This window comes from Gigantopelta aegis, chromosome 15 (genome assembly GCF_016097555.1).
Source record: "Gigantopelta aegis isolate Gae_Host chromosome 15, Gae_host_genome, whole genome shotgun sequence".
NCBI lineage: Eukaryota > Metazoa > Mollusca > Gastropoda > Neomphalida > Peltospiridae > Gigantopelta > Gigantopelta aegis.
In genome coordinates this window covers 2,643,708-2,715,796 of record NC_054713.1, presented here as the reverse complement: position 1 = coordinate 2,715,796, position 72,089 = coordinate 2,643,708, and the positions used below count along the sequence as shown (strand labels likewise).

Genomic DNA, 72,089 nt, shown 5'->3' with positions numbered 1-72,089 from the left:
TGAAATGCGTATCTGCGCTTTCTAATATCGAAAACAGTACGTTAAAATTATATTACTCTCATGACATTACTTGTTTGTGAAAGGGAGGGGGAGGGGGCGACAAAAATAGCGTTACGTAATATTGAACGGCCCCATATTAATAATTGTATAAATATTTGACTATCACCGAATAGACTCGCGCTCTCATTAATGGGCCTACAACAATAATTCTTTGTTGGACGTATTAAATGTACACTAATCATTTTCGAGTTCGCTGATAACAAATGTATCAAATTTACACAGTACAGTACAATTAATGTGTGTGTGTGTGTGTGTGTGTGTGTGTGTGCGTGCGCGCGCATGTTTTTCTCGCTGTGTATGTGTGTGTGTGTACGTGTGTTTCTGTCTGTGTGTGTGTGTATGTTTCTCTCACTCTGTGTGGTTTTGTTCTCTCTCTCTCTCTCTCTCTCTCTCTCTCTCTCTCTCTCTCTCTCTCTCTCTCTCTCTCTCTCTCTCTCTCTCTCTGTCTCTGTATACGTGGTGTGTGTGTGTATGTATGTGTGTGTTTAATTAGATACAACGTTTAAACATGGTAGGCTTCCTATAGCATTCAAGTGTTGCAACGTTTAAAAAGAGCACATACAATATTAAAAAATACAATATATTATACACAGCAATATTGCCCCAAAATACCACACCAACAAAGATAGTACATACCACCACACCCATACCCCACCCCACTAAGCATAAATAAACTTCTATTCATTTGAGCACTTCGAAATTCAAAGGGGGTGCGTTCCCTTAGCACCCTCCCTTTGGGATCCGCACCTGCCGTTTCTTCTTTTGTTTTTGTTTTACAGCTCTGAATAATCAGAACTCAGATGTACAATGACCCGCCTTACAAGTAGGGGTGCAACGATACGGTCGAAACCGTATTGCGATATATTGCAATATAAGAAACCGTATTGCGATATGTATTGCGATATAGTTGATATTATTTATATTTAATATTTATGGGTTGTTTTTTTAATAAAATAAGGAGGCATGCATTTTTTAATGATCTTTATTAGTTTCAGGTGTCAGGTTAAATGTTTTAGGCCATATTTTTCTTCAAGAATATGAGCATGTCCACAACTTCAGGATTGAGTGCGGCCCTCTGTGCTGTGACAATGTTCCCAGCTGTTCTGAACACGCGTTCTGATGGTACTGATGTGGCTGGAATACACAACCGTTTCCTGGCTAACTGTGAGAGAAGAGGAAACTGCCAGTGGTGTTCTTTCCACCATACCAATGGGTCTTCTGACATCGGTATAAGCGCGTGACCTTTGAAGACATCAATTTCGAATATTGCCTGTTCCAAGTTGGATTTCTTGGGTAACATCTCCTCCTTTATGAAAACAACATCACCTAAAATGGAGGCTAAACCACCACTGGCACAACTAGACTGAGTAGTGAGGTCACTTGTGATCCTTGTCGAGGTTGTAATGACATCATCAACTGGTTTGACATCAGACTGTGCATCTGAAATATGGTATTAGAACAGCCCTGTATATTGCTATAGTGTAAATGATTTGTTGCTAGAACATTTTAAAAAGTAAACACTGACTCAACAGGAGTAAATAAGGAGCCAATTTCTTCTGATATATTTTTTAATATGAATACAATTAAATATCAAGAAGATTAAATTTCCAAGAAATAAATAACAGTAAACAGTGAATATATTTCTCATACTTTATACAATACATAACTTTACAATTGGCCCACAGTCTCATATTGTGACTGAATGATAGTAGACATAAAAAAAAGTTACTTTAGCGGTAATTTGAATTTTGAATTGTTTTAATAAAAAATAATATGTTCATTTGCCTTGTTTTTATTTGTTAAAAAATAATTTAAAACCAGTAATTATTTTGTGGGTACAGGGTAACATTAAAAAATTTAAAAGTATTAAAGTATCCATTATTTATTCCAACCTGACAGTTTTTCAAGTGTCTACACATGTCATAACTTTTTGTCACACTTATACTTACAAACAAACATTTTTGGAAAAAGGTAATTGAATGAAAGACACAAGTTACCAGCTGATTCCATATCTGGTAGCATGACTGGCAATGCAGGTAGGTCATCAGCAACTGTTGTGGTTGATGTGGTTGGTTCCACCTTCACAGACACAAGTCGTGGTTTCATATTAGCTGCTTCAACTGCAAGTCTGTGGTACACCTCATGTTGCTGCTCTGCATTCACACATGACACTTTAAAGCGGGGATCCAGTGCAGTACACTCTTGCAGAAACTCCTGCTTATTGCTATACCTGGAAGTAAGGGCGTGCATATTATTTGTCAAACCAACATCAGTGACATTCAGTGGTTGTATTCACTATTCAATATGTATTGGTGTAACACCCAGACCCCCACCCCACCCGCTTTGGTACGTAATATACAGATAATGTAATGAATATATTGAGTAATATTGAGTATTCAATATTTGGAGCAACATTTAAATTCAGTAACATACCCTTTGTAAAATGTAACAGTATACAGTATGTATTTCATTTACAGGAAAGGACATTTTATTTTCATTTTCCAACAGACAGGACAACACACACATACCACAGCTTTTGATATACTTGTCAGTAGTCAATGAGCAATCATTTGGACAGGAGCCTTACATTTAAATATTATGATTGTGCAATACACTCAAGATTATATTCATTAAAAGTTAAAACAGTCTTACCTGCTTTCCAAATCAGAAGCCATGGCCTTCTTCATCTGTTTAATAACATCAGAATCCATCTCTGTAGACGTCAAGACACTTGTCAACAATTTCCTCTGGAGTGGAAGAATGATTGATACAGTAGGCATCTTCTCTGTGCACAATACAGTAATAATTGCTTTCAGTGGAAGAAGGCACGACACAATGTCCTCTGCTATCGTGATATCTGCCTCAGATAATGTTGATATGTCATTCACATTGCTACGGATTTCTTTAGCCACTAGTGCGGCATAGATTGTGGGCTGCAGTTCAAGAAACCTCTCCAGCATATCACATGCAGAATTCCAACGTGTAGGTACATCTTGAAGTAACTTAACATTTTTAAGTCCTTGCTGTTTGGTTTTCTCTTTAAGCAAAGCTGCAGCAGTCGTACTCCGGTGAAAAAAGGATACGACGCGCCGTACACGAGCAAGAATTCGTGACACAGAATTCACCTTAAGGCCCCTCTGCGCTGCCAAGTTGAGTGTATGAGCGTAGCATCCAATATGAGGAATACAACCTGCCTCTCTCGCTGCAACTTCCATATTTTCCGCATTATCAGTGACCAAAGGAGGGTTCTTGTTAAGGCCCCATTCAGAAATTGCGCCAGTTAAAACTTGGGAAATGTTTACACCTGTATGGCTCTCTGGCAATTCTCTTGTTTGAAGTACGAATGACTTCAGGTTCCAGTCTTCAGTGATGTGAGAAGTTGTTATAGTAACATAAGACTGGGTTGCTCTACTTGTCCATCCATCAGTCGTGAGTGCTACTGGGACGTCCTTGAGACTGGAAATAACGTCAGCGCGACATTCCTGGTAATGTTAGGTATGACAGTTTCGGCGAAATAAGTACGTGATGGTAACTGGTACCTCGGATCAAGTTGTTCAACCATATCTTTGAAACCTTCGTTTGACACGATGCTGAACGGTCGGAGATCTTTAACTATAAATCTTCCGATAGCTTTAGTGACAGTTTTATGTCTTTCGCCGGTAGTTTTATATTTCGTTGTCTGTAAGAAAATGCTCTGTATGGTTTGTGGGAGCATTGCAGCCATTGATACTTTCTTCTGTGTAGATGAAGTAGTCGAAGCTGTACCACTTTTTGTATTAATTTTGTGATGACGATTCAAGTGTGTGCTAAGATTAGTAGTTCCACCACTAAAGCGAACGTCCATTTTACATCTTTTACAAACTGCCAACCCCTCCTGAATTTCGCGTGTCTTTTCGTTTCTTCAGTTGAACATTTTCCCAAACGCCACTTTTTGCCTTTTTGTTTGAAATTAATTCAAATTCCATTATTTGTTATCTGTCCTGACCGGCACAACCTGTCACGAACACATCTCAGTAACAAATGCAACTGATGTAAGAACCGATCGGCAAAGACTTAATGTCGGCAAAAAATTAAAGACGGCTAAATTTCAGATAATAAACATCAAACGCATCATCAAAAACAATTAAACATCAAACACGTAGGTGTTTCTTTGATGGTCAGTTACTAAATACTTGTTGCACGTGTTTTTCTTGGATCAAAGTTAATAAACCTAAATGATTATATAAACAACGACATTTATTAGCATAATGTTCTTCTTGGTCATTTTTTATTTTTTATTTTTAGCACACGCTATACCACAGGTGTTACGGTGTCAAACTAGTTGTAAATTGTCGCATTGGGAAATCCTTACTATCGGGCTTTTCCGTTGCTGCTCGCTTGATACGGAAATGTACGTATTCAGTCGTAATCTTCCGGCAGATCGACCGAACCAAAGGTTATTGGCCGAAGTGTCTTAAACGATCAGCAGAAGTATTCCGAGTTCAGGCGAAAACAGCGAAGTGCGAGTCTCACTTGTTGCAAGTTGTTGGTTTATTTCTTTGACGATGATAGCAGTAGACGAATTCCAACGTAAATGAATAATAATGTGTAGGTAACAAAAGGTGTATTTGTAAATTTGTAATTATCCTTAACTGGTTATTTTTATTTGACTTTTAGCACGTTTTGTTTAGATGTCAGAACCAAGTATAACCGATGATGATGATGATAACTAGTTTAACGTGCCCATATACCACTAGGGTTTCGAACACGCCCATCCCGAGTCCGACCTCCGATAAGATCGGTGGCCTGACTCGGGATGTGTGGGGGTGGGTGGGGGTATTGTTGAAAAAGTCGAGAGCACAGGCGACAGCGTCCAGCTTCATCGAGAGTTAGCTTGGAAGTCAGTATAACCGACCCGACTACGCTTGACGTGATTGTTACATTTCCTGTCATCGCCAATTAATCAAATGATGGGTTTTTTGTTTTGTTTATTTGTTTGTGTGCCTATTTCAAGTCAAGTCAGATAAAAAAAAAAAAAAAAAAGCGTGTAAAAATCGCGATACGCAAAACTGTACCGCGGTTCGTATCGAGCTGATCAATTATCGTGATATACCGGTATACCGGTTTATCGTTGCAGCACTACTTACAAGCATTACACAACATGATTATAGCATCCATTGTTTTAGCAATTATCTCTCGGGGCACTGAAAACAAGTACACCGTTCATAAAGCACAGTGACGAGCATCTTTGACCGTCTGCGAATGTCGGAAATAAGCCTGTGAGATTTACGGGTCGTCTACCCCGAGTTATTTCTGAAAATCATGTATAATGAGCGATCGAAGTCTCTACTGTCAGGTTCTGCTGATACCAAGGTCGTTCACTTGTATCAACTGGCAAAGAATAAAAGGAAGGAAGGAGGAAAGAAAGAAAGAAAGAAGGAAAAAAGAAATAAAACGACGCAATCAACATTTTAATTACAGTTATATAGCTTCGGATATACCTCTTTGGTTGTTTTGTTTAACGACACCACTAGAGGACATTGGTTTATTAATCATCGGCTATTGGATGTCAAACATTTCGTAATTTTGACATACAGTATTTGAGAGGAAACCCGCTATATTGTATTATTAGTAGCAAGGGATAGTACATACCACGGCCTTTGATAAACCAGTCGTGGTGCACTGGCTGGAACGAGAAATAGCCTAACGGGTCCACCGACGGGGATCGATCCCAAACCAACCGCGCATCAGGCGAGGGTACCACTGAGCTACGTGTACTGTCGATGGTGTATTAAAGAACTAGGGTTTAAACCCAGCAAGTGTCCCTAACACAACTACAGCGTACCAAAGACTGACTTGACATTAAATAGCTCGAGGGCGTGGTGGTTTTGCTATTGGGGGGTGAGGGAGGGTGGGGGTGGGGCTCAGTGGTGTATCGACCTTCTGTACGACGTGTAATAGGGTCGATCACCTTCGATCACACACACACACACACACACACACACACACACACACACACAACAAAAAACCAAACAAAACCCACACAAAAAGCAACAAAAACAACACCAACAACAACCTGAAAACTGTATTAGCATTATCATGACCTATATAAACAGGAAATATTAGTTATTAAAAAGGTGTCTTTTGTTGATAAAAACATTTTCAGTTTGTTAAGAGACTATCATATAAACACAGAATATTGCAAATAGATCATAGCCTGAATATAGTCGGTACACCTGGCTGTTGAAATCACACATGGATGTTGAAGATACACCTGTCAGGTGTAGTGATGACATATAAATGTTTGTAGTTTTGCAGTTTATGCAGAATGTCACAACCCTGATGAAGTAACGTTACACGTTCTCTCTCTCTCTCTCTCTCTCTCTCTCTCTCTCTCTCTCTCTCTCTCTCTCTCTCTCTCTCTCTCTCTCTCTCTCTCTATATATATATATATATATATATATTTCTTTCTCTCTCTTTCTCTCTCTGTTGGACTGATTAACAATTAGAATTATGAGAGAGAGAGAGAGAGAGAGAGAGAGAGAGAGAGAGAGAGAGAGAGAGAGAGATGCATGGGAGAAGTTGCTTTTTTTATACGAAACTCAAATAGACTGTAACTGAACTGTGATTTTTTTTTCCTAGTTTTTAATTAAATGTATGAGGATCGTGAAGCTTTTTAATTGGTCACACTGTACGTGTTTAGCGACACTCGCACATGCGGCACATATCTTGTTAACTTGCTACTCATAGTTTGCTCAGGCTCGTGTGCAGGTGTCGATTTCGGGGCCCGAAACATCTCGCTTATGGAATTGGTTTTTTTAAATGCATATTCCAGGGGAACATGGCTCATCCCACCTATAAACGTCGCCCGCCAGTCTAGATGCCCCCTTCGCTAAAAATTATTTTATTTGCAATAATTAAGATTCAAAGACGCTTTCCTAGGCACATTCTTTGGCAAATAATTGGGGCCGTATATATATATTTTACATTGCGATATTAGGCTCTCTCTCTCTCTCTCTCTCTCTCTCTATCTCTCTATCTCTCTCTCTCTCTCTCCATATATACATGTATATATTATATAGGTGTCCAGGTCCGATAGGTTCATAGACCACACCACAACACACATTATAAAAGGCGTTTGAGTCCGGTGTTTAGAACGTCGTCATGCGTGTCTGCTGAAATTGGCTGCTAGGAAGTGGCTGCTAGAATCCGCTTGGTATTACAAAATGGCGAGAATTGTTCTAACTGGCTAGTAAGCATTTGACGATATGCGTTAATGACGACAACTCGCGAGTGAATTAAAAGTGCAGTTATGCTTGTATTTGAACTTAGAACTTGAATGTATACGATTGAAACCAGACACTGCAGCTTTAAATTTCGCTCAACTTATTTTCGTGCTTCCATCCAATTTAGGTTCAAGCACACTGTCCTGGACACACACCTCAGCTATCTGGGCTGTCTGTCCAGGACAGTGAGGTAATACACCGCTAGTGGTTAGTGAGAGAGAAGAGGGTGTAGTGGTGTTACCATTGAGTAGTTAAAACTCGCTCTGGGTGGAGCCGGTACCGGGCTGCGAACCCTGTAGGGGAGACCGGGGCTGGTTGTCACACTTTTTATGTCGTTACATTTCTACGATTTATAAAATCTTATTATCAACCGATTTTCTTGTAACTTTTAAGTCGTTTATATCAGCCATATAGTGTAAAGTACATTTCGCCCAGCTTCATTTAAATATAGGATTCTGGCAATTGAAAATATTAAAATTATTGAGACAACCTGCCCCGTTACGGTGTTGGTTGTCACAGATCCTGAGGTTGGTTGTTACTATATGTTTAATGTACTGTAGATCCTGAAATTAATGCGATCATAATATTAATGCAAAAACTGCGAGCTCGTGTTATTCGCATTAATAATATGACGCATTTTTTTCTTTGTTTTGTCTATGTGTCCCACGTTATTAAAACAAAACAAACCAAGATTCAAATTCTAACATATAACACAACTGGAAATAAATTCATTGTAGGCAAGTCTGACTAATTGTTGACTAGCGACGGGCAACGGGCAACTCTATTAACGTGCCCCTATCCACAAGGGTTCCGGCACGCCCGCCCCGGATCTAGCCTCTGACTTCGCCAGTGACCACTTCCGGGGCAGGGGTGGGGGGGGGGGAGTGGGTGGAAATGTTGGGGGTAATTTAGAAATGTGGTATGACCACTTAAAAAAAAGAAAAAGGAAAACACTTCGGGAGCTACCATTACCTTATATCTTATATATATTTTTTTTATAATAGTCGCACCAATTAAACTATATCATTCTATTCTTTTAATATATAAATTAGTAGGTGCGTAGTAAAATACTTTTTCAATCGGGCAGTTCAAAATAATATATTATACAATCAATTTAATAAATTAGTTTAATTTACGTTAATTAATCAATTTAGGCCCTAGAGGATCAAGGATTCGCATAGGGGGGAGCCTCGCGCCCCAGTCGATCCGGCGCTCCAACAGGCGGGTGGCCCATTCCGGTCAGTCCGGATTTCCACGGGGGGGGGGGGGGGGGGGGGCCTCCTAACAGGCATCCCTACCGGCCCAAACCGCCAACGCCCTAACGCACCCAAAAAGCACCCTACCACGGCGTCCCCCCCCCCCCACCCCCCAGGTTATCCATAGAACACAGGTGGGCCATATTTAGAATGATATGAAATGATGTGATAATGATTATGAAGAAGCCCGCGAGCCGACTTACGGAGTGGTGGTGAAACGTATAAGTAGCTGTTGTTGATGTTTTTGTTGAAGTAGTGTTGTTGACTAGTCCAGCAAGCTATGTGTCTCACTCTTTAAAAACAAAGATTAAAATGCTAATACATTTATAAAACAACTGGAGCACAATTCATTGTAGACGAGACATACTAATCGTACAATAATCTAACAAGATGCCAGCCACGCTTGATGATTGCAGCGTCTTTGGCTATCCTATCAAAAAGCCGACACGATACATCGCGTATGAATGAATGAATGAATGAATGTTTAACGACACCCCAGCACGAAAAATACATCGGCTATTGGGTGTCAAACTATGGTAATGCAAATAAATAAAGTGATGATCAACATCAATATAAAAATTCAAAAACAGTGTAAAGAACTGTGCAAAAACACAAATATCACAGAATTTTACGGATACTGAATTTTACTCAAAACTTCAATTTTGTGCTGTATTGGCCATTCTCAAAGAGAATGTTACACCCCTGCACCACGGTGAGGTTACAGCACACGCAGGGGCATCGCGTATGAATGGGTTTTAGTACGCTAATCCTGAGGTCGACCGTTTCTGTGATTTAACTGTTCAAGTTCACTGCAACTTAGTAGGCTGAATTGTTCTTTTGTTATGACTTTGAAGTATGTCTACATCAATACCCGTTACGTAAATGAACGCTGCAAAATATGGAGTTGATCTCACCAAAACACTAAGGACTAAACAGGTTAACTGATGTGTACACAGATATGTTAGTAAGTTGATCTCATCGAAGACAACTGTAACTTGGATTGAACAAAAAACTACACGGACGTGTGTTGCTAGTAAAGTAATATTTCAAATGGAGGCCACTCGCATTAGTTTCATGTCGCTTTTAGTCTGCCCACCGTCACTCGCATTAATTTAGGGACGCGTTAATTTCAAGATCTACAGTATTAAAATACAGTAAAACACAATAAGTTGAAGTTCTTGTGATTGGATATCAATGTTGTCAAATGTTATTAATTTAAAAATTTAAAATAATTTCAACAAAAAAATATTTAATATGCCATACTTTAAACAATAACGATATACTTGAATTTTCAAAAGTATATGTATGTATGTATTTATAAATGTATGAATATCTATATATTGTATACATTTGACGGGCACATGGGATAAAAATCTGTTTTGGACGCAGATTGTCTCTCATGCCGTTGCCTGGACTCGCACATATGGCACCTAATCGCTCACATTTCCTTGACCACCACGATTACCGCTTGGTCACCGAGACGTTATAAAAAGAATATTAACCGAGGATATACACGAAGCCTACAGACGAAGCCTACAGACGTGTATATAAAATTATTTTTGGCCTCATATGTATTGATGTATGTATATATGTATGAATGCATATAAACTTTTAAACTTTGATTTGTTTTGCGACACCACTAGAGCACATTGATTTATCAATAATCGACTATTGGATGTCAAACATTTGGTAATTCTGACTTAGGCTTAGAGAGGAAACCCGCTACATGTATCCATTAGTAGCAAATGATCTTTCATATGCACCATCCCACAGACAGGATAGTACATACCACAGCAATTGATATACCATCCTTGGTATGTATGTATGTATGTATGTATGAATGTATTATATGCATGCAGGTATGTAAGTTGCAATTCACCATGCTTTTGCGTTACAGGAGTTGGTTGTCACGTGTTATTGTATGTGACAACCAACCCCCGACACCGTGTGACAACCTGCCCTCTCATGACCCATTCACAATAATTACTGTCCGTCAGACCAATGTACTAGTCTATTGCTTATAAGTTCACTCCATAAGAAGCAGACTTTCATATCTGTTTAACACTGTACTAATCTGAAACAAAATGTACAAATGGTAAAAACTAGAATATACTGATATTAATATTTAAAAAATACACACCGAGCGAAAAAAAAAGTCAAGTTTTGAAATCTCAAAAAAATGCCGTGAATTCTTTGTAATTTAAATATGACGGAATACAAACATTTCAAGCCACATACCTGTCTTAGTCCAGTACGCTTACGCCGTTTAATGGAAGAGATATGGCCACTGTGACTACCAACCCGTGTGACAACCAACCCCGGTCTCCCCTACCTACCAGGCTTTTGCCCGATGGCTTAAACACGACACCACCGGGGCAAATTACAGCAGCTTTGGAACCCATCACTTTACTACACAGGGGCAGGATTTAGCTCAGTCGGTAGAGCGTTCGCCCGAGGTGCTAGCGTCGTAGGATCGAATCGCATCAGTGGACACATTCACTATCATCAGCTATTGGAAAGAAAGGAATATTTTATTTAACGACGTACTCAACACATTTTATTTACGGTTATATGGCGTCAGACATATGGTTAAGGACCACGCAGATATTGAGAGAGGAAACCCGCTGCGCCACTTCATGGGCTACTCTTTTCGATTAGCAGCAAGGGATCTTTTATATGCACCATCCCACAGACAGGACAGTACATACCACGGCCTTTGATATACCAGGCTGGAACGAGAAATAGCCCAATGGGCCTACCGACGGGGATCGATCCCAAACCGACAGCGCATCGAGCGAGCGCTTTACCACTGGGCTACGACCCGCCCCTCATCAGCTATTGGATGCTGCCACAAAGTCTTGAGAGGAAACCCGCTACATTTGTTTCATTGACAACATATTTTATTGTACAAAGAACAAAATAATCAGGCACATTTTGTTTTCGTCAATTGTAAGGGTCTTTTATATCTTAGACTACTGTCCTTTTGCCACACAGGACTGGGTGCCTTTGAAAAGCGAATTAATCTACAACCCCACCCCTATTGCTGGCGTTGGATGTCTACAACTTAGCCTTTTTTTTCATTTATACTGGTCAGGTCAGCACATTTCAGACCAATCTGTTTTAGCACACGCCTGACATGTGCACAGGCGCCGGCCAAGGACAGGGAAGGGTGGGGTGGGTAGGAGAGGGGACCGCCTGCGTTTGCAGGTGCAAGAGAGCACCAGCAGCCCGACCGGGGTCGGTAAAAGGCGGAGGGTGGGTTTGGTACTATAAAATTTTGAATGTCCCATAGGAGTAATGCCAAAGGGGAAGAGTACGCAGTTTTAATGAAGGAAATTAGGCGCACTTTTTGAACGGTCCGCCGAAAAATAAAGGCGGGTTCATTTATAGCCTACTTATTTTCGCTTACTTATATCCACCTAAGACTGTTCAAGCACGTTGTCCTGGGCACATACCGTAGCTATTTGGGATGTCTGTCCAGGACAGTAGGTGTGTGGTTAGTTGTTAGTGAGAGAGAAGTCGGTGTTGTGGTCTTACACCTACCCACTGAGTCGTTAAACTCGACCTGAGTAGGAGGCAGTGCCGGGAGACGAACTCTGTACCTACCAGGCCTTAAGGCCGATGTCTTAACCACTTACACCACCGAGGCCGGTTAACTTAGCCTGTTTAAAAATGCATCGCGTAACATGCTCTTGGAAAGTACTAAACAACCGTTGCTAACAAACATAGCAACGAGTAAACTGTTGATGGAGTCTTAGCGGTATACAACGGTGATTCGGTTGACTGCTCGACTCAATAAACCAGCCAAAATACAAGCCTTGATAAATCGACGAAATCCACACATAGCACAAGGGAGACAACTGTGTTTAACGTATAATTAATGACATACCCGCTCGGGTGAGAGAATGACACGGGGGTCAAGATTCAACATGTGCGTCAAAACACACGCGTTTGGTTTTGCGTGTACACCAGAAGCAGAGAGCTGAAGAAAAACTAACAGCAGCAGCAAGTTGCTATGGATTTTCGACATAATTTAAAACCGTCTAAATTAGATTTAGAATTTCCGCTGGCTACGTTAAAAAAGGTACGTTACACAGTTACTGATTTGTTTTAGGAAATGTACAGCCTGGGACATCCATAACGATTTGTGTTCGTCATAGATATAAATACTCAATAATTGACTCACGGAGTGTTCAAAAGTTAAAGTTTGTTTTGTTTAACGACACCATTAAAGCACATTGATCAACGAGTGTTTATATGCGCCAGTTTGGGCATGGGCGAGACGTAGCCCAGTGGTAAAGCGCTCGCTTGATGCGTTGCCGGTTTGGGATCGATGCCTGTCGGTGGACCCATTGAGCTATTTTTCGTTCTAGCCAGTGCACCACGACTGGTATATCAAAGGCCGTGGTATGTGCTATCCTGTCTGTGGGATCGTGCATATAAAAGAAAACAATGTTGCGGGTTTCTCCCTAAGACTACAGGCCAAAATTACCAAATGTTTGACACCCAGTAGCCGATGATTAATAAATCAATGTGCTCTAGAGGTGTCGTTAAACAAAAACAAATTTTAACTTTAATTTCATCTCTAGAGAGCACCTACATTATTCAAAAGAACACCAGCATGCATAATAGGGAACATAGAGCTGAGGAACCCTAACCCTGAGGGAACATAAAGCCGAGGAACCCTAACCCTAACCCTGATGGAACATAGAGCTGAGGAACCCTAACCCTGATGGAACATAGAACTGAGGAACCCTAACCCTAACCCTGAGGGAACATAGAGCTGAGGTACCCTAACTCTAACCCTAAGGGAACATACTAGTAGAGCTGAGAAACCCTAACCCTGATGGAACATAAAGCTGAGGAACCCTAACCCTAACCCTGAGGGAAGATAGTGCTGGACCCCCCCCCCCCCCCCCCCCCCCACACACACACACTAACACACATATTCGTTAACATATTCATTTGCTACACATGAGTTTTGGGGGCTCTTCGAAATTCTTGGGGTGTGTACAGTCCTAGCAACCTCAATCCCCTGGATCAACGCCTGCTTATTTGAATAAAATATCTACCCTCCCCCATGTATTTATTACGTTATAATCCATCTATCCATTTAGAAACATTGCAGAATGGTTCTAAGCATTTCATTCTGTCGATAAGTACTGATATAGGTTCCCATTCAGTAATCAACCACTTATGTTTTATTCCAACGACTCGGTAACTTTTGAAGGGATTCGGTTGACACCCTCACCACCACCACAATAGTTATACGTTTTTGATTCATGACAATAATGGCATGTCTGGAAACATTCAAAGACAAGAAGTGCTTAATTCACATTGACTTTTTTAAAAAAAATTAAAAATTTAAAAACAAAAAACAAAACAGTATTACATTATCTTTTACAGAACATGGCCGGAAAGGATGTTTCATTCTTCGACAAGGCGGGCTCGTTCCATCGGTCGTTTCCAGTGAGCATCGGCCTGATGCTGATGTCGGCAGTGTTCTGGGTGGTCATCTTCCTCGTTGTGTACCACGCTGTCAGCCTCTACTCCCTCTACACCAGCATCGCAGACGAGACCGACCTCGAGGGCACGTGCCAGGCCCAGTTCAGCCCCCAGCTCTCGGTCAACCTGGAGCGAGTAATGAGGTACCCGCGTGGCACCGCCGGCCCCTATCTGCTGAGGTTCAGGCCCGAGAGAATGGCGCACGTTGAGCAGCAGACGTCTCACGATGGTTTGCCGCCATTCGTGACGGGCGTTTCGTCCAAGACGTTTTTCTCAGTCCAGGGTCTGATTAAACAGTTCCGGAAAGACATCCCCGAGTTGAAAGAAGCACAGTTGATAATTTATGATATAGGACTTTATACGAGAGAGAGGGAATTGGTAAGTGCTAGCTGGGTCTGTTTGATAATCTGTGATACTGGACGTTTATTAAAGAGGGAATTTGTAAGTGCTACGGTCTATTTGGTATTGAGAGAGAGAGAGAGAGAGAGAGAGAGAGAGAGAGAGAGAGAGAGAGAGAGAGAGAGAGAGAGAGAGAGAGAGAGAGAGAGAGAGAGAGAGAGAGACACACACACACACACACACAGAGACACACAGAGACAGAGACAGAGACAGAGACTGACTGACTGACTGACTGACTGAGTGTGTGTTGTAGTAAAGGTCAAAATAAAATTGCTTCAAATGTTGTTTCATGGTAGAAGTGGATGCTAATTAAGGTTTTGGAAGAACTGAAAATAGTTTCTTTGGCTTGCAAAGACATTGTTGTCAATAATTATTATACTACAAAAATATTTTAGCATCATCTGGAGTCTTTAAAAACAATCATGAATGCTAGTGTTTTCTTTCTTGTGTGTGTGTGTGTTTTTTTTTTTTAATGTTTAATGTTTTGTTTTACAGCTTGAAAAATATTGTGACTGCGATGTGCGGACATTCCAGTTCAGTGCCTTCCCCGACCACGTGGCCAACCTGGCACTGAATGCCTGGAAGCCAATCATAATCCAGGTACATGTGGTCATTCAAATAGTCATAGCACATAGAAACCAGTTGTTATCATAAGCAGATAAGATGGGGTGGGGGTGGGGCTGAGGACGGAGAGGGCAACTACCATCCACAGTGTTGGAACAAATACTCAAATTTGGGAAAAAACTATAGAGATATTCAGGCAAAATGATTTGGCCTGAACATTTTCATCATTCTACTCGCAGTATTAGTAATCCATCTACAAATGTGTAGTGATTCGTTTGTAACCCCATATAACTGTTTGGTATTAATGCTAATATGAATAAATGTTGCTGCCCTAGGTCCTAATTCACAAAACTCTCGTAACCTTGCGATCTCGCAGTGCAATGCTAAAAGACTTGCAAAGAGGATACTTTGTTGTCTAGCAGAACCTAAGAGAGCTTTGTGAATTAGGCCCCAGATTAAGCCAGGTTCGATTAATTTCCGCAAACATCAGCCTGGCCCTCTACAAAAATAATGTTGTGGTAGCAATAATATCACTAATGAATCGAGTACTCATTTGCCAATACAAAAATCATTTCTCGGCCCCATATTTCTCAGAAACCACTTGACTACTGACTGTTGTTTTTGGTTAAAACTTAAGTTTCTGGTTCATTTCTGTACATCCGATGTGCTCTGCAACAGTTCCATCAAAAGTTGTTTAAAGACACCACTAGAGCACATTGATTTATCAATCATCGACTATTGGCTATTGGATGTTAAACATTTTGTAATTCTGACATATAGTCTTAGAGGGGAAACCCGCTACATTTTCCCATTAATAGCAAGATCTTTTATATGCACCATCTCACAAACAGGATAGCACATACCATGGCCTTTGACATACCAGTCGTGGTGCACTGACTGGAACAAGAAATGGCCTAATGGGCCCACCGATGTGGATCGATCCTAGACCGTGCATCAGGCGAGCGCTTTACATTTACAATGTTTACAATGGAAATCCTCAACTTGTTCGTAATGCTAAAGATAAAGCTAAATTAGTCCAATGTCGTCCCCCCCCCCCCCACCCCACTAGGTGTTGTTGCGTAATCCTACTTAAGTTCCTTGATAGCGTCTAGGAATTAGTATGTGCACAATTGCTATGTGAAATAGGCTATTATTATTTTTATTTTTTTTCAGAATGTCATCGACGAAGCTGGGTCTGCCATCTATATGGACCCAGGCATGCGCCTCAAATCTTTCACTTCTCTAAACATTCTCAAACACCGAGGAGACAGGGAGTTCTTCGTATGGGACGCCGCTCTAGGGGAGGCAACTCCCAGGAATGTGCTCGGCTACACATTCCCACAGACTTTTAAATTTCTGCAAGAATCTCGATGCGCCTTTAGTGACGCGTTAATGGTCGCCACTGACGTCATAGTCGTGTTCGGGTCGAACGCCACGTGGAGTCACGTGATGAAACCATGGCTCATTTGCTCGCTCAATGAAGACTGTATTGCGCCCTCTGGCGCTAGGACCTCATACTGTTTCCACGTGCGACGCCCAATGACGACGGGCTGTCACATGTTTGACCAGTCGGCGCTCAGTATTATTTTGAACAGGGGATTTCAAATCACGATGAACAGGAATCAGTTTGTTTCTCAAAGGATTGCGTACCGGGCTGAGGAGGAAGTTCTGATGTTTGAAGAACAGCCCTGGACGAATTCTCAATTGCTCATAATTTTTTCAGTTATCATATTTATTCTGGCTGCGTATCCATTGATAAAAAAACGTAGACGGTTACCATTTAAATTGTTATAAGGTTGTGTTATTCAGATGTATTAAAAAGTAATTTCCAATTTTTTCATTATTTTATTTTATCTTATATATTTATCATTGTACTGGGTATTAAAATATGTATTATTTAAATTGTTATTTATTTTATGTATGGTTGAATAAAATTGTTACATGTCTATACTGCCTGTGTGTATTATGTAAAAGTTGCTAGATTATATAAAAGATGTATAAATGCCGGCTTTGCGAAAAAACTTATTAACTTTAGTTTTAATTTGCAAAGATTATATTTTGAAATAGACTCTCCAACTATCATCACTGACATAAACAGGATGATGTTTGGATGCCACATCTCTCTCTTGTCCGCTCCATCCTCCTACAAAAATATTTCAGTTTGGTTTGACGTAAGAAGAAAAGTAAAAGTATTTTGAAAATAATAACAACACTACTTTTGTGTGCAGTTTAGAAAACAATCGTTAGTATGAAAGAAAAGATGTCCATTGTGGGATGGACTATTAGTTAGCAGCTGTTTAGTTTTACACCCAGATTTGTTTAATTCGGGAACAGACTTCTTGTTTGAATGGCTTTGTACCTCTGATCAGCTTGAAGCAAGACTAAGTCCTAATACCTCGGTGATACATGAACAATGTGGGCAGTTCACATAAAGCCAACATTTATACCACCTATTGCACTCTTTGTATGTTACCAGTGCACCACGACTGGTATATCAAAGACTGATGTGTACTATCCTGTCTGGGGGATGGTGCATATGAAATATCGCTTGCTGCGTTAGAAAAAAAAATGTACTGGGTTTCCTCTAACTACGTCTCAGAATAACCAAATGTTTTGACATCCAATAGCCGATGATTAATTGATCAATGTGCTCTAGTGTTGTCATTAAACAAAACAAACTTCTTTGTATGTTATGTCTAAGTACCAAGTTGATTTTACCCTCTACTCACTTTGACTGCACCTCTCCCCCTCCCCTTCAAAAATGGAAGCATGTACGCCTACGACTTAAATTTGTCAGATATTTTATAGTAAATGCTTGTTGGCATGGTTTGTACACAGGTATTAGTTCTGTGCAGGTATATTACACGATCGTGCATATATGATGGTAAAGAGGAGTCTTGAGTAACAGTTCACAGCGATAGGACAGGACGTCTGTTTCCACCGATTCTAGCAGCTGCTGGCAGTAACAGATCAAAGGAATTTGGTAGAAGCCTCACTCTCCCCCAACCTCTCATTCCATAGAGTAAAAATAAAATTAAGTTTTTTTTTAGATTTCTGGTACACATAAATTACTGTCAAAATGACATTTATCCCACAACTTACCCATGATATCCATGTCATAAACCCATGTAAAAATTTAGTGTATTAACCCAATTAATAATGGTATGTAAATTTCCACGGTCTCTAGGTAATGTGTTGTTGTGGATGGGTCATTTGCTTACAAGCCAACAAGACCTGTATACCCGAGTAACCTTTTCAAAGATTTTGTTCAAATGCGCGATGTCAAACTAATTTGTGCTAATCATGACGTCGTCTTATTGCCGATGGCAGCGACTTTAGTACTGTGATTTACTAAAAATTTAATTAAATGTTATTTCAGAAGTGTTATAGGATAAATAGAATTTGCAACTCGTGTTTTTTAATATGTAAAATATCACCCTACCAATTAACATAAAACTGTTGATATTTTCCATATTAAAAAACACTTGTGATGAATCCTCTATACATTATAGCCTTTAAATAACAGGATCAGAGTTAACTTACTAAATGGCTCTCCAAATAACGACTGAAAATGTCCACATTTAGTTTGTGCCGAATTTTGCATATTCAATGAGCTACATAATGGTCATATCCCATTAGTAATAAATATTACCACTACATTATATGGAGGAGTAACGCAATGTGAATTTCACTGAATATTGTCTTGCAGATTTGAACAATATCTTCTTTCAGTAGTTGTTACCAATATTTTATTTGTCCACATGCTTAATGACATTTCTATTAGAAAATGTCAGTGAAATGCCCGTTATTTATGCCAGAGTATATTTTAAAAAACAAAGTACATTTTTGAGCTAAAGCTAGCCATTCAAAATGCGAGCATAACTGCTTATTTTAGTAAGTGTTGAATAGGAACATACATGTACACCCAATGTATATTTAAAGTCACATAATCAGTGTGACTGCCTTTAATAGCTCAACTACTGTGTAACTGTGCCTTTAATTAAATTCAACATACGCATTACCATTACTGTTGCCAGCTAGTGTCTTAAAGGGAGCATACTTGAGGCATGCACAAAATGGTTTTACAAGGTGCAATGCCCCCCACTCATGCTACAGGTCTTAATACCACATAGCTTCACCCCTCTCTAGTTTGAAAGGCAACACCACAGAAACACACACACTGACAAAATGTATACAGAATCCTGGCTACAGGTCTTAATACCATATAGCTTCAACCTTCTCTAGTTTGAAAGTCAACACAACAGAAACAAACACACACTGACAAAATGTATACAGAATCCTTTATTAGGCTAGATAAACAACTTCCAGCAAAGAAAAATCATTTTAAAAAGGAAAAAAATATAATAATAGCACTACTAAATAGGCAACATGCAAATACTGCACAAAGTATACATAATGATACTTTTAACCACATGGTTGACAAGATGTCAACACAGATTTCAGAACCATACTGCAAGTACTTTTAACATCGCCTTACCATTCTAATACCCACAAATAACTAACACGGACAAAAACCTGCATTATGTCTAAATGTACACTTTTTAAACAGTACACCTCTTGATGAACATCAATTATGAATATTTTTTTAAATTATTGAAATTCTTTTAAGTTTCAAGTAGTATCGAATGTAGTGCAGAATTAAACATACAACAGGTGAAAACAAATCCAGGAATTGATACCAACAAACCATATTCTTTGGGAAACCACTGGGCATTGGGATAAATGGGAACAAGTTGAGGCCACAGGTGTAATTATCACCAACAAATCGAACTTCATATTTGCATACTGTAGGGATAAAAAGAAACAATTATTCTTTAGAACCCCCAATTTAAAAGTATATGTTAATATTAAATTAAATTTTTAGCACCTAATAGAAAAACAAACGTTTACTGATGTATGTATTAATTAAATAATCTGAATATTTTCTTGAGCTGAAATCCCTGTATTTCAAGGCATTAAACTACCTTTGTAAATCAATTGTAAAAGCAGAAATAAATCACACAATAGTAATAACAATTGTCAATTATTTAACTATAATGTCGATATGCCGAACAGAATCCTGTGTAATTTATGGACAAATAATAAGATAATACAGTGTATACACACTACCGTTAAGTAGGTTTCTGCTAACACTGAGCATAATGCATCATGTATTAAGACTGAAGATGTTTTGTTTTTTAAAATGTTCTATTCGCGAGTTTCCACTTATTTGTCCTTGGTGAACATGTGTTGAAGCAGCTCCACGACCCGGTTGCTATAACCGTACTCATTGTCGTACCTGCAATAAAGGAAAGGAATGACTGATCATCAACATCCCAGAATCAAATATCACTGGCGGTAAGAATAGAGAAAGGATTTGTTCACATATCTAGGGAAGCTGATGAATATTGAGTGAGTGAGTGAGTGAGTGAGTGAGTGAGTGAGTGAGAGAGAGAGAGAGAGAGAGAGAGAGAGAGAGAGAGAGAGAGAGAGAGAGAGAGAGAGAGAGCGAGAGAGACAGAGAGAGAGAGAGAGAGAGAGAGAGGGGGGAAACCAAATAGAAAACCTGTGTGGGCACATTGGGCTATTGCTTGTTTTAGCTAGAGCCGCACTACTGGTATGTACTATCCTGTCCCTTGCTACTAATGGAACAAATGTAGTGGGTTTCCTCTCTACGACTATGTCAAAATTTTCACATGGTTGACATCCAATAGCCCATGATTAAATAAATCAATGTACTCTAGTGGTGTTATTAAACAAAACTAACTGTTGAAGTACATGTTACAGACTGAAGTGGCAGACGGCTGCTTTAACTAACACTAATATTCATTAAATTACAAATTAAATCAATGGAATTAAGTCTCCCCTACCATAACATGTTTCAGTGCACTGTGATGAACGTTATCAGGTGCAACTATAAACAAAATTTCATTGACCTAGGACTTAACTGTTAAGAAACAGGACCCATATTCACAAAACATCGTAAGCCTAGTTTTACACGTAAACGTAAATCTACGACTGAAGAGCTATTCACGAAACAACGAAAACGTAAAGTTGGACGTAAATATAAGAGTGCCTCAGGTTGCAACTAACGCTGCACATAAGTTGTGTACATATAATAAATCAAGCACGATCGCCGTTATTTACTATTATTTACGAAAACTAGCAGTATTTCCAATAAATGAAGCGGTTTGCGATGGCGAACGCCCACGGATTGAACATATTTTTGTTCGTGATCGAACGGATGTTTTCGACTCGGCCAATTTCTCCTGAGTTATCTTTTCCTTTTTAAGAAATGTCCTCAAGTTCGTACCAAAACGCGGATCCCCACCAATACCAAAATGCCATGGTTCACTGTTCGCAATGTTATTGTCAGCAGACAGCATTTGTTATTTACCCTGTAGCCATCGTTTCTAACGTGTTTTTATTAATTACTCCAGTGAGAGTGTTAAATCGTAGATTTACGTCCAACTAAGTTACATTTACATTTACGACCGTCTTTGAGAATAAGGTGCTTCTTGCACGTAAACGTAAATCTACAGCAGACGTAAGTGCTGGTCGTAGACGTAAATTTACACCTTTTTGTGAATATGGGTCCTGATCTAAATGCGGAAGTAAGATAGTTGATGCCAGTGCTGCCTCCCTCTGGTGAATCAATACCCAGATCTCACCTTCGTAAAGGTGAGGTCATAGGATTGATCCTTCTCAGTAGACCCATTTGCAATTTGGGCTATTGTTCATTCCAACCAGTGGTCCACAACTGGTTCATCAATGGCCGTGGTATGTGCTGCCCTGTCTGTTGGAAAGTGTATATAAAAGACCCCTTGCTGCTTATCGGAAAGAGTAGCCTAGGCGGCAGCGTGTTTCCTCTAAACAAATATGTCAGAATTACCATATGTTTGACGTCCATTACCTGATAAGATAAAAATCAATGTGCTCTAGAGGCGTCGTTAAATAAAACAAACTTTTTTTCTCATAAAGGTGAGACACAAAGTGAAGTTTTAAAATTTGTTTCTTACCATGAAACTAGCTTGACAAAGTTGTCATTCAAAGCAATGCCAGCCTTGGCATCAAAAATACTGCTTCTGTTGTCTCCCTTGAAATCCTCAGAAACGACGTCATCCTCGGTGTATCCCAGAATTCCCTTCATGGAAGTGTTGGAGGCCTCCTTGATGGTCTGCTTGATCTTTTCGTAGGATGCCTAGAACAAAGTAAATATTTATGGCTGATGTAATGGTGGCAAAGTGATTTAGCTATCACTGTTTAACGCTGATATAGATGATGAATCCACATCCCAGTACACACTCCAGCCCATGGCTAGCTCTGGCACCTGTCAAAATCACCAATTTTAGATATATTTTAATTTAGAAAAATACTTTCATATAATGATTGATATTTGGTGGCAAAATAATGATAGATTTTTTATGTTTTAAAAGATAATTTGGCGAAATTATCTCTACACCCCGAGTTAGCCCTACAACCTAAAAACAACCCTGGCTTGGACCGCTTTTCATTTCTAACCATACTCAATGTTGAAGCCATACTTACGTCCAGCTGGTTCAAACTGATAATCAAACAAGAACATGCCATTCTTAACATGAACATTGAACTCCCATTCATTTAAGAGAGAGATTAACATCAGAGCATGCCTAGTCTAAGGAGTAATCAGCGTATCTCATCAATTTAAAGTGATATTCAACTAATAACATACCCCAGTCTTCAGACGAACTGTCAAATCCACAACGGACACATTAGGGACTGGTACCCTGAAAGCCATTCCAGTCAATTTTCTGCAAACGAAAAAAAACAACCCAATCAATGATGAACAATTGTGAAAATCAAAATACAAGCTGTCATGGTAGATAATTTAATCAAACTAAAGGTGACAAAAAATTGTGCATTTTATTGGCTTCCTAGTATCAATTAATTACTTGTTTTACGTTTAGCTCAGCACTCTCTTCAAGAATATATATCTGCCTGATGTGGACAGGGATCGATTTTGGCCCACGGCACTACGGCTATTGCCGTAGGTGCCCTTGTTACTGGACGCGGTGCCCTGATAAATTGGACTGTGTCCACGGCCATAAGTAGCCGTGGTTGCCTTCCTTGTATGCCCTAGTGCCCTTCTCATGCCTGGTACCAACTAAATTGAACTTTGCAGCATTTGTCACTTGCCGTGTATTCGTCCATAAGAACAGAAATCCAAAGAAATTATTGGTGACTCTCAGACATGCAATTTCGATGGGCGCAGCCATATTGTTATTGTTTACAAGCCACAGATCCGAGAACCACTTGGTCGCCGAGAAGTAACTGTGCAGTCGCTCTATAAAGACTTCTGCGCAGGGAAGATCATGTGGGAGAAAAGGCAAAATAGACTGCTATTGCTTTAATAATAATCATTTATTAATAATCATTTATTGAATTAATGGACTTTTTATTATTAACATTTTGAAATATAAATATTTATATGTCAGGACTAAATATTTTTTTCTGTGCTCAGGTCAAAAGGGTATAAATTATAAAATAAAGTATTTCCCTAAAAGAGGGAGTTTTTGATTGAGCAATTGATTGGCTCCAAAATAAAAACAATACCGGCTACAAGGGAATTACAAAGCCAAGATCTAAAAGCGATAATGGGAGAGACGCACTTTTTTTAATAGGACGTTTCACGGTGACGTCACGCGCCGAGTCACGTGATCGACTGAAGCAATTTGGCTGGCAAAACACTGTAAACTGGCTGTATTGCTGTGTATTTCAAGTTTTTTTTCCAAATATAAAGAGTAAATCTGGTTATAAAAAAGGGAAAAATTAAGATAAACTGTAGTGAATTGCCAGTTTGAATCAAAATTTGAAAAACCTATTACAATTAGTTTTCAAATTTTGCTAAAATCAACGATTTACTACCGTTTTTCTTCTGTTTCGCTTACAGTTTTAGTCTTAAAATTACTCGTTTGTTGAGAGAAAAATCATCACTTACTTTATTTCATTCATTGTGTGTCCTGTGGAATGGAACCCCATCTCTCTCGCATCAGTGAAAACTTTACAGAAAGTGGCCTTGGTGCCCTACCCTTGAAAGAAATGTTGCCCTTGGTGCCCTGCCCACTGGCCTTGGTGCCCCAAAAACGTCCTCAAACCTAAAGCCAAAATGGCCGTGCCCTGAATTTTTTTTAATTCTACCCGTGTGTGGACAATAATGAATTTTAAAACTTGATAGAACATAGTGTGTCAACACAGCCATGGCTCAATAGTCTATGGCAATCATATTACCGTGAAATAAACATGTGAATCTAATTTGATTTCTGTAAGGTCACCTGTCACCACCTACCCCATCCCAAGCAAAACATGACAACCTGTGTTCACTAAACAGTAGAAAAGTATTTCCATGTCAAGATTATTATTCAGCTCTCAAAACTTGACTTAGGCAATCAGCATTGCCGATACAAAAAACGAACAAAATTGATCGGCATCAGCATTTCTATCACTATCCAGTACTTCCGCTCTTATTATTTGTATTAATTTATGGTAGCAAGATAAGCTGATTATCTACTTAATGGCATCAAATTCTGAACAAATTAATCATTCAGCAGACTGTAAAATTACAAAACTGGCATTCTTGTCAACTTCTGTGATGTGTGAAGTTGTGGGAACTTGGAAGCCAAATAAATATCTTGGATATATCCTTTAAGTTTACCCATTAAGATCTGGAATAACTTTTCCAACAGCTTTAGCTGCTCCAGTCGATGAGGGGATGATGTTCTGGAAAGCTCCACGGCCACCACGCCAGTCCTGAAAACAATGATAAAAACAAATATTTAAAAAATAAACTGCTTAGATGGTTTTCACTAGCATTTAGCAAGACATACCTAAAAATTACATTTGGCTTACTAGTCTATGGGGGAACTTGGTGCTTATAAGGGATTACATGCAACTAGTATACATCCTGTCCTGGATGGAAGAGCCGATGGAAGTCGACACCTGCGTCCATGACAGGCGTGCACTACAACAGCTTTCTCTCAATGTGCATGTAAAACCCTTGACCTTACCTGACCTTACTAGTATACCAATTAACTTCAAAAGTTCTATAGTCAGTTTTCATAAAATGTATGCCAATTTGAAAGATTTTTGCTGTAGGCAACATGATCACCTTCAGCTATTTTGAGCCTGCCTATATAACCTATAAGCAGGCCCTAATCAAGAACTGAAAAAGTAGGAGAAGTGACTTCTCCCTTCCCAGGAGAAAGGGAAGAAATCTGATAAAAATAGGCGAAGTACATTTCATAACATCTCCCCAGTTTCAGTGTTCAATCGAAAAATTCTAAATTTTACACTCTGTTCTAATAATAATTTCTAAATAAAATACTACTTCCCGTAATAAAAATGTATACAGAACAGTTGTACTTTCATTAAAAACGTGATGTTATTAATGTGCATTATGTTAAAATTAAATTACTATTTGGTATTTTCTGGCATTACTGAAATGAAGGTGGGTGAGGATTAACAACGCTGGACTGGTCACAACACACAGCGTGACACGCGTTACTTTGAAAAACAATAGCCCGGTTTACAGGTGTATCCGAAGAATGTCAACATTAGACTACGCATGTATTTAATCTCTTCACAACAGAAAACTGGCATGAGTATAAACATCGGTTGGTTGATTTTGATAATAAATTGAACAAGGTAAAACATTAGTTCATCAAATCAATCATACATTACAGTGCGTGTGTGCATAAATCATTTCCTGTTAATAGGCCTGTTCACTATTACTCGAGGATACAGTCTGGCACCAAAGTAAAAACACTGTCCAACATACGATGTCAAAGTGCCAAGTGAGCTATGACAAGTTGAGGTCTAAGACGTCTGTGGTGCGATTTTATTTTTGAAATCGGATTAGGTCCAGAATATTACGGCGACTTTAACTCCTCACTACTGCTAATAACTCCGCAAAGTGAACGGACTTTCGGCTAAAAAAAACAGCCCGCTCTTTATGCAGGCAAGATTACGGCCTGCTATAGGTACATACATTTAAAACCAGTAACTCTAGGAACAAGTACACACAAAATTAAAACCAAATATCATCAGCACAACTAATGGCAATCAGTAAAACCTCAAACCTACGCTATGAAGTGTGAGCCAAAAGGAAAGAAACTGCTGGAATGGTAAAGCCTCTAACCTACGCTATGAAGTGTGAGCCACATGAAAGAAACTGCTGGAACAGTAAAGCCTCTAACCTACGCTATGAAGTGTGAGCCACATGAAAGAAACTGCTGGAACAGTAAAGCCTATAACCTACGCTATGAAGTGTGAGCCACATGAAAGAAACTGCTGGAACAGTAAAGCCTCTAACCTACGCTATGAAGTGTGAGCCAAATGAAAGAAACTGCTGGAACGGTAAAACCTCTAACCTACGCTATGAAGTGTGAGCCAAATGAAAGAAAGAAAGTAAAGCCTCTAACCTACGCTATGAAGTGTGAGCCACATGAAAGAAACTGCTAGTAAAGCCTCTAACCTACGCTATGAAGTGTGAGCCAAATGAAAGAAACTGCTGGAACAGTAAAGCCTATAACCTACGCTATGAAGTGTGAGCCAAATGAAAGAAACTGCTGGAACAGTAAAGCCTATAACCTACGCTATGAAGTGTGAGCCACATGAAAGAAACTGCTGGAACAGTAAAGCCTCTAACCTACGCTATGAAGTGTGAGCCACATGAAAGAAACTGCTGGAACAGTAAAGCCTCTAACCTACGCTATGAAGTGTGAGCCACATGAAAGAAACTGCTGGAACAGTAAAGCCTATAACCTACGCTATGAAGTGTGAGCCACATGAAAGAAACTGCTGGAACAGTAAAGCCTATAACCTACGCTATGAAGTGTGAGCCAAATGAAAGAAACTGCTGGAACAGTAAAGCCTATAACCTACGCTATGAAGTGTGAGCCAAATGAAAGAAACTGCTGCAACAGTAAAGCCTCTAACCTACGCTATTAAGTGTGAGTGAAAGAAACTGCTGGAACAGTAAAGCCTCTAACCTACGCTATGAAGTGTGAGCCAAATGAAAGAAACTGCTGGAACAGTAAAGCCTATAACCTACGCTATGAAGTGTGAGCCAAATGAAAGAAACTGCTGGAACGGTAAAGCCTATAACCTACGCTATGAAGTGTGAGCCACATGAAAGAAACTGCTGGAACGGTAAAGCCTCTAACCTACGCTATGAAGTGTGAGCCACATGAAAGAAACTGCTGCAACAGTAAAGCCTCTAACCTACGCTATGAAGTGTGAGCCACATGAAAGAAACTGCTGGAACAGTAAAGCCTCTAACCTACGCTATGAAGTGTGAGCCAAATGAAAGAAACTGCTGGAACAGTAAAGCCTATAACCTACGCTATGAAGTGTGAGCCACATGAAAGAAACTGCTGGAACAGTAAAGCCTCTAACCTACGCTATGAAGTGTGAGCCACATGAAAGAAACTGCTGGAACAGTAAAGCCTCTAACCTACGCTATGAAGTGTGAGCCAAATGAAAGAAACTGCTGGAACAGTAAAGCCTATAACCTACGCTATGAAGTGTGAGCCACATGAAAGAAACTGCTGGAACAGTAAAGCCTCTAACCTACGCTATGAAGTGTGAGCCAAATGAAAGAAACTGCTGGAACAGTAAAGCCTCTAACCTACGCTATGAAGTGTGAGCCAAATGAAAGAAACTGCTGGAACAGTAAAGCCTCTAACCTACGCTATGAAGTGTGAGCCAAATGAAAGAAACTGCTGGAACAGTAAAGCCTATAACCTACGCTATGAAGTGTGAGCCACATGAAAGAAACTGCTGGAACAGTAAAGCCTCTAACCTACGCTATGAAGTGTGAGCCACATGAAAGAAACTGCTGCAACAGTAAAGCCTATAACCTACGCTATGAAGTGTGAGCCAAATGAAAGAAACTGTAAAGCCTATAACCTACGCTGTGAGCCACATGAAAGAAAAACAGTAAAGCCTATAACCTACGCTATGAAGTGTGAGCCAAATGAAAGAAACTGCTGGAACAGTAAAGCCTATAACCTACGCTATGAAGTGTGAGCCACATGAAAGAAACTGCTGGAACAGTAAAGCCTATAACCTACGCTATGAAGTGTGAGCCACATGAAAGAAACTGCTGGAACAGTAAAGCCTCTAACCTACGCTATGAAGTGTGAGCCACATGAAAGAAACTGCTGGAACAGTAAAGCCTATAACCTATGCTATGAAGTGTGAGCCCATGAAAGAAACTGCTGAAAGAAACTGCTGAAAGAACTGCTGGTAAAGCCTCTAACCTACGCTATGAAGTGTGAGCCAACTGAAAGAAACTGCTGGAACAGTAAAGCCTATAACCTACGCTATGAAGTGTGAGCCACATGAAAGAAACTGCTGGAACAGTAAAGCCTCTAACCTACGCTATGAAGTGTGAGCCACATGAAAGAAACTGCTGGAACAGTAAAGCCTATAACCTACGCTGTTAGCCAACTGAAAGCCAACTGAAAGAAACTGCTGGAACAGTAAAGCCTCTAACCTATGAAGTGTGAGCCACATGAAAGAAACTGCTGCAACAGTAAAGCCTCTAACCTACGCTATGAAGTGTGAGCCAACTGAAAGAAACCGCTGGAACAGTAAAGCCTATAACCTACGCTATGAAGTGTGAGCCAACTGAAAGAAACTGCTGGAACAGTAAAGCCTCTAACCTACGCTGTTAAGTGTGAGCCACATGAAAGAAACTGCTGGAACAGTAAAGCCTATAACCTACGCTGAAGTGTGAGCCACATGAAAGAAACTGCTGGAACAGTAAAGCCTATAACCTACGCTATGAAGTGTGAGCCACATGAAAGAAACTGCTGGAACAGTAAAGCCTATAACCTACGCTATGAAGTGTGAGCCAAATGAAAGAAACTGCTGGAACAATCGTAACTGTCATATTACACCAACATTATAGATGTCCGCATCAAAGGGGAATAACTCAGTACATGAACCAAGTATAAAGATTGCTATTATATAAAAAGGAATGTTCATGTAACACCACCTCGGCACATTTTAAGCCAACTCTTTGAAAGGAAGGAAATGTTTTATTTAATGACACACACACATTTTATTTACAGTTATATGGCGTTAAACATATGGTCAAAGTAAGAAATGTTTTATTTAACAACGCACTCGACACATTTTATTTACGGTTATATGGTTATATGGTTAAGGACCACACAGATATTGAGAGAGGAAACCCGCTGTTACGACTTCATGGGCTACTCTTTTCGATTAGCAGCAAGGGATCTTTTATATGCAGCACATACCATACCCTTTGATATACTAGTTGTGGTGCACTGGCCGTGACAAGAAATAGCCCAATGGGGATCGATCCCAGAACAAAGGCACATGAAGTGAACGCTTTACCACTGGGCTACGTCCCACCCATTCAACTCTTTGGTGTCTTAACATAGGGTCACACAGGCTACTCTTACTTAGTTTTAGGTCTAGTGGCACTACCACATTATTTCCTCTATGCTTTACCACTGGGCTACGTCTCACCCATTCAACTCTTTGGTGTCTTAACATAGGGTCACACAGGCTACTCTTACTTAGTTTTAGGTCTAGTGGCACTACCACATTATTTCCTCTACGCTTTACCACTGGGCTACGTCCCACCCATTCAACTCTTTGGTGTCTTAACATAGGGTCACACAGGCTACTCTTACTTAGTTTTAGGTCTAGTGGCACTACCACATTATTTCCTCTACGCTTTACCACTGGGCTACGTCCCACCCATTCAACTCTTTGGTGTCTTAACATAGGGTCACACAGGCTACTCTTACTTAGTTTTAGGTCTAGTGGCACTACCACATTATTTCCTCTACGCTTTACCACTGGGCTACGTCCCACCCATTCAACTCTTTGGTGTCTTAACATAGGGTCACACAGGCTACTCTTACTTAGTTTTAGGTCTAGTGGCACTACCACATTATTTCCTCTATGCATACGGATTAATCAAAATTTTATTTTGCATGCGATAGATTAATGATTAAATCTTCTCCAGACTACCCCTTGTGCAGGTATTATATGCCTAAATGTTTTGAAGAACATGTTTTTATGAAGCCCGTTTCGAATATAAGTCTTGTATGTTTAACTCTACAACAGCTTTTACCTTCATGCTGGGTCCATCCACGGTTTTCTGGGTGGCAGTGACAGCGTGCACGGTGGTCATCAGACCCTCGACGATGCCGAAGTTGTCGTGGATAACTTTGGCGAGTGGCGCCAGGCAGTTGGTGGTGCAGGACGCGTTGCTGACCACGTTCATGCTCTTGTCGTACTTGTCGTGATTCACGCCCATCACAAACATAGGGGCATCGGCCGACGGGGCCGAGATGATCACCTTCTTGGCGCCTCCCTTGAAGTGAGCCTGTAACAAAGTGTTTTGTTTAACACCTCCACTAGTGTGCACATTGATCGGACGAAAGCCACTACATTTTTCGTAATGCAGCATGGGATCTTTTATATCAACTTTCTCTCAAGACAGGAAAACACATACCACTGCCTTTGAACAATTGTGGTACACTGGATGCACTCCACGTTAAGCAAAGTATGTATTGTTAACTACCTACCCCACTAGAGCAGACTGATGAAGTTTGTTTTGTTTAACGATACCACTAGAGCACATTGATTTATTAACCTTCTGACTACTCATATCTTGCCTGACGTCACACCAGTCGACATACTGTACTGTATACAGTGCATTCCCCAATTCATATTTCCTGCACACGACACTCTCCGGAAAGACTTGTATAAAAGGAAACAGAAGTCAATTTTGAGTTCAAAAAATTGTTTTCGTTAAGTATTTTTCGCTTGACAACAATGGTGGCACGTTGTGGTCATTTTCAGGGATCGATAGCTGATTGTGACAGCTAATTTGATAATAAATTTGATTGTGTTACTAACAACGAAAATCAGCAAATATTGGGATATGAACCGTAGTTCATTTAAAAAAAAAATTCTGTTCAGAAAACCACTGTTAATTGGAATAATAGACAAATACTGCAAAGCTGGCCACAAATGCCGGAAAGTAAACAAGACTTTTTCGATTTTTTGCCTAATTTTAGTCAACATTAACTGATCTAAAATATAAAAATTATAAAAGCCCACGAAAATAATACTTACCGAATCATATATGAACTTTATTTTATGTATTTATAAATTATTTAAGTGAATATATGTGAGTAAAAATTATAAACTTGTACCCACTCAACGTAGTTTTTGTCAAAAATTAATCAGGTAGTCTAAAGGTCAATAATTGGCTATTGGATGTCAAACATATGGTCATTTTGATACAGTAAGACACAGAGAAAACCTGCTACTTTTTACATTAGTTACAAGGAATCTTTTATATGCACCATCCCAGACAGAATAGCACATACCACAACATTTATTATACAAGTCGTGGTTCACTGGCTGGAATGAAAAAATAGCCCAATAAGCCCACTGACAGGATCAATCCTAGACAGACTGTGGATCAGAAAAGCACTTTACCACTGTGCCACGCCCCGTCGCCCTAAGTTAATGAATAAGTGAAAAGAATCCAGCCCGAAGTAGAACAGTTACTGGTACATGGACAACTTGTAGTTGATACGTACAGCAGCCTTGTCTTTGGTGGTGAAGACACCGGTTGACTCGACGACATACGTGGCCCCAGTCTCCGACCATGGGATCTCGGCCGGGTCCTTCCTGCAAACAAAATACTTTGTTTTAATCGCAGCACAGCACGCTAATAGAGAGCCACACATAACTATCGACATTTTCAGGTGTGCAGTGAAGTAAAACTATTATTAAAGGAGACCGGACACCAAACCATATATACGGCGTAATGAATTGTTTGCCGTCATAAACCACAACACACAACTACCGCGCTCCCCTTATTGACTAAGTTAAGCATGCCAGTCTTGGTTGTTTTGTTTTTTTTGCCGATCTCCGATGTTTGACGGAAACTGTCGATAATTGATGAGCTAGACCCGTGACGTCATCGATGAGAGGAAAACTGAAGAAACTACCAAGCAGCATGGACGAACTTAGCGATTCGAGTGACGAAGAATTGTGTCCAGCTGGTGTTAATAGCATCAAACCGTATCAGTTTGAACCACCTATCAGAGACTTTGTCCCTAATCCTGGAAATGTCTTAGACGAAAATTCGGATGAATCAACTGCTGACGAAGACGAGGAAACATACAAGCATTTTTTTAAACATAATTTTTTATGACATTTTTAATGTAAACTGAAGTAAATGGACCTAATTAGAAAAAAAGCACACAAAATTTAATAATATTTCATCATAAATCTTGTTCAGCATAGATGTAAATATGACATGTCAATGGATATTCCATAGACCGATTTCGCATTTGCAAAGCGTCCCCATCTCACCAAAGCAAGATATAATAATTTAACATAGAACTTTGTTCTCTTAACTAGTTACCCTCCAAGTTTTAATGTGTTTGGTTAAACCGTGTATTTTTAATTATTAACAAAATGTTACCAGTCTGCCTAAACCGTCCACAGCCGGGTACAGAAACACAGAAATGTTAGAAAATATTATAATGTTGCCACATACCGACACTCACTTTACAACTAATATGTCTTATCGACAATATTATTATGTAGTCTTTGCATTTATTAATATAAAATACAACAGACCCGTAGGAACTGGGGAGTTGGGGGGGGGGGGGGGGGGGGGGGGCCTAGGGGCTTGTTCTCCATCACAAACTCTAGGATGAAAATGTATGTTTTAAATTTTCACTACTTTGCATAAAGATGATATAAAGATAAAAATCTAGTTTGTATCCCTCACTAGACTGTATCCCCCCCCCCCCCACCCCACCCCCACTTCAAATAACGTTCCTACAGGCCTATACAAATGTAGATAATATGTAGAGGGTGAGGTTAGGAACCAGTTCCTTTTATCTTTAGGATTTTGTAATCATGATTTCAAACCAACTGACATAAAACACATTTGTTATATATTGGAATAAAATAAAAATAATTACAATATATCCAGTGTTATTTTCTTTAATCATTCATGGAGGAAGAAGGAAGTCCTGATGAAAATATATTACAGGTAAAACAAAATAATATATGATGCTTATTCCATGTGGTAACTATTGTTAATTTTGCTTTAAATTGCTAGATGCCAAAAGTGATTAATTATATTATTTTATGGTAACAGTCGAAAATTAGACGACCAATTGTTTCAACCTCTGCCAAAGGTACCAGGTTTTCTGCCAGAAAATAATTTGAGGGTACGTAATAAAACAGGCCCGTAGAAACTGGGGAGGGTGTGTGTGAGGGGTGCCCCCCCACTTGTGAGCTTTTCTTTATCACATTAATTTTTGCCATTGCAACCAAAATCTGATGTAGAGTTTATACCCGGTCCGTCAATGTCAGACCAAGAGACATTAGTATGAAGTCGCTATGGGCTGTCGGTGAAAATTAATTTGGTAATTATAGATAAATAAATGTGAAGTTTAAATATTCGTATGTGAACAAATTGCAATACCTTTATTTAATGTATATCTTAAGTACATACTTGTTTTAATTTTTACATTGTAAATGTACCATAACCTGTTGTATTTAGTTGGTGTAAAGCCCGTTCGACGACAATAATGTATCCATGTTTTAAAACAACTTTAGTTTTTTTGGAAATTGAAACCATGATGTTGGGATGCATTGCTGTTACTGTTGCAGTTAACCATCATATAATTACGTCGACAGTATATAATAACACTAATTATCTTGTAAATTAAATTTCCGATAAACCTGGAGACAACAAAAAGACGACTAAAAGGCACAACCAAAGAATCAACACGTGTACCGGTATTGCTTGGTAACTTACCGATGACGTATTGCCTCGCTTTCGTTCAGATCTATGCATAATCCCGCCCACTTTTGTTTTTACCCCAAACCTAAGACGCGCAGCTGACCGGTGCTTCGCAGCGAGCCGGGCGTTAGAGTAATGCAGTGTTTACCATTAACTTAATCCATTACACACTACATGTCTTTTGGTGTCCGGTCTCCTTTAATAATTATTAATAAACGCTTGCCCCTTCAATGTGTTTGTAAAAAATTAATCCAGTTCAAAAAGGTTAACAAAGTACATGCAGGGCTGACACTGAACAAATTTTGGTTGAGCCAATTTTCAGATATAGTATAGTATCTTCTTGAAAATGAGTAGAATTTTCACATATAGTATAGTATCTTCTTGAAAATGAGTAGAATTTTCACATATAGTATAGTATCTTCTTGAAAATGAGTAGAATTTTCACATATAGTATAGTATCTTCTTGAAAATGAGTAGAATTTTGGGTTTATCATTCACTATCAGTTTGTTGCCATGGACCTTTACAGTGCCTTTGAATCTGCCGTGTGTGGAATCGTACTTAACATGTACACATTTTAGTTACTGTCAATATATTACTATACTAACTTATCGTAAACTGCAATGGGTTTATCGTTTACGATCAGCTTGTTGCCCTGGACCTTTACGGTGCCTTTGAATCGTCCGTGTGTGGAATCGTACTTGAACATGTACACCTGCAAATAAAAAAACAAACAATCACATATTTGTGCAAACAAACTAAACGTCTGCCATTCATGAAGTATGATGTATATGGTACACAAACTAACTTTAGTAAACCACCATGAAGACTGCACCCATTTGAAATTCAAAACAAAATATATATATATATACGGCTAAATATATTAACATATACAGAGACTGATCAGGAAATTTTGCCAGGGAAAATTAGCGCTATTAAATCCAACATGGGGGGGGGGGGGGGAGAGAGAGAAGAATTCGGCCACTGAATGAATCGGTGCACCAGTGTTAAATTAATTTACTACAACATTCAATTATATATTTTGGGACTGTTTAGCACAGGAACTGGGAATGTTCTCTGCCACTTTCTTTTGGGAAGGGGCTTACATGTATGTTTGGACTCGCAGAACATCAGAATAAATCCCTGATACATGCCAAATTGCTAATATACCTAGTTGTCCAACTTAAAGCCAAACAGCAGCAGGGCTCGAATATGACATGAATTATCGTAGGTCAGGATTACAGACGGCACTTTAGTGCTGCTGGATAAATATTACTGCCGTCGGTAAAGCTCCTCTACAACAACAAACTGTATCCACGTGGCGTACACTACCTGCCAGTACTTAACATTTGTACCTTTGATAGATGTCCACATACATGTACAACAAAATAACCTTTCAGGCAGGTTTATTTGCTGCAAAAATCAGCCTCAAAATTGTTGTCGGTTGGCCATTTCGCACAGCAATTCTTTTCAAAAATTGCTCTTGGCGACAACTTCTTACATTCAAAGATAACGTTTCTTTTGTTTAACTACACCACTAGAGCACATTGAATTATTAATCATCAGCTACTGGATGATTGTTGTGGTGCGCTGGCTGGAGCGAGAAATAGCCCAACTGGTCCACCGAGGGGTATTGATCCTGGACCGACCACACATCAAGCAAGCCCTCAGGGTTACACTTTGTTACTAACTGAATTCCAACTTTCAAGGATTTTTATGCAATCTAAGAAAAGAAAAAAATATGATCAAAACATGTTCAGTTTCCATAACTTTTCATAACCCAAATAAAAAATGAGTTGTTTCATTTAACAAAATCATTAGGGCACATCAATTTATTAATCATCGATATTTGGAGGTCAAACATTTGGCAATTTTGACCTGTTTTCTTAGAAGAAACCCAATAATTTTTCCAGTAGTAGAAAGGATCTTTTAGGTACTTCCCATACCACAGCTTTTGATGTATACCAGTCATGGAACACGGGTTGGGAAGGGAAGGTGGGGTGGGGGTGGGGGGTGGGGGGTGGGGGGGAGAGGAGAGGAGGAGAGAAGGAGGGAGAGAGAGTGAGCAAATCAGATAATCGATACCATTTTAGTGGTTCGATCCTATGGAGCAAGAACCTCAAGCGAATGCTCTACCAAATGGGCCATATCTCACCCACACCTAACTGAAGTTCCAAGACTTTGTGGATGAAAATTCCATAACCTACGTGAACCATGAACAACAGTATTACCATATAATCGAGTCCAATGAAGGGGTCATTGACGGCGACCACCTCCACACCTCGGTCAATGGCAGCCCGCAGAGTTAGACGGCCAATACGTCCAAATCTAACAAGAAAAATAGAAAAGAAAGCAAAATATAATTTGACATGGTTATCAAATACATGTATGTAATGAATAATCATTGTTCATAATCCTAATAAAAATGTCCTAAATCAGGCTTTCTGCCAGAACACAATTTTAGTGTAGGTAATAAAAACAAACAGATCGGACTAGGTGTGACATATTTTGAAATTGGACACTATCAAGTAAATTTAAATATTTATTCTGAAAGAATCATCACTTCTAAAACATTTCAGTTCTGCAAATCACTAATTTATTTTTAGAAAGGAGAAAGCTTGTAAATAGAAAATATTTAGAAGCAAACATTCAAAAAGGAATACAAGTAGAAGTACATATTAATAAAATCACCGCTTAAACAAAATATTACGTGAAAAAAGTTATTTTACTTTCGTTAATAATAATACGATAAATAAAATCACCAACTGAACAAGATAATGAGAGAAAAAACTACTCTGACTCGTGAAATCCTTGTTTTCTTTATCTTATCTAGTGCAGGGTTTGTGCCAGAGGGTAAAATGGGCATAGTACCATACCCAAATATTTTTGCTTAATTTATTTTTTATGTTAACTTTTGACAAAATTAATTACTCTTATCATTACTGTATGATTTTCTTAATCCTAACCCTAAACTTAACCCATTTTTGAGGGAGGACCCCAACCATATCTCTGTTGACTGTGGTTGCATTCAATTCCATAGAGCCATACCCAAAAATGTCTATCTGGCAGAAACACTGTGGCGGTAGTGCTCCATGTTATTTGATGATGGTGCATCAGAATCCGATGACTTGTCCATACAAAACCTCTTTTTCTAGGCAATTATTCGTTCCTGATGAGTCATCAAAAAAGCTGGTGTCATGTTGTGTGCAGTGTTCTTTCCGTGTTCTTTGCGCCATGGGAGTTCTTTTGCAGATAGTTCCTGGTTCTGCTGCCTCAGGGTGTACTTCACTAGTTTCAAGAATACCTGGTTTATCAGCTAGTGCAACAGACAAACAGAATTTGTTAAGCAAACTGAAACTGGTATCCTTTAATGAAGAAACTATGTTTAGCAGCTTATTGGTTTGGGATACACCGGGTTCAAGTGAAGCTCATTCAAAGGATATAGGGTTTACATTTCCAATGAGGGTGTGTACTGAATATCAAATCCAGAAGTAGTGAACACTATACCATCTCCACCTGTTGAGTATGCAGGATTCTCTCCAGGTTATATTGAGTGAACAGTAAACCCTACAGCTTCTGCTGTGCGTTGGATGTACTCTCCAGGTTCTGTTGTATGTTCAGTGCACATTCCTGGTTTTGTTGTGTATTTGGTGACCTCTCCGGGTTCTGTTGTGTGTCCAGTGATCTCTTCAGGTTCTACTGTGTTCAGTAATCTCTCCAGGTTCTGTTGTGTGTCCAGTGATCTTTGCAGGTTATGTTGTATGTTGTGTGTTGTGTGTACTCTCCAGGTTCTGTTTTGTGTTCAGTGCACATTCCTGGTTTTATTGTGTATTTGGTGACCTCTCCGGGTTCTGTTGTGTGTCCAGTGATCTGTCCAGGTTATATTGTGTGTTCAGTGATCTCTCCAGGTTCCGTTGTGTGTCCGGTGATCTCTCCAAGTTCTATTGTGTGTTCAGTGATCTCTTCAGGTTATGATGTGTTCAGTGATCTCTCCAGGTTCTGTTGTGTGTTCAATGATCTCTCCAAGTTCTATTGTGTTCGGTGATCTCTCCAGGTTCTGTTGCATGTTCAGTGATCTCTCCAGGTTCTATTGTGTTCAGTGATCTCTTCAGGTTCTACTGTGTTCAGAGATCTCTCCAGGTTATGTATGATGTGTGTTCAGTGATATCTCCAGACTGTTATGTGCAGTGTTCTCTTCGTGTTTCGTTAAGTGTTAAGTGATCAATCCTCCGGTTTCTGTGTGTGTGCTAAATTATTTTCTGCATCTGTTGAGAGTGATATGTTAAATCTCTTGTGTGTGCTATGTCATGATAATGGTATGTTGTATGTATGTTCTATCATGTTCTTCAGGTTCTGATGTGTGTACTATGTCACTTTCAGGTTCTGTTATGTGTGCCACGTCATGTTCAGGTTCAGTCGCAAGTGACTGGATAAAGGCTGTGGTATATGCTGTCCTGTCTGCGGGAAGTGCATATAAAAGATACCTTGCTGCATTAAGAAAATGTAGCTGGTTTCCTCCGATGACTGTAAGTCATAATTACCAAATGTTTGACATCCAATAGCTGATGATTAATTAATCAATGTGCTCTAGTGGTGTTGTTGTTAAACAAAACAAACAAATAAACTGTCGCAAGTGCTATGTCACGTTGATTTTCTATGGTGATTATTTTCTCATGTTCAGCTTTTTGCTATGTTATGTTCAGGTCTTGTTATTGATGTGCCAAGTTCTGCTGTGTATGCTATATATCATGTTCATGTCCTGTTGTTCAGTGATCTCTTCAGGTTCTACTGTGTTCAGAGATCTCTCCAGGTTATGTATGATGTGTGTTCAGTGATATCTCCAGACTGTTATGTGCAGTGTTCTCTTCGTGTTTCGTTAAGTGTTAAGTGATCAATCCTCCGGTTTCTGTGTGTGTGCTAAATTATTTTCTGCATCTGTTGAGAGTGATATGTTAAATCTCTTGTGTGTGCTATGTCATGATAATGGTATGTTGTATGTATGTTCTATCATGTTCTTCAGGTTCTGATGTGTGTACTATGTCACTTTCAGGTTCTGTTATGTGTGCCACGTCATGTTCAGGTTCAGTCGCAAGTGACTGGATAAAGGCTGTGGTATATGCTGTCCTGTCTGCGGGAAGTGCATATAAAAGATACCTTGCTGCATTAAGAAAATGTAGCTGGTTTCCTCCGATGACTGTAAGTCATAATTACCAAATATTTGACATCCAATAGCTGATGATTAATTAATCAATGTGCTCTAGTGGTGTTGTTAAACAAAACAAACAAATAAACTGTCGCAAGTGCTATGTCACGTTGATTTTCTATGGTGATTATTTTCTCATGTTCAGCTTTTTGCTATGTTATGTTCAGGTCTTGTTATTGATGTGCCAAGTTCTGCTGTGTATGCTATATATCATGTTCATGTCCTGTTGTTCAGTGATCTCTTCAGGTTCTACTGTGTTCAGAGATCTCTCCAGGTTATGTATGATGTGTGTTCAGTGATATCTCCAGACTGTTATGTGCAGTGTTCTCTTCGTGTTTTGTTGAGTGTTAAGTGATCATGTTCATGTCCTGTTGTGTGAGCTATGTTATGTTCATGTCCTGTTGTGTGTGCCATGTCATGTTCACCTTTTGTTGTGCATGCTATGTTGTGCTAATGTTTTGGTGTGTGTGTTGTGTCATGTTCACCATTGTTGCTTAGCTTAACTTAGTAACTGGTTTAACGTGTCCATAGTCCATATACCACTAGGGTTTCGAACACGGCTATCCTGAGTCCGAACTCCGATAGGATCGGGGGTCTTGACTCAGGACAGATATTCTGTGGCAAATATTTGTTAACTGTAAAGTTAATCAAAGTTCATAGATCTTGCTATCGTTTATGTTGAGGCCACATTCACTTTATTTGCCTTTTAACCGTACATCTAATCACACTGTCTTTTGTTTCTGGACTTTGTCATGGATAACTTACAATGACGTTTGTATGAGCAATATTGTCAATCCATAATGCCTACATTAGGGCAATCCTGTAGATCTTCAAAGGCAGCTGAAAGACGGAACTTGATCACCGTAACATATAATTAAATACATGTAGATCCAAAATCAGTATGATTATGCTTGCACTTTGGTCGTATATGCCACATACAACATTATTATGAATTTTATCTACAGATATCAATTACATGTTGAAAACTGCTTCAATTAAAAACATTTCAAAATAGATATTTGTTTTTCAAGAAAATTCACCAAAACATGTTGTTTATAAAATAGCAAACCATACAAACATTAATGTTACTGCAATTCCTATTTATATACAGACACCATTCTTGTCTGTTGCCAAATGGTTCGGTGCATGCAGTACCAAAAGTTTTTCTTAAATAAACCGGGCTCTCACCAGGACAAAAGTCATTATTTTTAGGATTCAAGCACATAAAAATATTGACATAATGTATGCTCTATTGTACTTCGCATTTGTAATATTTATCACAGACCGATATCAAAGAATACATATGTCGTATTTGGCACATGACTTATGTCAGACATAATTATATAACGGACTGTATTTAAAAAGGGTGTATCTACCACACATGACCAGTCATGTTCACGTAATGGACAGCAAGCAAATCGGAGGAAAGTCGTATGTGTCAGGTTATGTCTATTTTCGTGCAAATTGGTATCTGTGATTCACAAACTACCATTTAAATCCTTCTGTATAAGGATGCAATTAGGGACACAGCTACAATTTTTTATGATAATATGTAATTGGGGATGGGGATTCTGAATATGCAAAAAAGATGTTTTAGGTCGTATCTGCCACTTCCAACCTTTTAGCTCTCACGCGACGAGTTACCTAACATGTTCAAAATAATCTCTCCTAATTCATATAGCAATAATGCATTTTGTCAATGCATTGCTTTTTAACAGATGATTTTCTACTTAGTACTAATTACCAAAAGTGTAAGTCAGTGTTTCTGCCAGAAAGAAAATTTTGGGTATGGCACCATGGAATTCAATGCAACCACAGTCAACAGGGAGTATGAGGAGCATCGCTCCGAATGAAAATGGGATAAGTCTAGGGTTAGGATTAAGAAAATCATACAGTTATGATAATTAATTTTGTAAAAAAGTTACTTTAAAAAATAAAAATAAACTTGGGTATGGTGCCATACCCGTTTTACCTATATATACATATACATATTGAATTTATACAACATTAAGCTGATGCTGTGTTAGCGCCAATGGCGGAAATACCTTTCAGCTTATTTGCTGTGATTACATGCAGATTCAAAAATTTACCTAAAAGATTCATTGTAAAACTTACCCATTGATTCCAACTTTGGGACCCATGATGATCTACTTTTTTTCAAACCTTAAAGAAAAAAGTAAACATTCTTCATAATGTAAATTTTTACAATCTTTCAGCTCGATTTGTCAGATTCTGATTGGATGAAATGTGCAAAATTAAGATAAGATTACTCACATTGATAAAAGAACAGACTATATCCTGAAATTAATGCAAGCGATGGTGGTCAGACTAAAATGCGACATAAAAGTAATGCGAGTGGCCTCCCTTTGAAAAATTCACTTTCCTATAGACCGTCCTATCCTACAAAAAAGATTTTTTTTGAAAAATAAATAAAAAAATACTACTTTTGGGTGCAATTTGGAAAACAATCGACTCCGAAATAAATAACAAGTAGTAAATTTCATAATATGAAAAACAAGCGTTCCCTGTGGGACAGATTACAACACCACACGTCTGTCTTCAATTAGATCAACTAACATGTCTGTGTACACATCAGTTAACCTTGCTAGTCCATATTATTTTGGCGAGATCAACTCATGGCATATTTTTGCAGCAATCATTTACGTAACGTGTATAACTACCTACATCTGGCTAAAAATTAGCATACATGTACCATTACAGCTGTATTCCTTTACCATTACAACTGTATTCCAACAAAGTAAAGACAAAGAAACGATCGGCCGCAGTATCAGCGTGCTAAAACAAATTCGCCCGCGATGGATATTGTCAGCTTTTGACAGGGTTGCCAAAGACCCTGCAATCGTCACACGTGGCTGGCATCTTGCTGGACTGTTGGACAATTAGTCTGTCTCGTCTACAATGAATTGTGCTCCAATTGTTTGATAAATGTATTAGAATCTTTGTCTTAATAGCGTGTGACACATAAATTGCTGGACTATTCAACAAGAAGTCTATCTCGCCTACAATGAATTGTTTTCCAGTTCTGTTTTATAAATATATTTAAAAAACAGAAAAAAGAAGTGGTTTTAATAACATGGGATACATACAAAACAATGAAATAAATGTGTAATATTATTAATGCGAACAATACAAACTCGCATTTTTCGCATTAATATTATGATCGCATAAATTTCAGGATCTATAGTATATATACATTACAAATTATTTACATTCGTTATCCTCTTTATTTTACTCTTTTTGGAATTTATTAATGTATAATAGATACAAATTTTATATAAAATCTCTTTGCAAAGATCTACAATTTTTTAACCATTATACACTGACAAATTCCCCAATGCCACATAACCGTAAATAAAAACTGGTTAGTTGCATCATTAAATACAATTCTCTCTTTGTCTCCCTCCCAAGAATTAATCGTAGCACTAAGATCACCTCAAGTGCACTCTTGTAACTGCATCTTAACCCTAAAGGGGCGTTCTCATTATGCGATTAGATACTGACTTGTCGCATGCGATGGAATCGTACTGTGAAAACACCTAAATTGGAACGACAAGTCGTGTTGTAACTGTACCTATTAGAACATGTCCCATTTCTCATGATAAATTTTAAGCTCTCAGCCAATCAAATCACATTAAAATTCAACTGTTCAGTTTAGTCACCACCTGGTTTAAAAAAATTATTTGCTTATAAACATGTTAAAATGTCTGGATCTAATGGGTTCATAAAACCTATTATTGTCCAGATGTGGTCAATAATTGTTTTGTTACATAATACCATCAGTAAGTGGAAATTTGTATGCACTAACAGTTCCCGCAAAACTTTTTTAAGCGGACAAGCTTTGTTTGATGTCAATGAATCTTATAACTTAATGTCTTCCCACACACACAATTTGAGTCACTACGACGGGATGCAGTTGATTTGTCCACTGGCTTTTTATTACGTCGCCCCCATTCATCCAGTTATTCGGATTCCATGCCTTCGTCAGATCGGGAGAGGTGCTGACCCAGGTTCCCTTGACAGTCATCTTGATGTCACGGTGACAGACCGTCGACTATTTAGAGGTAAGCATAAAACGGTTTAAAATATTGACAGCATCTCTTCTTTGTTAAATCAGTTATTTTAAACCTAAAGTACAACATATTTATAGTTACACAACATTATCATTTTCCTTTCATTCACGAACGAATTTCTAATTCACATTTCTCATAATTTATAGGTCTTCAGTGCCCTACTGGGAAAAATGGACCTCCAGCCTCAAGTCCAAAGGACTGTCTCAGACTTTGAAGCAGTAAAGTGGGCTGCATACGCGCAATTCTACCTGAGGTGGAAATAAAAGTATGTCATAAAAGTTCTATTAAAAAGTCGATTAAAATTATACTTTACTTTAGGTTTTTTTGCAGTTGTTTTACATATGGTTGTCATCAGGTTAAAATAATTATTGTAGTCTACTACTACATAAATTGCATAATTTTACTTTTTAAAGTAAATAAACTGAATAATACTTTACTTTTCTTAGGGATGCTATTCCACTGGACACAAGCTGTATTCAAAAGAATACACCAGGAAGGGCTTGAGAAATCTTACAACGAAAGGGGCAGCGTACACAAATTTCTTAAACAGATCCTGTGCCTGCCATACCTGCCAGCGGATGACATAGAAAGTCAGTTCGAAAGACTATGCAGTATAAACAACATACCGCCAAAAGTGTTGAACGTCATGGCTTCGAAGCACCGTGTGGAAGGTGGACAACTGGTCCATATTTGGAATGCCAGTAAGTATTGAATTTTGAAATGACAATAACAGCATACACCAATGACGAAATCACTGCCAAAGAATTGATTCATGCTGTTGCGAGATTATCCATTCATTAGTCGGCTGACTGTTGGACGTTTCTCTTCCAGTGATATTTGAATGGATAATCTCCTACAGTGATTAGTGCAGTTAACAACGACGAAATACCATTCATCGATTCTACACTATTTAATTGACCAAAAACATTCGCTTGTTCATTTCTACTAATGTCAAATATGTTAAATATGTTAACTTTTGAATGACATTTGTTGTTTTGTTGAATTGTTTTTTAATGTACATTTAATTAAATTGGAATTGAAGACAAGTTTTTATTTTATTTCGGTTATTAGGCATATGGGGATAACATGTGACGAGGGAGGGTACAGTGGATAGAATTTAAGCCATTGAAGGAGAACATGACATAGGGGGGTGGGGTGGGGTGTTGGGGGCAATAAAGTCTTCCGACCTATTTACCACATCGTAACGTGAGATAATGTACGAGCGAGTGGACGAATCGTCCGCATGATAATGAATACAGTTAATAAAAATTGGATATTAAAGCCGCACACCCTAGTTCCATCCAGCAAAAATAAATTATAATTTGGTTAATCTACAAACCTGTAACACACTTAGATCAAGTTTTCATCAAATGGAGTGAAAAAGCAGGTTTTATATCGATAAATACCATGGGAATCCCCATGTCCCAATTGCTTGAAATAATTTTGAAAGTTAGTATTCTGATGTCACCGGTAGATGTCGCTCTAAGCACAACAATGCCTACGTCACGACAAATTTCAGACTTGGGGTGCGTTCGTTTCACCTCTCCTGGACATATTCCAACTGTTCTGTCCTGGTTGTATCCCCTCTCCAGATATCGTAAGACTTAGCAAAATTATTGGTTTTAAGGGTTTGTAACATTTTGTATTGAGACACTTACTTGTCTGAACTTTATTGTTACTGAAAATGTTCACGAACTGTGAAGAAAAATCTCACAAATGAACAACTAGCAAACGGCAACAAATCGGATGTTGATTGCCCAAACCGTGCACGAGAAAACAAACCGAACCAAAATGATAACGGTCACGTGATATACCAACGTCTGTGACATTGAAATGGAAATATCCCCTCTAAAAATAAATTGGACCTCGCTTAACGTTTTTCTCTCGACAACACGTCTTGTGAAAAAATGCAAAAAATGCATTTCGTGGTTTTACAAACATCAGGATTACCAAAAAGCACTTCAAGTGAATGGAAATGTGTATTCTAAATAATAAAATGTAAGTAAAGTGCAATTTTATTTGTGAAAAATGGGGTTTAATAGCGAAAAACAACGCTGTAATGGTTAACAAATAAACGTAACTAGGGTGTGGCCCTTTAATGTTGAATTCTAACTATTTTACTTTTTTGGTTATAGTATACCACAAAATAATGTTAAGAAACGATTACAATGTCAAAGAAATAACTATTAATATGTTTGAAAAAAATGCAGTCATCGAGTGGACAAATCATCCATGGACGAACTGTCTGGAAAGCACTACGACATCAAATCAGCAATCAAATTTAAGGCCTTTTAAGAGCCATTTCAAGTCAGAAATTAACTTTTTAAGGCCCTCAAAATATGACATTACATGCATACACTATTACATGTATATGACAATTCTTTATATTTGACTATTCAATTTGTGCTTCACACTATTCATCTGCAATTTCAACACAATTTTACCCATCTTCACCAAATTAACAAAACGGAAATACGTGTAGTCCTGTGGTAAGGGAAGTAACTTTGAACTTGTAATATATGTGAGGGGTTCAACTAAAGCACCCAGCATAATCTTTTATTATACTAAACATGCATGAACACCACTAAGGCATCCAAGGTTTATTTCTCTTTATTTAGACTTAAGGTACTTGGGAAATTCTTCCAAGACACTTGGGACATTAATATATATGGTGAACACTGTCACTGGGGCCATCTTAAGGAACCCAAGACAGTAATGGTCTGCCAGTATTGGTCAGGTGTGCGTGATGTTATCAATGTGACTGGAGTGAAAGACAGTTCAGAGAGAGAGAGAGAGAATATCTGGCAAGAGAAAGATGTTTGGCGCAAACTCTCCATATCATATACATTACAACTATATGTCATCATCATGGATTAAAGAATATAATCGATATCAAACTTGTGAAGTTTTTGTGTGAGGGTGCTTTATGCACTCGGCCACATATATAAAAAATATGGTGATGATAGACTTCCATGTTCTATTAATTTTACACAGACTTGCATTTTGTTATAAATTATAACATCTAATAAGCATTGATGTAAGTTTGATTTCAGTCTTGGAAAAATTTAGGTACAATTTAAAGGCTTTTTTTCCAGGGCATCTGATCAGTGTTCATGAGACATGCGAACACTGAATCAAAAAATACTTTGCGAATATGAACACACCTTTCCTGGCAAGTTATCCTCGTGAACCCACTCCTCCAACAAATTTAAAAAACCAAAAAACATTAGTGTGAGGGTGAGAAATAGCTATATACAATACCTTTTAAAACATTTTGTTCTACAAAACCAACATGCTTTATTTCGTAATCCTATATCGCTGTTTTGCCTTTAAAAACTTGGTCATTTTGGATATTCTCATTCTGTGTAAAATGTTCTCGACAAGGATTATTTTAAAGATATTTATCACAGAAGACAAGATGTGGAATTACATTTGTTTTGTTCCCTAATGTTCAGCTCATTCTGTCACAATACACCTATATGAGCTTTATAAGTATTAAAACGCAAGGTTTTTTTTACGATTCTCTGCAGTCGAGTGGTCAGTGCTTGGCTACAGTCTCACTGGCAGGAAGCATTTTGTTTAGTATCGTGTCATGATTCGTTATGCAAGTTTTATAGATTGCTACACAATTTTAAAACATTAAAAAGTAGATGCTAATCAATTTTCAATTGACTACAAAGACAGCAACTAAGCTAATCAAGATTCTGAAAAAGAAAATGTTCCTTTTCGAGTTCGAATCTGGTATAACATCCGCCCTGTTTCCACCTCTTATTATTTTTAGTTAGGGTTAGGGGTTAGGGTGAAGGTGAGGATTAGGGTTAGGGTTAGATATTTTCTGTGAATCCAAACCGTAACACTTCATCGTTTGCAATGCTTAATGCAATACTCAGTTGATAACTAATAATTCAATACCTCAGATGGGGGTGGGGGTGGGAGAAGACATAGGGAATTCTTTAGTTTTCACATTCCAGGTCTTTGAGAGGATGGTATAATAATCACATTATGATTATCATAATCATGTAGTTAAAAGTGATGTGCCAGACCATACACTAAAATTTCAAATTCCACAATTAAATGCTTTCTTAATTCATTGCAATAATAATTTACGATATGTAAATCAATAATTATGAAAATGCCCCATAAAAGTATTAAAACATCACTCCCGTAGAACACTGCCGGAAACGACCGAGTAAAATTCTCGGTAAAAACATTTGCCTTTAAATAGCCGTGACGTCACGAAGGGAACGCGATTCACAGAAACCTACCACGAGATGACTTCCAGTGCAAGCGAAAGTGGGACCGTCAACAACTGCCAAGCTTGATCATGCGATTCTTCTTTCGATGATGAATAGTGTAGTAATGACGACTGGACTAATATTTGTGCAACACAACAAATAATACCGTACCAGTTTGAACCTAGAACATCTTCCGACGAACCACCGGCCTGACAGATGACGATGAAAATGGTCGTGGAGGCAGCTTACCACTAATTTACAACTTTTATTCTTGTTTTGTTCTTCAGCTTTTCGTGCGAATTATTTTGCTACACTGTATGTTCTAATACTCTACGAATTCTACGAGTCAAGTGAACCCGATATCGGTAATTTTAAGAAATAAACAAAAACGACTTTTAGTCTATGAAGATGTTTTTTTGTGTGAATAATTTCAGTTTAGTTCGACGTAAAAGAAGAAGTGAAAGTGTTTTGGAAATAACAAAACAATACTATTTTTTGTGTGCAGTTGTGAAAACAGTCTGCTTAGAAATAAATAACTTATTTTAATTTTAAAAAATAAACAAAAACGACTTTTAGTCCGTCCCATCCATCTATGAAGATGTTTTTTTGTGTGAATAATTTCAGTTTAGTTTGACGTAAAAAAAAAAAAAGGAAAAGTGTTTTGGAAATAACAAAACAATACTATTTTTTTGTGTACAGTTGTCAGAACAGTCTGCTCAGAAATAAATAACTTATAGCACATTCCATAGTATGAAAAAAGCAGAGTTCGACAAATCCGCTAGCCTGACGCCCGTGGCTAGTGGTTTTTAAGTTCGGGCTAGTGAGAAACGCAAAACCACTAGCCCCTGCGGGCTAGTGGTTTCTCCCCTCCTCTCGTCATCGCTCGATCGTGGGATTTTTTTTTCTTTCTTTCTTTTTCTCTCGGCTGAAATTTCGTTTAATAAATTTGATTGTGACGTTTGTCATCGAATAATATCAACAACGCAATCAGTATATAATAATAATCCACTTGAGCTAGGTCTGCAAACTGCAGTAACATGCTGTCTCTACATTGTCACAGTTACGGCATGCATTGTTTACCTTTCCCTTTCAAGTTTCTGGCACAGGAAATAAAGTCTAATGACATGCATGTTTTGATTGGTTAGACATGTCACGTGGTAGTTAATCTCGCACATATGTTTTAGGCTAAGAACTTGGAAATCACCAATCGCGACGACAGGTTAATCTCAATCAAGTAAACCCCAGCCATGCTTTGAATTTCAGTGTTTGTTTTATTTACCTATTGTTTTCTAATTTAACACTTTGCTAACATGTGGTTATCGGCAATCAGGAAAACAATTTACTTTAATGGTAACCGCATATGCAGTGACTCGGCTTGGCCTATTACGTGTAGCGGTTTGGATAATACGTCACAGCTGCCGATACAAGATAATACCTTTTTTGTTCATCAATTAACAACGGATTAGATGTCGCCATTATATTCTTTTGATATCGGTCTGACACGGAATAATGCCCTGTATTTGGCATCACCGTTCCTGGCGACATAAATAGTAGGCCCTAAATATATAACCAACTACCAAATACACTGAACCATCTATTACTGTGTGTCACACTGTCGTACCCTCATTTAAATTTAATTATTTTGATAGTGTGTTTAGATACTAACCAAGAGTTTGCTCAATTATTTTTCCCCGGGGGGAGGGCAAAAACGAAAACGGGACAATGACGATGGATCACACTTGACAAAAGACAAAACGTACGACACGACAAAAAATTGAAAGTTACAACATGATTTAAGTGTTTGTTTTATTTTACTGTTATACTCGTAAATGTGTAATGTTACAAAAATTATATAAAAATCCAGTTATAATTGATCAGGAATTTGGGCTAGTGCTTTATCTTGGTGGGCTAGTGGTTTTCACAAACCCACTAGCCCTGTGGCTAGTGACTTTTCAAAATATTTGTCATACTCTGAAAAAAGGTTTTCTCTGTGGGAGGTATAGTAAAATTAATTTAATGTATTTATAGTCTGTTTTACAGGGAACGCCTTTAATCATACTATGGAATTTACAAGTCATTTATTTCTGAGCCGATTGTTTTCTAAGATGCATACAAAATTAGCTTCTTTTTTTCTTTCTTTTTTTCTCTTTTTACAAAAAAACCCTACATTTTTGTAGGATGGGACGGACTAGGCTATAGATACTTACTTGTCTGTACTTTATTGTTTTAATGTTCTTGAACTGTAAAGAAAAATCTCACAAATGAACGAGATGCAAACGACAACAAATCGGATCTCGATGATTGCACGAACCGTGCATGAGAAAACAAACTTGACCGGAGTTGAAAGCATAACGCAATTTGGGACATTGACGATATGCACCCCAAGGTTGTTTCGGTGTGGATGGCGTCGGCTTGTTGTCATTTGTTTTGTGTCGCAGAAAAATTGTTGGTACGGCATCTTTTTTTAAAAGCCATAACACATGGTATTCCCATATCTCGTTTAAGCCAACAAGCCAGTTCAGGGCACAATATTTCACGTGAACCGCCGTTCTGTTCGCGTGTCGGTTACGCAAAATTAAATTTACGCGAACCGCAAATCGGTTACGTCATGATCTGTAAACGTTCAGAAATTAAAACTGGCAAACTTCACAATTACAGGAAGTTTATTCATGCAGACATACTACTGGTATTCCGACAAATGTTTTAGACAGATTTTTAGATACTTGCTGCGCAGCAAACCAGTAAACAACGTTATATTGCAACAGTTGTAACTTGCGACAGTCTACAGTTTTAAAACATTTTTAAAGAAATGTGCTCGGACCGCTTGTAGACATACTATTGGATTGGCTATAATTTTACATATGTTAAAAACAGTTTTAACGTAAACAGGAATCCAAAAGTGTCACAAAAATTGAACAATACTAACATCGCATAATGAGTTTTAAAAAACCCACATTTGGAACGTCACTGTAGTATATAAGTACCATCGATGAAGTGAAAGTAGCATAGCCACCGCAAATCGCAAAAAGGAATCCCTACAAATGAGTATTTATCTATTTCAAAGGCGTAGCGCTCATTACGCACAGTACGTATTGCAAAAACAAAATCCGGGAATAGGTCGAGGGAGGCTGTAATTGTTCTATAAAATATCCTCTTAAAATTGATTCGAAAAAAGATTTTTAAAAATGCATCTACAGGCGTCCTGAGTTTCAAAATTTTCACAGAGGGACGCCCCCCGAATACCCCCGCTCAGGCACGCCTTTGGCGTGCGTAATTCTAAGAAAATTTCTGGCTACGCCCCTGTATTTTGTTTCAGTACTGGGGCTAATATTCAGTTCTTTTATAATATTGTTAACGTTAGCAAGCATTAAAGACACTTTTTTTTTTTCTTTTTTTTTAAATGTTTTCTTTTGTATTTGTTTTAACGAATTCAGCTGGTTCTGTTTTTCAGGGGAATATTTTTAAATGGAAAATATACCGGTATATAATTTTTTTACAATTTGTTTTTTAATTTTCTAATCATATTAAATAATATCTTGATTGATATAGCTCAATACATCATACATCTGGCACAGCACTTTAAAACATTGGCCCAAAATTAATATTTATATAAAGCTTTGGTAGTGCTTCACACTGGTGGACAACAAACTAAACAACTAAATTATAAATTAATAAGATGATCATAGTTATTTTATGCATTGTTATATAATACAAACTGGGAATTCCAGGTTTAAAAAAATGCACCAAGGTCAACAGTTGCAGGTAACCGGATTTGTCCTTGACATTGAAAGCTGACATTGACACTTACAAGGGCGTCCAACTCCAACACAAAAATGCTTAATTGCATATTCTATTGCAGATTTGAGCCTAATATTTATCCTTCTTTGAGATATATTTAAATATTTTTATTTCCCCTAAAAACTAAAAAAAATATTTACCCCCCCCCCCCCCCAAATTCTGATACTTGATAGGCCTATAAATTTCCGATGTCGGCGACATAAAAAATGCCTAGTTCGAATTCGATTCGGTTAAACAAAATATGAATGCGACTTTAATAATTATTTTAAAAGCAAAGAAACCAAAATCGGATACATAGAAAATACATTGCCACCTCGTCAAAATCCTCACCTGCTCCAACAAACCGGCGTCCGTAAATGGAATACACGAGAGGTCGAGAATTTGCGTTACTCGACGAGATTTGAAAGTAAATTCGTACTGGAACACTATCCGGACCAGCGTACAAAATAAATTACGGATTTAACACGTGTGTTTGCGGGCGAACGCATGAACAGGAGCGTGTAGGCCTACAGGAATTTTAGCGGGGGAGGGGGTCTAGGTTGTTGCGAACGAACTTTATAGGGGGAGGTCGAGTCATGCTCTCCCAAAAAATATTTTTTTTAATTTTAGGGAAGAAAATGTACTAGCGCCAGAAGGGGTTTTGACCCCCACCCCCTGCACCGTTACCGGATAAGAGGTCAAGATAAATACAAAATTTAATCAACTTGCATTAAGTAATTAATACGATGCTTAACTCGTGACACCCGTGACTCCCTGGGTGGAACATCCACCCTACGCACTCGAACAGACCACGTATTCCAACCCGGGGAGGGAACGGTGAAACGACAAAAGTAAAAGCACTGGCAGGATTCTGCAAGTAAGGTTTTGATTGGTGGACATGAGCTCCAACTGGCTGTCTTTAGATCCACACGTAATAGTGGAGCTAATTTTAATTAGATTGCATATAGGCCTACCTAGCCAAATTAGCTGGCACAAATTTAGCAATAAATTAACAGTTATTCAAAACCACCCGCCTGTACATCTCTTGGATGGAAGAGCGACCTTAAGCACTCGACCACACAAGCACTCTAACCCGGGGATCAACGGCGGGACGGTAGCGAATGATTTAAGGACCGCTAGATATGACAATGCTTGGATCGTGACACCTGTGACCCCCTTGGTCAAACATCCACCCTACGCACTCGAACAGACCACGTATTCCACCTGGGGGGAGAACGGTGAAACGACAAAAGTAAAAGCATATGCTCAACCAAATTAGCTGGCATAAATTTAGCAATATAAATTAACAATTACTCAAAACCACCCGCCTGTACATCCCTTGGATGGAAGAGCGACCTTAAGCACTCGACCGGGCACTTCAACCTGGGGATTAACGGCGGGACGGTAGCGAGTGATTAATAACCACTAGATATGCCAATGCCAACTAGACCTAACCACGATAACCATATTATTCTACTGTAAATATGTTAATGTTCAGAAACCCGTGGTTGACAACTGGCGATACATTAGATTTATTATTAATTTTTTCCCCACTAAGACAGGATCGAAATTGCAACAATCCAATTGGCTAATAACCAGCCAATCAACATCGTTAGACAATCAACCAGGATAGGACACCACTAAATATCACCTATTCGTTTTTGCAGCAACCCTCAGTGGTCCAATCCAACCAATCACGGATCAAGAACCCCACCACACCTAACTGTAAATAAACTGGACGAATTTGTCTTTGTACTCGCACCATGTTCTTTATTACTGATGCATGAAATCCTAGCTGACTAAGGTAAGTCAGCTAGGGCCCCAGAAGAAAAAACAAGCAGGAAAACCAGATAACCCAAAGACAAACCAAGTAAGGCTACTAAGATATTCTATTTAGGGGACGGGAATAAAAATTCTTCAAACTAAGTACCTGTCTGTCAACTGTTCTACTGTACAATTGCTACCTGCCACTGTTAATTACATTTCATTCATTGGTAATAAAGTTAAGTATGCCAAACACTAGGCTTTTTAAACCAATACTTACACCACCCTTCAAATTAGATAGCTAGGTTGTATAAATCCCCCTCCGTCATTGTATTCAATGCTATACAAAGACGGAGGGGGATGGGTGGTCATGAATGACCGTTGAACTCACTAGAATAGGGACTTAAGACCATAGGTACAACCTTAACACAAAACTAGGATTCACACACAAACTACACGCTCACTGCATCAGTACACTGGGTGCATTGACTAACAATGCACCCGCACCCATTTAATGGCCCAGTATGTGCTCTAATAAGGAACTGGACAAAAGAATACCGGTTCCGAGTACACAATTGCAATGCACCCGGGGGAAGCTGAACAAAAGAATATCAGCCTACCCCACCCAAACCCCCAATACTTGCTGCTGGTGATAACTTGTTCTTGGTGACACTAAAGAGGACATGGAGGACTATGCCAACAACATCACATCGACCAACCCGGAACAGCTGCCTTGCCTGCCAATGTCAACTACACAATTGCACGAGTCTCCCCTGGGTTGTCATGCCACGACCAGAAACGGTCAGGCCCTTTATAAGGGCCCTATGGGCAACCTAGGAAGACACCCAGCATCATAGAGGTCTATAATTAACGAGCTACTCTAGATTCACTAATATCAAAACCTATATTTCCTCAATCAAAATTGCGCACCCCTTTCTCTTTGGCATTAACGGCTCCATTCAAAATTCCATAGCACCACCACCACCCCCACCCGCCTGCTACCGATTCGATCGGGCTGCTGGTGCTCCCTTTCACCTGCCAGTGCAGGCGGTCCCTCCTCTCCCATCCCCTCCCCCCACCTTTCCTGTCATGTGCTCCCACTTTTCAGATATTTTGCTTCACAATAGTGTAAAAATGTGTAAATATAAAATTCCTTCGCCACTGCAGTAAATGAAATCCACCTTGGAATACTCAGTTTTTAAACTATAAAAAATTAGCCAATTAAAATAATTTCTATTATTTGGGAATAAAGTTGTCAGAATGTCATTGTAAATGTAATTTAAAAAAAGTTAATGGATCAGTGACATGAACCATACATTAAAAATTTGAATTTATTAACTAGATTAATAATAAATTATTATTATAATTAATAAATTATACATCACAAATTGTAATATAAAATAATTTTATTAAAATTCTTTTTACATCAAACTGGTTTATAGTAGGTGACACATTTAATTCCACTGAATAATAATCGGCCTAACTTTTCTCATGAGTAATGTGAATTAATTGCAAAGCCTCAACACTGTAAAATCTTCAGCACAAAACACAAGTTGTTTTATTTAAAAAACAAAACAAGAAGTGCAATATTTAAAAAACAAAACAAAACACTAAATTGACCGACATGAAAGCACAGCTGGTTTTTTATTATAATTTGGTAACATTCCTTTGGCATATTGTAATGAAAGTACAAATTTGTATTCACAGTAGCTTATACAATGTGCGCACACACGTACACACACACACACGTACACACACACACACGTACACACACACACACATCATATGTAAACATGTTGATATGACATTCAGTTCTGGATGCAGGAGTCAGCCCTGTTTTTGCACCATAATTATGGGAGGTGGATCCTCCTCTTTCATCATTGCATAACATAACAGTTAAATCAGTTTTAATTCCAGCAAAAAACCAAAAACTAAATAAAAGAGGAACTCTCTTCAATGGACTACATGAATGTGCTACTTCTATTATCCCTACTGTGGTGGATACAGTTAACATTAAAAACTGTAAAACTTTTAACTGTTAACAATTGCTGTTATCACAAAATTCATGAACCATTTTTTTTTAAATTACAAAGTTGATTTTTTTTTTATATTAAAAAAAAAATCATAAAAATCTTAGCATGGGATCTTTTATATACTTTCCCACAGGCAGGATAGAACTGGCATAGGAAGTGGGGGGGGGGGGGCAGGGGGAGCATGTGCCACCCCACCTTTTAAAGCTGCGATGGGTTTTATATATTTGTGTGTGTGTGTGTGTGCCCCTCCACTTTTTGGCACCTTGAGTTGGAATGGGAAAACCCAATAAGAGCATGGTTTCACCGAGGGAATTCGATCCTTTGACCCAAGCACCTGAGGAGAGCACACTATCAAGTGAGTTTTCAGTTTGATGCCACTGTTAAGATGTTTATCACTTACTGACATGTTATACTCTAAAAAGTACACACTAAATACGTCTTGTCTAGAATACCAGTGTGGCAGGATTTATACTCTAAAAACTACACACTAAATACATGTCTTGTCTAGAATACCAGTGTGGCAGGATTTATACTCTAAAAAGTACACACTAAATACATCTCTTGTCTAGAATACCAGTGTGGCAGGATTTATACTCTAAAAAGTACACACTAAATACATGTCTCGTCTAGAATACCAGTGTGGCAGGATTTATACTCTAAAAACTACACACTAAATACATGTCTCGTCTAGAATACCAGTGTGGCAGGATTTATACTCTAAAAACTACACACTAAATACATGTCTTGTCTAGAATACCAGTGTGGCAGGATTTATACTCTAAAAACTACACACTAAATACATGTCTCGTCTAGAATACCAGTGTGACAGGATTTATACTCTAAAAAGTACACACTAAATACATCTCTTGTCTAGAATACCAGTGTGGCAGGATTTATACTCTAAAAATTACACACTAAATATATGTCTTGTCTAGAATACCAGTGTGGCAGGATTTATACTCTAAAAAGTACACACTAAATACATGTCTTGTCTAGAATACCAGTGTGGCAGGATTTATACTCTAAAAAGTACACACTAAATACATCTCTTGTCTAGAATACCAGTGTGGCAGGATTTATACTCTAAAAACTACACACTAAATACATGTCTTGTCTAGAATACCAGTGTGGCAGGATTTATACTCTAAAAAGTACACACTAAATACATGTCTTGTCTAGAATACCAGTGTGGCAGGATTTATACTCTAAAAAGTACACACTAAATACATGTCTTGTCTAGAATACCAGTGTGGCAGGATTTATACTCTAAAAAGTACACACTAAATACATCTCTTGTCTAGAATACCAGTGTGGCAGGATTTACCTCAGTCGGTTGAGTGTTCGCTTGAGGTGCTAGCGTTGTAGGATTGAACCACCTCAGTGGATCAATTCAACTTATTTTTTTCCCCGTTCCAGCCAGTGCACCACAAGAGGTAAAAGGCCGTGGTATGTGCTTTCATGTCTTTGGGATGGTGCATATGAAAGATCTCTTGCTACTAATGGAAAAATGTAGCTAGTTTCCTCTAATAACTATGAGTCAGAATTACCAAATGTTTGACATCCAATAGCCAATGATTAATTAATCAATGTGCTCTAGTGGTGTCGTCAAACAAAACAAACTTTAACTCCCTTTAATAAGGTCTACAGCAATTACAAATAATATATTGTTTTAGTTTTTTTGTAATTACGTAGGATACTGATACAGACTATTCCTTCAGGGTCCATTTTGTTCAATATCACGTCGCGATTCGTCAAGCAAGTTTCAGAGATCACTACACAATTTTAAAACATTAAATTTATAGTAGTTGCTAATCAATTTTCAATTGGCCAGAAATGTCTCTAATTTTTTTTTTTAAAGTTCCATGCTGTTGATGGCAAATATATACAAGGAAGAAGGAAGGAAATGTTTTATTTCACGACGCACTCCACACATTTTATTTTACGGTTATATGACATCAGACATATGGTTAAGGACCACACATATAATGAGAGAAGAAACCCGCTGTCGCCACTTCATAGGCTACTCCTTTTGATTAGCAGCAAGGGATCTTTTATATACACCATCCCACAGACAGGGTAGTACATACCATGACCTTTGATACATCAGTCATGGTGCACTGGCTGGAACAAGACATAGCCCAATGGGCCCACCGACAAGGATCAAACTCACAGATTCCCTCTGAGTAACCAGTACCATATGAAACATACATTCATACAAAGTTTTCCAGGGCCCAGACTTTAACGTAATGTTATTTGAATGGCGTTGCCATGATGTTAAAGTCTGGATTTTATTAAAGTCTAGACTTTAAGGTTTATAAGCATGGGGCCAGATCTCACCAATTAAGGGAGCTAACACCATCACACCCCTGAGACTAATTGAACGATTTGTGGTTATGCCACTGGAATTGGACATAAGACTGGTAGGGACAGGGTTCTCATCCCGGTACCAGCTCCCACCCAGAGCGAGTTTTAACGACTCAATGGGTACGTGTAAGACCACTACATCCTCTTATCTCTCACTATAACTACCATCTTCATAAATCAAGGCTAATATTCGTTCCTCGTATTCAGCCTTGATACATGTAGTCAAGATTACTGATATCAACTACTAGCGCCCTCTATTGGAAGAAAATTTGTAACACCGATTATGTCCCTTACACGATGACATCGCTGACCAATCACAGCATCAGTAACATGTGACAATTTTGAAAGCAATATCAGTGTTCGCCCGCCAACATGGAGTTTACATAACAAGGGAATCTATAAGGAGCGTTGCGATTCGTTGCAATCAGATCTCATTGCATCCAATGAAATTTAAGCATTTTGTGGCACGATTTCTTGACAACATGTATCAAGGCTGAATACGAGGAACGAATATTAGCCTTGATTTATGAAGATGTATAACTACTAACAACTAACAAAATAGCTGAGGTGTGTGCCCAGGACAAAATGCTTGAACCTTAATTGGATATAAGCACGGACATAATTTAAAAGAAAGATTACATAGGATACTGACAATATCCACTGATGGCAAAAATAAATGCATTTATACGAAGTTCACCAGACCTCGCCAATTAAGGGGAGATAACAAGGAGAGTAAATTGTTTAAATCTCCCTTTAACACGTGAATTGTGGGCTAAAACTGGTAACGAGATTTGTGATTACATTGGATACTGGTAATATCCATTGATGGCAAAACTATACAAGTTTACTAAATCTGCAGATCTGTTTGTATGTTACATTAATATGATATACAAATAGCTTCAGGAGATCATATCGCACAGATTCCTTCCGAGTATTCAATATACATGAAACATGCATTTATACAAAGTTCACTAGACGTCGCCATTTAAGGGGAGCTAACACTATCACTCCCTTGAGACTAGTTCAAGGAGAGTCATTTTTAGCTCCCCTTAACATGCATATTTTGTGCTTGAAATTTGTGCTTACATAGGAGACTGGCAATATCCATTGATTTAAAAAAATATACAAGTTATTACAACTGTAGTTCTGTATATAATATATAAATAGCAATATCCACTGATTGCAAAAATATACAAGTTATTACAACTGTAGTTCTGTATATAATATATAAATAGCTTCAAGAGATCATAACGCACAGATTTCCTTCTGAGTAACTAGTATGTAATACCAAAATGTAAATTAAAGAAATTAAAGATTGGCAAACATTTTTAGCGAACAAGAAAAGGAACCGAGGGTTAGCCCTGTGTATGAAACTGCTTTATGCATTCATACAAAAATTCACTGTTGATCTGGAAACAACTTGTAAGGATTTAAAATTCGGTTTGGGTCGACAATATTTTTCAGATCGGCCATCAGAGAGACTGCCTCCTGTGACTTGGAGTAGAAAATGACGTTTCTCTTCTTGAAACCAATGCCATGCTCGGCACTTATACTGCCCCGATATCTGGCCACCCAGTCATACACAAACGGCTCTATCATATCCACCACATCCTGATCGAAGTGTCGTGTTGTCACGTTTAGATGTAAATTACCTAGGAAAAAAAAAAAGAGAGTAAAAGATTGGATGTATTGATTTAAAACAGGGTTGAAACATAAGAATTTTTCACCACAGCAACTGTTTTTTAAATTGCAGTTAGTGAAATGGCCCACCGACGACAATTTTGAGCCTTCCTACAGCATTTAAAAAAAAGTTACTTTTGCATCAAATAAACTTGACTGAAAAGTTGCTTTGCTCTGTGAAGTCTATTTCAAATGTATACAATTGGATATACATTGTGATGTATACATTTTTGCCATTGTTGAGTTTTACCAATGACAATAATTTTTATCCAGTGGCACATCCATCTGTCCATCCATCCGACCGTTCGTTTGTCCGTCCATCCATCCATCCATTCAAATAAAACCCACCCATCCACCCATATATCAGTCCATCCACCCATCCATATATTGTTTCAAGTTTTACTTAAACATCCATCAAGTAATTTGTTCATACATCTCTTTCATGAATTTTTCTATCCACCCACCCATCTATGTCGTCCGTCCATCCATCCATCCATCTATCCATCTGTGTCGTCCATCCATCCATCCATCCATCCATCCACCCACCCAAAACCCATCCATCCAAACATTGTTTCCATCTTACCATCACCGACATGGCCATAACCGAGTACCCGAAGCACTCTGTCGCCAAGCCTCGCTCTCATATCTTCGACCAGCTTGTAGAAATGTGACTGTGGCAGCGAGACATCGTACTTGTAGCAGTAACCATCGCGCATCAAACCTTCTGCCATTCCGTCTCTTATCGACCAAATATGCTACAAATAGAAAGTCTTTAAATTTCATTTCATTTATTCTTATTTTCATGCTTATATACAATTAAGGTTCAAGCACAAGGACAATGGGGTTAGTGGTTAGATGTTATGGTTGGTGTGAGAGAAGTCGGTGAAGTTATTAAACTTGCTCTGGATGGGAGCGGTACCGGGATGCAAACCCAGTACCTACCAGCCTTAAATCTGATGGCATAACCATGACACCACAAAGGCCAATCAGTTTGTAAAAAAACAATGGTCACTGAAATCTCAAACACCAATTTAAACACTAATACATGTATCGGGAAAGTATTATTTGGAAATGATGAAATCAGCAGACTTTATGGAATGAGAGATGCAATGACTATCCATTTATCCTATCCAAAAAAACTAGCAATTGTGCATATTCAGCGTGTGTATGCTTCTGTGTATGACAATTTACAGAGACCAATAAACCTCCATAACATTCCCATTGCCCATGTGTGCAAAGAGTTGCGTCCCTTGCCGAATTAGATGGTATCAAGGCAATATACAAAATGGGGGGGGGGGGGGGGGGGGGGCATGATCGATAGTTGTCATTAGCGTCGTGAGTAGCTTCATAGGAGCTGTAAATCTCTAGCGACTAACATGCATATTTCGTATCAGATGGTAAAATGGCTGTGTAAAACGGTCTACTAAAGTTTACATCGGAATGGTTTGAGACCAAAGCAGTGAAACATTAACTTAGACAAAGTCTCTGGAGCCGCCTGTCAAGGGTTTTTTTAACAACGCAAAATTAAAAGAATCATACCATAAAATTAGCTTTAGTGGAATGTGTTTGCTACTTTTAACAATTAGATTATTATAGTTAAATATTCACTCGGATTTCCAGTGATGTTTAATTCTCCACATGTATCAGTATTTAAAATTTAATAAAATATGCTTCCCCTTCTCCTCTAAAAAAAACAACAAAACCCAAACTCACATAGACCTTTATCACACCTCTATTTTTCCCCGTATCGTTTCATTTAAAAAAAGACAGTCATACAACTACTAATCAATGTTACATGTCTATCCACAAATTATTTATTTATTTAATTTTATTTTCACTATCATTTATATCAGATACATACAACTTCACTTGAAATAATATCTGATATTTACGGAGTGTTAAATCATACATGTGTATCTGATTATATATATATGTGTGTGTGTGTATAGCGCTGTGACCTTATTATTTTATTTATCTTATTTTATTTATTTATTTTATTATATTTCTTTCTTTCTTTCTCTTATTTACTTTTCACTATCACTTATATCAGTCACATACAACTTCATTTGAAATATCTGGTATTTACAAAGATTAAAATTAGTTTTTTTTATTTACATGTATTTATTTATTTATTATTCAATTTATTTTCTTTGTTTGTTTGATTCTTTCTTTATGTTCACTTCACCATCATTTATATTATTCATATACAACTTCATATGATATATCTGGTATTTACGAAGTTTTAAAAATATTTATTGATTTATTAGGCCCTATTTCTTCTTTTTCATTTACCGTTTTAATTATTTCGGCTTAAATTCAGACTTGGCCTGTTTACGTTTGTTGATTGTCCACCGTTCAAGGCATGGTACTTAATATGTTTGCTTCCAACATTCAAATGAAGTACCTTATGACTGCGCATAATAAACCTGCATTAGTTAATAATAAAGAGACCATTCCGAGTTTGTAACCATATTATCAAGCTGTCGGCTAGTCTAATCTGTTATAAATAAAACTTACATGTTTCTTAGGCTAAATAATCTTGCTTCAAATTTAAATAGCTGTATATATGCACTACAATTACATTTCTGACCATTCTCAGGTCGGGGGGGGGGGGGGGGGGGGGGACTGTAGTCCCACTTTTACAAACCTGGTTTAAAATATGGCTTTTGCCCCCCCCCCCCTCTCCAACTAGACTGTGTCTCTCCACTACAGATTGTGCCCCCTCTCCTCCCAGATATCATTCCTACGGGCCTGATTCTAATGTTTTATAGTACCATATCTCAAATTTCATATGTATCATTTAATTTTATTCCAAATACTGAACAAAATTTTAAATAACTTGGTGAAAAGAAATCCCGACAAGAATCCTGAATGTTTTTATCTGTATAATGTTTTATTAATATTTAAATCATGTTAAATACAATAAATATCTGCATACACACACGCGCGCACACATTAATATCATTCCAGCCCAAATCCGATATTTATTGCGTACGAATCTGAACCGATGGTTTCTCGGGTATTAACAACCAAATATGTTTTATTTCGTGATAAGCAATAATTCACAAATGTCTCCAGTAAGTCTTGATGGATGTCGACAGAATTTTCGGGTTCCCTACTGACAGAATAATTAATCATGGAGATATTCACATTCCTATTGCGTGGCCTCCCATTGTCTATGCACCCCAACTTGTACACAGGCCTATTTTTGCGAGATCTTGCGTGAGTTCACAGTTTGCGTCCTCGAGTTACCCTGCAATGGGCACATGCGCAGTGGAATGTGAAAGAGGTCTATTAAAGGATGGGACAAAGGGACCCATCCCCAGTAAATATTTTCAAGTTCTTCTTTCTACTCTCTTAAAAAAGAAAAAGCATCGAGTTGCCCTTTTTATGTTTGTCCATGTGCCCCTTTTCCCTTAGTCTTCCTCCAAAAATGTTTCCTGGATATGGCCCAGGCTACTGACTTTCAAAGCTATCTTAGTGATACCATATCACAAAACCGCCTTGAGCAATGACATCACTATAACAAATGCCATAGAGACGTCATAGTCTACAGTTTTACGATATCATAGCGCTAAGATACATTTGAAAATGTGGGACCCGGTGTGTGTGTGTGTGCTTTAGTGTAGGGTGAAGGAAACTGATTAAAAAAAACCCCTCAAAGTTAAAATTGGTTTCTGTTTAACGACCCCACTAGAGCACATTATTGTATTAATCATCGGCTATTAGATGTCAAACATTTCATAATTTTGACATATTAGAGAGGAAATCCGCTACATTTTTCCATTAGTAGTAAGGTATCTTTTATATGCACCATCCCACAGGCCTTTGATATACCAGTTGTGCTGCACTGGCTGGAATGAGAAATATCCCAATGGACCCATTGATGAAGATCGATCCTAGACTGACCGCGCATCAGGCTAGCGCTGTACCACTGGGCTGCGTCCCACCCACAATTTGATCACAGAATCATTTTTGACAAAAAAAAAAGACCAGTACCGTTATCTTTTTCAATTCTGTGGCTATTGTTCCATCTTTGACTAAACCAAGTTCCATAACTCTCTGAAGGAATACATTCAGAGTTTCTTCATCGTGGGTGCCATTTGATCCTCCTGTCTCTATCAGAACATAGAACGGTGAACTTGCAATCGGATTGGTCAGTTTGAGGTTGTCTGTGACAACAGACATAGAACTTGCGTCAAGAAACTCAAACGCTGACAGGATTTCGGCCAAGTTGTTTTTACTTTCTTTATATATCGACAAAATATCTTGAAACGTGTTACACCCTGCAAAAAACAATTCATTAATTCTAGGTAATGTTGTATAAATAACATAGTGACCAGATAGTGATATAGTTTTATTATTCTGACATCAATTTGTGAACAATATTTTCTTTTCTTTTGTCTTAAAATACCCTAGAAGATAAAAATACTTTATAATGATTGAAATACCCTAGAAGATAAAAATACTTTATAATGATTAAAATAGCCTAGAAGATAAAAATACTACATAATGATTAAAATAGCCTAGAAGATAAAAATACTTTATAATGATTAAAATACCCTAGAAGATAAAAATACTTTATAATGATTAAAATACCCTAGAAGATACTTTATAATGATTAAAATACCCTAGAAGATAAAAAAATACTTTATAATGATTAAAATACCCTAGAAGATACTTTATGATTAAAATACCCCAGAAGATACTTTATAATGATTAAAATACCCTAGAAGATAAAAATACTTTATAATGATTAAAATACCCTAGAAGATAAAAATACTTTATAATGATTAAAATACCCTAGAAGATACTTTATAATGATTAAAATACCCTAGAAGATAAAAATACTTTATAATGATGAACAAAATGATATATGCAAGAGATCATTTATAGGCATTTTTCTGCATACAAGACAGCACCTACCACGGCATTTTGGTTATACAAGTCATGGGGACTGGTTGGGATGGGAAAAACACTGAATCCATGAAAAGGGCACTGTCCCATTGCCCCTCTGACAAACTCTGTGTAATCAGTGAGCTACAATCAGCAGGACTCACCCTGTCCATTGCTAAATCAGCCAATTGCTAATTTTGACACAAAGTGGCTACAACATTTAATCTTTAGCTAATGAAATATTGTCAAGGAAATACTATACTATATCTGAAAATTGGCTGAACCAAAATTCATTTCAGTGATTCAGCCCCCACAAATGTTCTTCAAGTGGTAATAGATGTCCAGATAACATATTTACCAAGAAAGGCCACATTAACTGATGTTGGTTTTGATGGACACAGTATTGACACTGCAGTAACGACTCCAAGAGTTCCCTCTGAACCAATAAAAAGTTGTTTGAGATCGTAACCCGTGTTGTCTTTCCGCAGAGTTGTCAAACAGTCGATTATCTTCCCGTCTGCCAAAACCTAAAAACAAAATGAAATTTAGTTACACAGAGAACCACCATTTATCCATTTTGTACACACACAGTGCTGAGTTGCAGAGTTGACATTTGACAGTTACATTTTCATGTGCAAAAAACTGAAAAACTAAATGTTTTAGTTTGACAAAAAAGGAACACTTTATAACTACACTACTGTATATAATTCTTAGTCGCCCAAAGCTAATAAAAGTTACCTCAGGTGACTGGGAGACAGACAGTGTTCAAGTCTGTCTTACTGGCCACCATGATTTTTTTAAAGTTGAATTTCCTTCCAGTTTCACCCCACACAGAGATGGTGATAGAAGCAGAGAAACAGACAGAGAAAGAGGGTGAGGGGGTGTGTGTGAGAGAGAGAGAGAGAGAGAGAGAGAGAGAGAGAGAGAGAGAGAGAGAGAGAGAGAGAGAGAGAGAGAGAGAGAGAGAGGGGGGGAGGGAGGGGGAGGGGGGGGGAGGGAGGGAGGGAAGGAGAGGGGGGAGACAGAGAGGGAGAGGGAGTGAAAGAGACAGCAAGAGAGAGAGAGAGAGAGAGACGTAAGAATAAGTTATCTGTATTCCCCCCAAGAATTACGCACAGCTTCAATCCCAAGCACCGACCCGTGCAGTGACCCGTATCTGAGCAGTCTAACTCCGCCGGCGTTTGTGGCTACGTTTCCCCCGATGTGACAGCTGCCCTTGGCCCCGAGATCGAGCGGCATGATGAGGCCAAACTCTGAGACATGGTCAGTGAGAGTCTGCAGCACACACCCAGCCTGACAGACGAGGGCGCCTGCAACATAGAATATATTAGACGTATATCATACGTGGTTTGTTGTTTCTTACATTTCATTCATGAAAACCACTCAAGGATTCACCTTGCTCCGTCTCTCTCTCTCTCTCTCTCTCTCTCTTCGTCCATCCCTCCCCCCCCTTTCTTTTGTCCTTCCTCCTTCTAAGTCTCTCTCCCTCCCAATTTCCATAACAACCAACCATTATTGGATCTTTGTTCAGAATGAGTGGCATTCTAATGACTAACAATGGTTGTGAGGTGTACAATTCACACTAAGTACACACACTGCCATTGAATTATTCATCTGGGTCCCATTTCACATTTCATTTCAATTTATTTTCTTGCTTATATCCAATTAAGATTCAAGCATGCTGTCCTGGGCACACATCTCAGCTATCTGTCCAGTACAGTGAGTTAGTTGTTAGTTGGTTAGTAGTTAGTGAGAGAGAAGAGGGTGCAGTGGCCTTACACCTACCCATTGAGTCCTTAAAAACTTGCTCTGGGTTGGAGCTGGTACTGGACTTCGAACCCTGTACCTACCAGCCTATAACCATTTTACAAAGCAATCTTAGTGCTAAGATCACCTTAAATGCTTAAGAACGTAATACACTTAATGTGATCTTAATTCTAAGATTGTTTTGTAAAATGGGGGCCTGGTGTTCAGTTCAGATGAATTTCCAGTTTAGAGGAGTTTGCATCATACTCCTCAGAAAAATAAATTTTAAAAAAGGAGAAAAATCTACTTTGAGCAGGTTGAGATGGGTTTTACAACCGAGACCCACTTCTACACACACATGCCTGATCTTTGCTATAATTAGAAGGAGTATGAAAGATTAAATTACCAGAAATATCATCCACACTGATGATCTTGTTCATGAGTTGTGTAGACAATATGATTTCATCGAAAACTGGCACACTTCCCCCCACCAGCCCCGTGTTCCCTCCCTGTGGGACCACAGCTAGTCGACGCTGGTTGCAGTACCGCAGAATCGCTGAAACTTCATTGGTTGATTTAGGACGTAACAAAACTTTGCTGGAGCCTGCAAGAAAATAATACTTTAGAATTGTTCACCCATGTTAATTAAAAAAATATATTGCCATTAGTGAAACAGCCCACTGATGGCAATTCTGAGCCTGCCTAAGGCAATTGTTTTTAAAAGTGACTTTTGCAGCAAATAAACAAGCTCTGAATTAAGGGGCATTATGTAGTCCTGTGGTAAAGCACTCTCCTGATGCGTGGTCAGTCTTGGAACCATCCCCGTTGGTGGCCCACTGGGATTTTTTTCGTTCCAGCTACTGCACCACTGCTGGTATATCAAAGGCCGTGGTATGTGCTATCCTGTTTGTGGGATTGCATCATGGTGCATATTATAAAAGACCTCTTGTTCCTAATGGGTTTCCTCTCTCATATGAAAGATCCCTTGCTACTAATGGAAAAATGTAGCATGTTTCCTCTCTAAGACTATGTGTCAAAATTACCGAATGTTTGACATCCAATAACTGATAATTAATAAATCAATGTGCTCTAGTAGTGTCGTTAAACAAAACAAACTTTAGATTGATGTATGAAGCAAGGCACTTGACCATATACGTTGATAGTGAAAGTACTAAACTTTATTAAAAAATAATAGACCACTTGCACTACTAGTGGGTTTCCTACTATGTCAAAACATTTAACATCCAATAGCCGATGATTAATAAATCAATGTGCTCTAGAGGTGTCATTAAACAAAACAAAGTTTACTTTAACTTTTATACAATGTTACCTCTACAGGATTTCAGCCAATCCGTGTTGTAACCAGACAGTTCACTTGGGTCGGTGATCACCTGGCCTACAAAGAAAGAAAGAAATGTTTTATTTAACAACACTCTCAACACATTTTTGTTATGGTTATATGGTGTCAGACATATGGTTAAGTGGGATGGTGGGGGATATCAACTGGACCCCTAGTACTGGAACAAACCTTTGACTTTAACCAAAATTATGGAGATGTTCAAGCAAACTGAGCTGGTCTAAAAGCCTTTTACTGTGTTTTTTCATCATTCCGAGTACAATAACAAAACTAAGGGGGTAGCTACAGGGCCAGATTTAAACCTGGGGGGGGGGTTCTGGTAAGGGGGAGGGGGGCCAGGGCAACTGCCCCCTTTGTTCCCTTATAAATCCGACATTGGATAGCTATGGCCACCATGTCACAGAATTTATAAAGGGGATGGGAGAGGGGGGTTCTAGACTGTGGCAGCGATGTTTATGGATAATGGAGGTGTCGAATTTTGTCCATCTGAAAATATATTGAAATTGTTTTGCTTGAGCAGAGGGTGCAGGGTCCAACCCTTGAAACATTCCCCACCCCTGCCTGTACCCCCTCCCCAAATCTACAAACCCTTGAATCATGATTCACCTGGAATAATTTTGTTAAATTCTTCAATGTCTTCATCTGTTATGGTAGCGTACGGGCCGCGTTTCAAACCAGGATTGCGAACACTCGTGAGTTCCACATGACTGGCATTTCGGCTGTTTGTGTGAACACGCCTCCGCCTCAAACAGTCCGTCGTTTTGGTCGCGCCGTCAAGAGAAACCAACTTTCTTATTTTCACACCACTACTGAATAGTGACCCGCGTAAAACTTGATTTACAAATCGTGGAAGCAGTGACATATGTGTGGAAGACATGATCATAGTACATACAAAGAAGTAGAGCCTATATAACGTTTTGTGGCTTTAACAAACTAATTAACATTACCGAAAACAATGCGGAACACTTTCTACGGCTACCGTCTGTCAAATTGAAACTCATCGAGGCAACATACATTAGAGTTACTTGCCCATTGACTAGTTAAATGAAAGAGGGCGAGTGGACTGACAGGGGGAGGGAGGTCAGCATCAAGTGTATCCAACGTATACATATGGTGTACATGGGGTATGGATGACCCCAAATTAAAGTTTACCGGTCTCGGGGCGGGACTAAGGTAAAACTTAACAAAACAAAAAATATGGATGTTCATTAGGCCTATTTAAAACTATTGAATGTTTTTTTTCATTCTCGGCTGTCCTGCAAACCTGTTTCTTATAGTTGGTCAGGTTTTTCACGGAAATGTTTAATGAGCAGGGTCAAATACTTAATATCAACCCTTCCAAATCTGATAATTAACTTAATATATTTACAACAATTTGGGATAACTGACATTTTATTACATGCATGCATAATAGGCGCCTATTCATCACTGAACAAAATTACTTTAAAAATATTTCCTAGTTTTACATATTTATGTCTCATAAAATGCCCTTTCATAAAGCACAAATTAAATATAATATTAATTAATATTGAAATTTATTATAATTACTATGTGTTCCTTGGCTTGTTTTTGAACAGTATAATATACTGGCTATGTATCAAAATATTACAACAAACATGGTATAGAACTCTAAAATGTTTTTATCGTGGCCTCAGCGGTCGATGAACATATACAAAATCGACTGTATTACGATTAAAAGATATTAAGCCAGACTAATAGGCTATACACTGCGTCTGCATAGGCGGTTATTTAACCCAGGGGTTATATTGCAATTCTGTAATGTATCCCTGCATAAAGCAGTTAATGCCCGCCCTAGTTCCATCCAGCGAAAATAAATTATAATTTGGTTAATCTACAAACCTGTAACACACTTAGATCACGTTTGTATCAAATGGAGTGAAAAAGCAGGTTTTATATCGATAAATACCATGGAATGCCCATGTCCCAATTGCTTGAAATAATTTTGAAAGTTAGTATTCTGATGTCACCGGTAGATGTCGCTCGAAGCACAACAATGCCTACGTCACGACAAATTTCATAGAGTGCGCACAGACTTGGGGTGCGTTCCTTTCACCTCTCCTGGACATGTTCCAACTGTTCTGTCCTGGTTGTATCCCCTCCAGATATCGTAAGACTTAGCAAAATTATTGGTTTTAAGGGTTTGTAACGTTTTGTATTGAGATACTTACTTGTCTGAACTTTATTGTTACTGAAAATGTTCACGAACTGTGAAGAAGAATCTCACAAATGAACAACTAGCAAATGACAACAAATCGGATGTTGATTGCGCGAACCGTGCACGAGAAAACAAACCGAACCAAAATAACGGTCACGTGGTATACCAACGTCTGTGACATTGAAATGGGAATATCCCCTCTAAAAATAGATTAGACCTTGTCTGCTCAACGTTTTTTTCTCAGAGGCCCGTGGCATTTTATGAAATACGAAAAATGCATTTTGTGGTATTACAAACACCAGGATTACCAGGATTACCAAAAAACACTTCAGGTGAATGGAAATGTATATTCTAAATAATAAACGGTAAGTAAAGTGCAATTTTATTTGTGAAAAAAATGGGTTTAATAGCGAAAAACAACGGCGTAATGGTTAACAACTAGGGCGTGTCCCTTTAACAATTAATGTTTCACTTGTAGACACGGGCACGTAGCACACTAGGCCATCCCCATAGAAGCTCTATGCAGTTATCGTTCCACATACAATCGCTCCCACCCCTTTGTGACCAAGCTCTTTCACGGTGATTTATAAGAATACGAATACGTGTTTCATCATAATATCTCATAGCCATGGAAGTAACTTCGTATACACAGTGTACTCAGGTGAGTACACACTGTTTCATTATATATGCAGTGTACACAGTTGAGTACACTTTTCCCCTACCAAGCCTGAAATTTTAAACACATTTTAAATATTTTCTCTTCATATTACATCTTTTTCTAAAGCAACTGATAAACACATCACTACGTTTTAATAATCCTGTGTACTTTGACTAGTATCGTATACGGTCAAATGCCTTGCTTCCTACATCGGTATAAAGTTTGTTTTGATTAACGACACCACTAGAGCAAATTGATTTATTAAGCATCGGCTATTGGATATCAAACATTTAATAATCTTGACATATAGTCTTAGAGAGGAAACCCATTAAAAGCAAGGGATCTTTTATATATGCACCATCCCACAGACATGAAAGCACATACCACGGCATTTGATATACCAGTCGTGGTGCACTGGCTGGAATGAAAAATAGCCCAAATGGCACCACCGACGGGGATTGATCCCAGACCGACCACGCATCAAGCGAACACTTTACCCCTGGGCTATATCCCTCTCGTTCAATCCAACAGTACTAACATTCAGTCCCGCATCACATCTCTGTGTGGTTGTAATTAACCCCCGGTTCAGGTAACCCCCCGGGTAATTTGAACCTAGGTTCAAAGTACCCCCCGTAGTTTCAAATTACCCCCACCCAACAACCAGTAAATTTTCACAAATAGGGTATATTTTTTACATCGAAACGTTGATATATATATATTAAGTATTCCTATAAAAGAACACATAATATGTCTGTCTTATTATATTTTACGTATAGCCCCTTCCTGCGTCGACATCACGTCGTCTGTGTATATACACGGACGTTAAACAATGATTCAGTCACTCACCATTTTTCTCCCCAGGAAATATCACTATGTAAAATTAGTCTAATTCACAACACGTTCATGAATCGCCGTCTAGTTTGAGATATTAAATGGGTTAATCCGAAACTTGGGGTAATTTGAAACTACCATATATGTACAAGTTACCCCCCAGTTTCAGGCTACCCCCGGGGGGTCGTTTGAAACTAAGGGGGGGGGGGTATGGGCTATGTCCTTCTCCTTCAATCCAACAGTACTAACATTCAGTCCCGCATCACATCTCTGTGTGGTTGTAATTACCCCCCGGTTCAGGTTACCCCCCGGGTAATTTGAAACTAGGTTCAAACTACCCCGGGGGTAATCTGAACCTAGGTTCAAACAACCCCCGGTAATCTGAAACTAGGTTCAAACAACCCCAGGTAATCTGAAACTAGGTTCAAATTACCGGTGAGTAACTTGATTACGGAAGGAATTTGAAACTGGGACACCGGGTGCCACCGGTGGGGCAGGATATGCTCATATTTCGCCAACACCTGATATCATCACAGTTTTGTTTACAGTGATTCGTAAGTGTATGACATCAAAACATTATATTCAATTGAGCTCTGTTCTGTGTTTTCTAAACTAATCTTGGGAGTGGCAGTCCTCCCACTGGCGGTGCAGGGGGATGAAACATCCTGTTGCAGATCTCCCAGGGAATGGCGGTCCTCCTAAGGACAAGCATCTGATAGTTGTATGGATTATGAAAACAACCACTTTGCCTAAAACTTTCTTTCGACTCTGCCTTGTGCAGAGATACGATTTTGATCAGGAAATACGGTTTTCACATTCAGATTTTATACTGGCAAAACTACGCTAGATAGTAGTGAATTAAATTTGGTCTCAAATACCATTATGTGTTCTCGTGTTTTTTAGTGACAAACGTACACCTCCCAAGGGCTACAAGAGCCAAACAAAGGTTGTTCTGGTTCAGTTTTACGTGTATTGCTATTTCATCAATATAAAAACTATGAAATAACAATTGAACTCTTTCTTCAGTTGTTTAATTCTTTATTCATAGGAAATACAGCACACATGGAACCCCCATTCAGCGGTTCGCCGGTATATCCCGCCAGTAGATCAATCGGGGATTTCTCACAAACCAACACACCAACAACAAACAGGTGTTTAACAAATGGTTATTTTAACTGTGTGTGTGGGGTGTGTGGGTGGGTTAGTGGGGGTATGTGGGTGGGTGTGGAATGCAAAAGCATATGATCTTGAACATCAAATATTTAAGAAATTAAAGTCACTGTTATATCCATTAAAATTGTGTTGATCTGTAATAAACCGTCGTGGAACTTCTATCGCAGCTTGTGAAATTTCACATTCATTT

General features: G+C 38.5%; 4 protein-coding genes across 4 annotated transcripts; 1 reads left to right on the top strand and 3 right to left on the bottom strand.

Annotated features, from left to right (window-relative positions):
* Positions 1-862: 862 nt before the first annotated feature.
* LOC121389935 (E3 SUMO-protein ligase ZBED1-like) lies at positions 863-2,775 on the bottom strand. Its single transcript, XM_041521604.1, has 3 exons — positions 2,713-2,775; positions 2,058-2,290; positions 863-1,500 (listed from the first exon to the last, which is right to left on the bottom strand). The coding sequence occupies exons 1-3, from the start codon at positions 2,769-2,771 to the stop codon at positions 1,073-1,075; spliced, it is 720 nt and encodes a 239-aa protein (XP_041377538.1). The 5' UTR covers positions 2,772-2,775; the 3' UTR covers positions 863-1,072.
* Positions 2,776-12,482: 9,707 nt separating this feature from the next.
* On the top strand, positions 12,483-16,995 carry LOC121389933. The gene is made up of 4 exons (XM_041521602.1): positions 12,483-12,665; positions 13,988-14,464; positions 14,981-15,085; positions 16,223-16,995. The coding sequence occupies exons 1-4, from the start codon at positions 12,597-12,599 to the stop codon at positions 16,841-16,843; spliced, it is 1,272 nt and encodes a 423-aa protein (XP_041377536.1). The 5' UTR covers positions 12,483-12,596; the 3' UTR covers positions 16,844-16,995.
* A 2,338-nt stretch (positions 16,996-19,333) lies between these two features.
* Positions 19,334-51,663, bottom strand: LOC121389934 (glyceraldehyde-3-phosphate dehydrogenase-like). The gene is made up of 10 exons (XM_041521603.1): positions 51,573-51,663; positions 41,234-41,281; positions 36,147-36,243; positions 34,524-34,630; positions 31,687-31,777; positions 30,204-30,458; positions 24,741-24,835; positions 22,761-22,839; positions 22,069-22,250; positions 19,334-20,348 (listed from the first exon to the last, which is right to left on the bottom strand). The coding sequence occupies exons 2-10, from the start codon at positions 41,257-41,259 to the stop codon at positions 20,276-20,278; spliced, it is 1,005 nt and encodes a 334-aa protein (XP_041377537.1). The 5' UTR covers positions 41,260-41,281; positions 51,573-51,663; the 3' UTR covers positions 19,334-20,275.
* A 6,228-nt stretch (positions 51,664-57,891) lies between these two features.
* Positions 57,892-68,047, bottom strand: LOC121389931 (D-2-hydroxyglutarate dehydrogenase, mitochondrial-like). Its single transcript, XM_041521601.1, has 8 exons — positions 67,668-68,047; positions 67,035-67,100; positions 66,111-66,308; positions 65,075-65,268; positions 64,317-64,485; positions 63,062-63,348; positions 59,646-59,817; positions 57,892-59,034 (listed from the first exon to the last, which is right to left on the bottom strand). The coding sequence occupies exons 1-8, from the start codon at positions 67,942-67,944 to the stop codon at positions 58,781-58,783; spliced, it is 1,617 nt and encodes a 538-aa protein (XP_041377535.1). The 5' UTR covers positions 67,945-68,047; the 3' UTR covers positions 57,892-58,780.
* Positions 68,048-72,089: the final 4,042 nt, after the last annotated feature.

Coding starts and splice junctions, on each gene's coding strand:
- LOC121389933 (XM_041521602.1), top strand. CDS start 12,597: ATGGATTTTCGACATAATTTAAAACCGTCTAAATTAGATTTAGAATTT. Junction 14,465..14,980: donor ATACGAGAGAGAGGGAATTG/GTAAGTGCTAGC, acceptor TTTGTTTTACAG/CTTGAAAAATATTGTGACTG. Junction 15,086..16,222: donor GGAAGCCAATCATAATCCAG/GTACATGTGGTC, acceptor ATTTTTTTTCAG/AATGTCATCGACGAAGCTGG.
- LOC121389934 (XM_041521603.1), bottom strand. CDS start 41,259: ATGGGTCCCAAAGTTGGAATCAATGG. Junction 34,631..36,146: donor TCATTGGACTCGATTATATG/GTAATACTGTTG, acceptor TTTTATTTGCAG/GTGTACATGTTCAAGTACGA. Junction 30,459..31,686: donor CCACCAAAGACAAGGCTGCT/GTACGTATCAAC, acceptor ACTTTGTTACAG/GCTCACTTCAAGGGAGGCGC.
- LOC121389935 (XM_041521604.1), bottom strand. CDS start 2,771: ATGGATTCTGATGTTATTAAACAGATGAAGAAGGCCATGGCTTCTGAT. Junction 2,291..2,712: donor GCTTCTGATTTGGAAAGCAG/GTAAGACTGTTT, acceptor CCTTACTTCCAG/GTATAGCAATAAGCAGGAGT. Junction 1,501..2,057: donor ACCAGATATGGAATCAGCTG/GTAACTTGTGTC, acceptor ACCATATTTCAG/ATGCACAGTCTGATGTCAAA.
- LOC121389931 (XM_041521601.1), bottom strand. CDS start 67,944: ATGATCATGTCTTCCACACATATGTCACTGCTTCCACGATTTGTAAAT. Junction 67,101..67,667: donor ATTTAACAAAATTATTCCAG/GTGAATCATGAT, acceptor CTTTCTTTGTAG/GCCAGGTGATCACCGACCCA. Junction 59,818..63,061: donor CAGAATTGAAAAAGATAACG/GTACTGGTCTTT, acceptor TTCTATTTGTAG/CATATTTGGTCGATAAGAGA.